Here is a 68,860-nt window from a genome sequence, read left to right on the forward strand (position 1 = left end):
TTTTTTTTTATTATTTATTTATTCGACAGAGATAGAGACAGCCAGTGAGAGAGGGAACACAAGCAGGGGGAGTGGGAGAGGAAGAAGCAGGCTCATAGTGGAGGAGCCTGATGTGGGGCTCGATCCCATAACGCCGGGATCACGCCCTGAGCCGAAGGCAGACGCTTTAACCGCTGTGCCACCCAGGCGCCCCTAAGTAAATAAATCTTAAAAAAAAAAAAGAACACTATGCTAAACAAAATAAGCTACATACATATTGTATAACTCCATTCATATGAAATATCCTAGTCACAGAGTTAATTAAATGTTAAGTAAGCCCTTTCCCCCTCTCCACACTTGGAGATTCACAGTACACACTGGCACATTTAAGGTTCTAAAAAAATCCTTAGTAAAAATAAAAAACACTTATTTAAACTCAGCACTTCCAAGAAATACAAATGTGCTCTCAGTTAAGGGGTTTTTAAAATGTAGGTCAAAAATCCATTAACTGAAATCAATTTAGCAGATCAGAATAAGGATCTTTAAGAAAATGAAGTAGAGCAGGGGCACCTCGATGGCTCAGTCAGTTGGGCAGCTGACTCTTGATTTCAGCTCAGGTCATGATCTCAGGGTCATAAAATCAAGCCCCGAGTTGGGCTCCTCACTCAGCACAGAGTCTGTTAGAGAGCCTCTCCCTCTGCCCTTCTGCCTCCCCAGCTCATAAATAAAATCTTAAAATGAAGTGCAGTGGAAAATACTAGACTATATCAGTAAAGGTAAGCATTGTATTTCATAAAGCTTTTGTTTCAGTCACATACACAATATACCAGGACATACTGTCAAATGTATTTCTTACCTAGCATCAGAAAACTATGAAAAGCTGAATACAATGAAACAAATCTTACCTCACTTACCATATTATAGAATTCCAGCTCTCTTGGACCCCTTGGAGGTGGTTGTAACTGTTTCAAAACTGTGCCATCTGGATGCTGCAGGATACCTACAGAACAAAAATCAGCTATTTTTTAATGCTTTGATAATAGTACACCTTTCATCACAGGATAGATGTGTTCCTAAAGTTACCGATAAACCACTTTCATAAAAACTAAGGGGTTTGTTTTCCTTATTTCAGAAATTTTAACATTCCCAATACATTTCAGTGCTTGTTATATGCAAAGCACCAGAACACAAATTCTGAAGTGTGGTTTTATTGTCTTGAACTACTACTCCCCCTAGAGCCCTCTCAGACTTTCTAATAAATTTAGACTGTATTTCTAAATTTTATAGAAATTCTTAAGTAATCATCTTTCTGGAAGAAAGTAATTTATAGCTAAACAAGAAGTTAAAAGAAGTAGTGTAAACTGATTCCACTCTTGTAAACTGATTCCACTCTTGTAAACAGAAAAAAACATACATGTTAAGGTGGGACTATATGAATTTCCTATTTTGTAACTTTTTTATAAGTTTCTCTCATTTATTATAAGAAAGCAAGTAAAAATTTTTCCTGATTCAGATGCACTATGTACAGATAGTATGAGGGCAAATAGCCACTGGGAAAAGTGGGGACTGAAATCAGACACCAAGCCTGGAACTGGAAGGGGCAACTTCTCATAATCAGCCCGCTCAATGGAGGAGCTTTTTCCTAAAGCCATCACATATGTACCAGCACTGGTCCTGTCCCTATACCAGGAAGACTCATTGCCAAATTTATATGCTAAAATCTTAAAATTTTCAAATATTGAGATTTCACAAAATCATGTGTTAGGACACAATAGGGCTCAAGTAAGTATCAGAAGGAGAAAAGAATTGGTCAGAAAAAAAATTCTGGGCTTCTACTTTCACCTAAGATACAGAAACCTAAAAACCCCATCCCAAGACTCAGGGTCATAGGGCCTACCTAATATTCACAAGCTGGACCAAGACAGCAAGAAACACCCCCTCAGAGCCTTGCATCAGGCTAGTAATCACCAAGTAATAAGCAACAGTAATCTACACTTGGGGAAAAGGCATGAGCATGGAGAAAAACTATCTCTGAAGTATGAGTGCACAAGGAAGACATAAAAGGGCTAAACAGGAATGTTGAGAAAAATCCTCTGGCAAAGCAACCCCACTCTAAACAAAAGATTACAACAGAAAAATTGCAAGCTTCTGGTGCACTGAAGGTATTATTAGTCTGCTCCATCTTCCATAATAAAATACCGTAGACCACGAGGCTTAAACAACAAAAATTTATTTTCTCACAATTCTAGAGGCTAGAAGTCACAGATCAAGATGACAGCCTATCAGCTCCTGATGCGAGTTTTCTTCTTGGCTTGAAGACAGCTGCCTTCTCATTTTGTCCTCACAAGGTGGAGGCAGTGAGAGAGAAAACGTATTCTCTCATGTCTCTTTTTATAAGGACACTTATCCTTTTGGATCAGGCTCACCCTTATGCCCTCATTAATCTTAATTACCTCCATAAAGACCCTCTCCAAATACAAACACATTGAAGGTTGTTCTTTTAGTGTATGAATCTGGGGCAACACAACATTCAGTTCATAACAGAAAGTAAGTATAACAACAAAACTCAAACTTGGCTCTATTCCTGACTAGACTGGCTCAATCACCAACACTAACTGCCTAGCAGAAGAGGCATATTCATTTCAGTCATAAATACTGTTTGCCTTCGGTCTCACATGTGATGTCTAGAATTTAATAAAAAATTACAAAACATATGAAAAAGCAAGGGAAAAAACACTGATGTCAGAATTATCAAAGAACTTAAAATAACCACGATTAACATGTTAAAGATTGTAATAGAAAAGGTAAATAACATGCATGCAAAGATGGGGAATTTCAGCCCAGAAATTGTAAGAGTCAAATGGAATGTTAGAAGTGAAAAACGGAGTGGCACCTGGGTAGCTTAGTCGGTTAAGCGTCTGCCTTCAGCTTAGCTCATGATCCCAGGGTCCTGGGATCCAGTTCCACATCAGGCTCCCTGCTCAGCAGGGAGTCTGTACTCCCCCTACCCTCTTTGTGCTCTCCTCTCTTGCTCACTCTCTCTAATAAATAAAAAAATAAATTTAATTTAAAAAAAAGAAATGAAAAAGAGTAAAGAGACAAAAATATGCTTTCTGTGGCCTCATCAGTAGACATAATATAGAAGAGAAAGAAAGCAGGGAATTTGATGACAGGTCAACAGAAATTACCCACACTGAAACACAAACAGAAAAAAAAAAGAGTGGAAAAAATTAGAAGAAAGCATCTAAGATCTGTGGAATAACATCAAACAGTCTAAGATAACTATTAGAATCCTAGAAAAAATAAAAGGCACACTCATGTTCATTGTAGCCGTTATCCACAATAGCCAAGAAGTCGAAGTAATCTAAATGTCCATCAACAGATGAAAGATTTTAAAAAAATGTAGTATATACATATAATGGAATATTTTTCAGTCTTATAGAAGGCAATTCTTTACTCCATGCTACAACATGGATGAACCTTGAAGGCGTATGTTAAGTGAAATGACACAGTCACAAAAGTACAAATACTGCATGATTCCACTTATATAAGGTATCTAAAGTAGTCAAACTCTTAGAAACAGTAATTACAATGCTGGTTTCCAGGTACTGGAAGGAGGGAGAGGGGGATTTGTTTTTCAAGGAATACAGAGTTTCACTTCTGCAAGATGAAAAAGTTCTAAGAGATATGTTGCACAAAAATGTTTGTATAGTTAGTACTACTGCACTGTATCCTTAAAACGGTTAATATGGTAAATTTACTGTGTTTTTTACCACAACAAAAAAATTATGTAGTTAGTGGGATTACAACTATGTAAAATAAATGCATGTTAAAATTTCTATCTGTGGCTAGAACATTCTAGGTAATTTTTACTTCTTTTTTGGTAACTTTTTCCAGAAGTTTCTATAATAAACTCACTGCTTTTATTAGAAAAAATGTATGACATGAGAAATTCAAACATGCTAAAATGATTACATATTGTATATAATCTCAATTATGTAAACAAGTTATTGAAAAAGATGAAGGGAAAAAAGTCTTAAATGACAGGGTATGAGGAAATACGTGACAAGACAATGTCTAAAGTGTTCTAAAACTAATGAAAAACCTAAAAATACAGAGCCAGGGAATTCTAAATAGGATAGAAAATACAAACTCCTAGACATTTTAAATATAAAGACACAGATGAGTTAAAAGTAAAAGGATGAGAAAAAAGAATATACTAGCAAGTACCATTCATAAGAAAGTTAACATATTAATATTACTATATATCAGACTATGTTAATATTAGACATAGAATTCAAGAAAAAGGAATGTTATATGTAAAAAGGACATTTCATAATGATAAGTCAATTCATTTAGACACAGCAATCCTAAATGTGTATACCTAATAAGAGCTTCAAAATACATGAAATAAAAACTGACAGAAGCAAGAAGATAGACAAACCTGCAATTACTCTCTCAATAATTGATAAAACAAGCATACAGAACATCAGTAGTGACACATAAAGCCAAACAGTATCAAACAACTTACCCACACTGACACGTACAGTATGCTATATCCAACAGAATACACATTTTTTTTATGTACAGATGAAACATTTATCAAGACTGACCATGTGCTGAATGATAAAAAAAAACAAGTTGAAATTTAAAAGGATTGAATATTCTCTGCCCATAATGGAAATAACAAGATATTTGGGAAAATACCAAAGAAATGAGAAGTAAACACACTTGTAATTAATCCACGGATAAAAAATATTTTTAACTAGGAGAGCCTGGGTGGCTCAGTCGTTAAGCGTCTGCCTTCGGCTCAGGGCCTGATCCCAGGGTGCTGGGATCGAGCCCCACATCGGGCTCCCTGCTCCGCTGGGAGCCTGCTTCTTCCTCTCCCACTCCCTCTGCTTGTGTTCCCTCTCTCACTGGCTGTCTCTCTGTCAAATAAATAAATAAAATCTTTAAAAAAATATATTTTTTAACTAAATGATAATGAAAACTAACGTAACAAAATTTGTGAAATGCACCTGAAATACTGCTTAGTACTTAGAGGAAAATGAGTAGTTTTAAATGCTCGTATTAGAAAAAAGAAAAGAAAAAAAGGTTCCAACTTAAGATGCTAGAAAAAAGTAATATATTAGCCCAAAATAAGTGGAAAGACAGGAGCAAATAAAAACAAAAACAATGAAATAAGAATGACAACAGAAAAAAAAAATGAAAAAGATTCTCTGAGATCAATAAAACTGATAAAATTCTAGCTCAATGGATCAAGAAAAAAACATAAATTACCATTATTAGGAATAAATGAAAGATGGGATTATCACTATAAATGCTATAAGCATTAAAGGCATAAGACAATTATGAACTTCATACCAATAAATCCAACTTAAATAAAATGAATAAATTCCTTTACACATGAATTATTAAAACACATGAAGTAAAAACTCTGAGTTGCCCTATGTCTATGAAGAACACTGAATTCATAATTTTAAACTTCTTGAGATAATTATAGGGCAAAATGGGTTCAAAAGTAAATTCTATCAAACATTTACAGAAAACGATAATAGCATTCCTACCAAATTTTTTCAGAAAACAGAAAAGTGATGAACATTTCCCCACTAATTTTATGAAACCAGCACATTGTATGGTGATTAACACAATATAATAAAATAAAATTAAAAAAAAAAAACCCAACAAAGACTTATAAGAAAATTATAGACAGTTATCTCAAATGAACACAGTCATAAAAATATTTAATGACACATCAGTAAACCTAATCCAGCAATATATACAGGATAACTTATCATGACCATGTGGACTTATTCCAGGAAAGCAAAGTTAGTCTAAATATTTCAATATGAGTAAATATATTGATGTTTTGGGTAAGACAGAATTCTCAATGAGAAAGAAGGGATATGTAAATATAGAACAGGGAAAGGTAAAGAACAACCCTGTGGTATTAGGTTTAAATTATAGGTATAGGGGCGCCTGGGTGGCACAGCGGTTAGGTGTCTGCCTTCGGCTCAGGGCATGATCCCGGCGTTGTGGGATCGAGCCCCACATCAGGCTCCTCTGCTATGAGCCTGCTTCTTCCTCTCCCACTCCCCCTGCTTGTGTTCCCTCTCTCGCTGGCTGTCTCTACCTCTGTCAAATAAATAAATAAAATCTTTTTAAAAAAATTATAAGTATGAACACAAATTTTTAAAAATATGAAATTATGTATTTCTTAGTCCAATCTGCTGAAAGGACAAACAGCAACCACACCCAAGGAGCAATGCGTATACCTGGTGCCCATACTTTGGTTTTTAAATACCATTTATCCCTAAAGGAACCAGGTTCTTGAAGAAAAGTAAGCCTGTTCCAGGGCTGGAACACAGAAAGTACAAGATAAACACAGAACATTTTTTATGTATGCTAGAAAGTGAGAAAATGCTTTAAAAGAAAAATGGGAAACATTGAAAAGACCAAGGAGCTAGCCTGAAGTAGCTTCCACAGCCCAAATTTGGGACAATCTGAGCATCAAGATAAGCAGTAACAATAATGGATAAGACCCATTGACTGAAGTCTGCAAAATCCTTATAATGAAAGAAAGCAAGAGAGAGAGAGAGAGAGAGAGAGAAGGGAAATCTACAATTCCCTAAAGCAGAACGCCAACTAACAAATTCAACAGGAATGGCAGAGTTAGAATATTACCATTTTGCAACTACCGCAGTAGTAAGTTGGTCAAATACTGTCAATGGATGCTTGTAATGCTGGGTGAAAACTGTGATGAGGAACAGGATTTTAACAGTCTCAAACAGTCTCTTCATTCCTCTCAAATTACTTAATTACAACAGGAAAAATGAAAACTTGACAGTGGAAAACTTGGCAGGTATCACCTAACCAGGTGATCAAAGTCATGTCGGCACCAGTAATGCAACTGACATCCTGTGCTTTATGATATGATGTTTCAAGAACACAACATAATTCATATAGTATTCTGACCAAAAATGCATTAATCTGAATCTAATGATAGGAAAGCAACAAATATAAAGGATGTTCCAAAAAAGCCATGCTTATACTCTTCAAATATTTCATAGTTATGAAATATAAAGAAAAAAATGAAAAACTGCTCCAAATGACAGGTAACTAAAGAGTCCTAACAACTAAATGCAACGTGCAGTCTTAGATGGGGGGAAATTGCTACTAAGGATATTATAGAAAAAATGACAAAAGCCTAATGTTAAATATTCTCAATTTGATCATTTTACCATGGTTAGGTAAGAAAATGTTGTCATTTTTAGGAGTTATTTAATTATTTAGAGGAAAAGGGGTCATGATGCCTGCAAATTTAATCTTAAAGGGTTCTGCAAAATCATTATCAAGTAGAGAGAGTGATAAAGAAAATGTGGCAAATTTTAATAAAAGGTAAAGCTAGATGAATGGTATACATTAATTGATTATACTATTCTTACAACTTTTAAGTTTGAAATTTTTCCAAAATAAAATAAAAATTATTTAAAAAGGCAGTACAATTTACAGTAGCATCAAATACTTGGGGAAAATCTAGTGAATGTTGCGTAAGACCTCTACACTGAGAACTATGACTAAGAGAAATTTAAGAAGGCCTAAATAAATGGAAAGATCTACTATGTTCATATATTAGAAGATGCAAGTATTGTAAGGAAATCGATTTTCACCAAAGCACCCTATAGACTCAAAGCAGACAAAAATCTTACCTTTTCTTGGTAATTAATTACGAGTTGATTTAAAATCTATATGGAAATGCAAAGGACCAGAAATCATCAAGACAATCTTGAAAAAGAAAACAGGATGCTTACTCTACCATACATCAAGACTCAATTCCTCACTGAATTAAGACAATGAGATATTACTGCTATAACAAACAAATAAATCAATGGAAATAAATACAAGTCCAAAAGCAAATCCAGGAAAATGACTGAAAAAACTGGGGTATACATGCACAATGGAGTACAACTGAGTTGTTAAAAAGGATGAGGAAGCACTCTATGAATTGATACTACTGATTTCTAAAATATTAAGTTTAAAATGTGAAGTGCAAAGCAGTATATATAGCATAGTACTTTTTGTGTCAGAAAGAAAAATATGAAAATTTATATAGATCTGCTTAATTTTGCAACAATAACTTAGCAAGGATAAATCAGAAAACAATGAAACTGGTTACCTACAAGGTGTGTTGAGAAATGGGTGGAGTGACAGAAATGGAGTGACACTTTTTTGATACATCTCTCTGTAAAGTTCTGACTTTTGGAAGCCTGTTAATTTTATAAGCATTCAAAAATACATAATTAAATAAAAATGAAGGGAGGGAACTGAATTTAAACACAAACAAATGAATCCAGCTGCTTTTCAAATAAATAATATTACCTTAGAGAAGAGGGGGTAAAAATAACCAAAAAAAAAAAAAAAAAAAGCCAGAAAACCCTAATCCAATAGCTTTTGAAGAATTTCCAACCACACACCCCTAGTATAAGGGAATCTCATTTTGAATCTTTATTCTAGGTTTGTTTTCTGCAATAGTACGGGTATAGAAATTCTGAAAATTACAAGAACAAGCAAAACAAACAAACCAAAAAATCCACACACACAAAAAAACAATAATGTTGGGAGCCAGGGTTCTCACTGAGGTAGATGAGAAATACAAATTTAGAATCAGGAAAGGAAAGGAAAGGAGAAAGGAAAGGAAGAGGACAGGACAGGACTCTGGTGCTGGAATGAAATCGGGAACATCAGTATGAAATTATGATTTCTAAATATTTATACATTCTTCTCAATTATCTTCTTTGAAAAGGCCAGGAAGCAATAACACTCCAATGGCAATGAGCACATCTAGCACCCAGATCTTGGTTTCAAAATACCATTTACCACTGAAAACGAACCAGGGCTCCTGGGAGAAATTGCTGGTTCTAGAATTGAGAAAGGAAAGTATAAGTCTAAAATAACTTGTGACAGGAAGGAAGCGCTCCCACTCACCAAATCTGGTACAATTTGAACACGAAAATAAGTATGTTCTATAATGGGTCATGACACTTCATAAAATAAGAATCTATGGGTCCATACTATTAATAAAATAGGACATACATATTGGAGTAAAGGGAGGGCTAGTTCTTAGAATGCTGACTGTTAAATAGAGGTAGTGATAGAACTGGGGAGAAAAATCACAATTTTTCAACTTTCAGAGTAAACACTGCTTCAGGCAAAAATCATCAATAGATGCCAAATCTAGGGGTGAAGGGTGAAGAGGAGCAGGATATGTCCATGATCTCAAAGTGTCTCTCCGCCAACAGCTTATTAGTTGCAAAGTGAAAAATATTAACTACATACCGGAGAAGCCAGACCACAACTGGACCAGATAACCAAAATTAGTATCACTAATAAAGGGCAGATGGACATTCCAGACCTCCAGATGTGATACCCTGAGGAGAACACACTTGTATAATATTCAAGTCAGAAATGCATCACCTGAATCTTACCATAACAACCCATCAGAAATCCAAATTAAAGAAGATTTCATAAAATAGCCTGTAGTCTTAAAAAAATGACAATGTCATAAAAGATAAAGGCTGAGGAGCTGTTATAAATTCAAGGATTCTCAGAGACATGACAACTAAATGCAATAAATGATCCTGAACTAAACCCTGGACTGAGAAAAACAAATATGATAAAAGACATTATCAGAACAGCTGAGAAAACTGTAATATGGATTATAGATTAAAGCATTATATCACTGTTAAATTTCCTATATTTGCCATGGTTACAGAATTACACACTGAAGTATTAATGTGTAAAGGGACAAGATATATGCAACCTATCTTCAAATAGTTCCCCCAAAATAAATAATATGCATAAAGAAACTCCACAAAATGTTAAATCCTCTGTATTGTCCTTGCAACTTCTCTGTAATATTTTAAGTCAATTAGTTTCAGAACTATCTAATAAAATGGACCATAAGCCAAAATAGACAACACCAGTTGAAATCCTTCTTTTACCCAGACAACCTCATTTCTATATCCTCAGTTAGATCAGGAAGCAAACACAAGATTTCAACTATTTGTTTGAAACTTTAAGGAATTTTGAAAGAAATTAATGGTACATGTTAAATAATGAAACAGAAAAAGGATTTCATGCTAACAGGTGAACTTTGGGAACTTAAATTGACAGCAATTATACTTTTGTGAAACCTCCCTATAGAAAATGTTGCACAATGTGTAAGGTATACTATAATGTTCAAAATGTTTAATACATTATTTATAATAGCAAAAAAATTGTGAATATATAAAAATCTACCACTAGAGGAATAAATTATGATACATTCACACTATGGAATACGACAGTTTTTTTAAAAAGAATAAAGTGTATTATGAATACAAAAATATGGATACACCACATAATACAGAATGAAAACAAAAAGTTGCTGATATATTTGTACAAAAAATTAGAGTTCTGTTCATGTGTTTACATATGTGCCCAGAAACAAAAACCTGAGAGGATGCACCGGGAATAGTTAGCAGTGACTACCTCTGGAGAGGAAGAGTAGGTGGAAGGGTACTATTACACTGTTTGAATTTTTTTCCTAAAAGATTACATACTGCTTTTACAATAAAAAAAACGAACACTTCGTATTCTTAGAAAAAAGATTGAAATCATATTTCAGTGAGGACCACAAAATATAACTCTGATAGCAGAACTGTAACATATTCTTTTTTTTTAATTTTTTTTATTATATTATGTTAGTCACCATACAGTACATCCCCGGTTTCCAATGTAAAGTTCGATGATTCATTAGTTGTGTGTAACACCCGTGCACCATGTAATACGTGCCCTCCTTACTACCCATCACCGGTCTATCCCATTCCCCCACCCTTCCCTCTGAAGCCCTCAGTTTGTTTCTCAGAGTCCATAGTCTCTCATGCTTCATTCCCCCTTCTGATTACCCCCCCCTTTCTTTATCCCTTTCTTCCCCTACCGATCTTCCTAAGAACTGTAACATATTCTTATTACTCAGCTACAAGATCTATTTTTATGTTCAAGTACCTTTGTGCAATTGGTTCCATGTTTTTAATCTTTAACAAAGCCAATCACTCCTTTTTGGAAATAGGTAAGATAGATATCAATCCGAAATTGAAAAACCCTTACTTAATGATAGTAACAAAAAATTTAAAAAGCAAAACAAATATCCACACAATGTCTTTAAGAAAATTTATTCTGAGAATTTCAGTTGACAGCCAAACCAAAGTATAATCTATACAATGTACTTTACAACTGTAAGTTATTTATGATAGTAGAGAGACATAATAAATTCTTGAACTTTGAATTACTGGCCATCTTGTTATCCATTTTATGAATAGGTAAGATTATCATCATTCAGGTGTCCTTTCATTAACAACAGATGCTAGGTTGCATCAATAATTATGAATTAAATTCAACAAAATATTAGGTTGCTAGCACAGGTTTGAGGCATTGTGTACTAGTGATACAAAGACAATCCCTAGTCAAGACTATCTTACAAGATTTTTTAAAAAGCTTATTTTAAATTGAATGCAATAATAAATAAAATTAAGGACTTTGTTTAGAATCTCAACTACTCCTTCAATTAGGTAATATGGGTGACAACTCTTTCAGCCACTGTTTGCAAAGTGGTATAAAGTCACATTTAGAGTACATTTGTGAATATGCTTGATAAGCAGTAGTTACACTCTCAAATGACAATCACCACTGAGACTGTGTTTATGCCGGGATTTTTTGTTTATCTATTTTCCTTTGCAGATGAGTCGATTTCTAGGGAACCTTGGGGAAACAATTATTTTTTTAGGCTTCTAAAATATTATTAGGAATATTATCACTACAATTCATGAAAATAAATCAATAGGTATGCAATATAAATCTACTAACAATAATTCCATAATTACTCTCAAACTTTCACTACCAGAAGAGACACACACAAGAACGTGTCTGTGCTAAGCATCTTAAGAACATTGTTTCCTTACATCTAGGCTAAGCACCTGGAGAAATATGTTTCCTTGCCTGTGTGTACTAAAAGAACTGTCAGTTTTCATTCTTTCAACATTTCCCAATTTAACTAAGCCCCAATCCCTGTACAAGGCTATAAGGATAAACAGATTTGGTCTCTAACTTAAAGGAACTCACAATTCAGTGGGGACAAAGGCACATAGTCTACATGACATCATCATTAACACCTAACTTTCACCAAAAGAAGAAAAGGTAAAGATAAAAGCAGTAAGAAATGTTGCTCTTTGAGAAATAACATACATACAGTCAAACACTTACCCATTTTGAAAAATCTTTGTTCGATGAGTTATCCACAAGAACAATACACGGTGGAAAAATACAGTGCTCTGAGGCAGGACCCTTGGCTTCTCTATTCTAACACATAGTAGCGGTGTGACTTCAGGCTTGTCACTTAATCAGGCTTGGCCTCAGTTACTCTTCTAAAAATGTCAGTATTATCTTACTACCCTAAGCCTGAATCATTTTACTAGCATAAACCAAACTGTATCTAGTGGTTTCCAAGTCTGAGATCTTTACTACTCACATACGCATACATCAGATGCCCCAAGTAATCATGGCCCGGAGAACCAGTGTGAGTAAACTAGGTGAATTACGGTTACTAAACTCGAACTTTCACATCACCAAGAGAATCAACTGCGATAGACTGTATTGTGCTTTGAATGTGGTAGGCTCACAAAATGTGTTACACAGGCCACAACACAGTCTTAAAAAGATAATCAAGAATAACTGAACGTCTTAACTGTGTACCCTTCTAGTGTAACAGCAGGGTATATTTCCTACCATGAATTCGAGTTTCTGCACTACCGGAACCACGCCTCCTGAGAAACCCAGGAGATACCAGAAAAACCTCTCAAGGGAATAGGGAGAAAGATCCTGGATAAGCCAGGACAAGCGTTGCCAATCAATCAATCAAATAAGCCCAACGTTTTTTCTTCCCCTCCAGCTATGAAGCCGCACACAGAAGAGAAGCACTAGATTAGCATCATCTGCATTTCATTCCTTTTCTTGTGCAATAGCTACCCGCCTATAATAAATAGACCTTGTGCTCAGGGGAGAATTTACTTCCCCGTCCAGTAAGTTCCTATTTTTCACTAAAAACGCCGTCTCCAATCAACAACCACCCTCCTGGGGAGACCAGGCACTCCTCTCCTCGCCACCTCCTGCTGCTGGCCTGACTCCCCCCACCCTAGAAATCTCCCCCCTTTCGAGCCTCTGCTGCATGGGTCGCGAGGCTCGGGGGGCCAGCGGAAGAGGCCTGGGGTGCTGTGCGCACACCGGAGGAGAATCCAGCCCGGCCCGTGAGAGCCAAGCTGCCTCCGCCGGCCGGGGGCTCCCAGAGGCGGAAGGGGAGCGGCGAGCCCCACGCCACCCCCACTTACCTACTTTGTCCTTCCCGTACATGTGCCCGGCCACCTGATGCGAGAGGGGCACGCAGCCGTTGAGGAAGCAGAGCCTGCCGCCTGCCGGCTTCGGGGTGCCCTCGGGGGGGGCTTCGCTCACCGGTGGGCTCCGCATTTCTGGGGGGCCGGGCGCCTCGAGTCGGAGGGGGGATGGCGGTTCCGTTGCCATAACGGAGAGCTGAAGCTGAAGCCGTAGCCGCAGCGGGAGCAGGGAAAAAATAAGACGGAGGGAGGGGGAACCGGAGAACCCGAGGGTCGCTCAGGCTCGGCCTCGAGGAGGCCCGGGGGTTCCCGCGGCTGGTGCCCGTTGAGGCCCGGGAAGGGGGCCCATGACGCCGCGGAGGCGCGGGCGCTCCCCTGCCCAACTCTCGGCGGAGCGGGGCTCCCGACTCCCGCTGCTCTGCCGGTACGGCTACGGTTGCCGGCGCAGCTCTGGAGACGGAACCGAGCGGAGGAGCGGCGGCGACGGCGCCCCGCGCTCCCTGGGGCCCTGACGGCGACGGCGGCCCCACCTCCTGCGCCCCCGCCCCCTCCCGCCGTCCTCCAGTCCCCTCAGCTGCCGCGCGCGTCAGCGCCGCCTGCACCGCCGCCGCAGCCGCTAGCTTCCGACTGCGCGACCCGCGGCCGCCACCACTACTGAGCATGCCCAGAGGCTGCACGACGGGACCCCCTGCAGCGGGGCGGGAGCTTGGCGCAGCCAGCGCAAGCTGAAGGCTACCGGATGGGGCAAGCGCACTAGCTGTTTTTCTCACCCCCACCCCTGAGCTGGCTTAACAATGCTAGCAGGACTGTTCTAGCTTCATTCATTCGGTGGGCATCTCAGCGCTTCCTGGGGTCCGGCTCAAAGATTCCAGGGGCTTCCAGTTGTGAGGAGCAATCACGTGTTGAGAGTTGGGAGGCCATAGTGCCAAGCCTGGTTTGGGGGCTACCCTGCAATCAACTCCCTCCAACTCCCACCCCACATAGAAACAAGAGTAAAAACAAGCAGCTTCTTAGAAAATGCACCTTTAAAACACCCTGTAATTCTACCCCCCCTCCCCAAATTCGGGCCCCTAAAGCGCCTTTATAAAATATTTTGTAACCTACACTAATTTCAGACTGCAGAAGATAGAGAATAATCTTAGTATCTTTTATGAGTACAATTTTTGAAGAAATGAGCCGTTTTGTTTCTCTCTCCTACTCAGCCCTCAGCGCAGGTTCCAGGGTCCTCAGTAGATAACTGGCTCAAAAGCAGAAGAAAGTGACGTATACCAAGAGAGGTGAGGTTCTGAAATAGGACTCCACAATTAATACCTGTGTGTCTGCCACTGACATTTTATACGAAAACTGGACGTGGCTTTGCGGGTGCCGAACTGAGCAAGAAAACTGTAGATAAAATCTTAGATACCTGATTATGTCAAGTGTTATTCCAGCACCTGTTCTTTGCCATGAGAAACCCGCACACCTGGAAAGGACTTAAATCTGGCCTAGAATCTCTTTTCTCAAAGCCCTGCCCCAGGCTCCAGGACTCCGCCCCTTACGATTGCGCACACTCAGTTGCTACCTCTCTAGGTCTCTTCCTCCTCCCCACTTTTCCGGCTGTCAAAATCCCGACTCACTTTAGACTGGGACGCAGCTCCGCGCATGCTCAGCATCAACTAGGGTGGCAATACACACGTGCTTACGGCCAGCCGCAGCGCCTGCGCCGTAGCGGCCTGGAGTCGGTACGCGTAGGACGTTTCTCGCACCTTGACTCCGGCCCTCCGCAAGAGCCTCTTGGTGCTTGGTGTCCTGTGCACGCGCCTTGCAAGCAACAGCGCCATGAGTCTGACTTCCAGCGTACGAGGTGAAGTGGGACCGGGGAGCGGGTGAGGCTGGAGGCCTGCGCACCGGTTGCAGCTTCCTCAGCAACTCTGGGCTGTTAGTTACCGCTGCCATGCGAGCCCGCCAGTTCTGTAACCTTGAGATGTGAAAGGGCAAGCGCAGGGCGGGCCTGCAGGCTCCCTGGGCCAAACCCGCAGAGGGGGTGATGTCGGCATGGATTGGTGATCTCTCCAGGCATAAGTGGCATGGGGGCCATGGAGGCATCTACCCAAGTCTGGACCACGTTTTTCTTAAGTAGCCGTGCCCTAAAACCTAATGGTCTCGCCGCTGGCCTTTTTTCTTTTTCTCCCGTGTTCTTAAGTCACAGAGCTTGGAAAAGAGAAAAGGTTTAAAAAAAAAAAAAAAAAAAAAGAACTACTCCCCCTTCCCAAGTCTAAATCACTGTGGGGTCAGACCATCAATTTCCTGCAACCTTGAAGCAATGCGTGACTAATCACATCTCAGTTTTGCACGTTTTTTATAAAGGAAAGAAACCCAGTCCGAGGTCTTCAGTTTTCCCAGGTTTTTGTTTTGTTTTGTTTTAATCCTTCTGGCATCTGGCACTCGTGGCAGTAGTACAGGAGAGAGGATTGAAAACGGAGCTCTTTGAGCTCTCAGCTTTCTCAATCTTGCTTCCTTTGCGCTAGTCTGGCATTTGGAAACAGGTCCAATTAAAATTAAGAGATTTTCTAGAATCGATTAATGTAGAGCTTCACATTATAACAATTTTTGGTGGTGGTATAACTTAATACTGTGCACCAGCTACGTGATACATGTGATCTCTATGCCTGGTTATAAAACGCCACACTTCATTGTTTGGTTACCTGTAGCAGTGTTTAAGTAAAAGTGAGAGATTGTCCAGAAGTTAATTAAAAGGAGCCCTGTTGATTCATTTAGTAAATATCGAGCAACTAGAGTGCCAGGTTCTGTAAAGGCTCCCTCTTAACCTGAGACCTAATTTTGTAATCCATTCTTTAAATTGGAGAATTCCACGTCTGTTGCCAAAAGTTACCTGGCAGGGTTAGGGTGATAACCCATGATATTTTTAAGTTACTAATGAAGTATAGAGGAGGTGATTATTTATAAAACTTATTTCAAAGGATGCTCATCTGGAGATTCCTTTAAATCGAGGTACCTTGGTGCGCTTAAAATAGAGAGCGGTTTTTGTTTTTGCTTTTTAAAAAACCCAAACCTGTATTTTCTCAGGAAAATGTTGTGTAATATACTCATACAACTTGAGCCACTGATAATTTTTATAGGAAGACAGCTTGCACTTTTGTGATATAGGCTAAAAGATTCCAACACGTGTTTTTAAAATGCGGAGTCATTTGTGTGTTTTAAACCTAGGAAGTAGGTGACCCCTGGGACTTCTTAACACTACCTGCTGGCTAATCTTTCTTACAATCAAAACAAGTTTGTGTTTTGTTTTGTTTTTAAAATCTAACCATAGGGGAATCCAAAGGTGACTTTCCTATTAGCTTGCTGTTTTCTAAGGGATAGGGAATTGCTTGGTGAAGAGGGTTTTCAGCTTAAACTTGAAGTACCCAACTTTGTTATGAGAAGTAACTACTTTTTATTTCACCTAAAAGTGTAAAGGTTGTTAGGAGGACTATGGGAAAAGGTCCAAAACCTTTGTAAATCTCTTCATTCAACACCTTCTTACCTTCTTCAAACATAGTGTGGCAAGGAAGGGACAGATAATGTATTGGGGACCCACCTTGTAATGTTTAGCCCTCAAATTGTTCTCAATTTTTAAACCACCCAGAAAAATCTAAATTTTTGATTTTTGAATTTGGGGAAGGTGAATCGAGATGATGATTCATCTTCATGAGAAGATGTCTCTTCTCAACTGAGTAGATTAATAAAGGGCTTAAAATAGTATGCACTTTGTAAGTATATGTTAAATAAAAAATAAAAGGGTGTGTCTATGCATGGAGAATTCTTGTTTATATTCAGAAGAAAAATAATGGGTTGTGGGTTATAAATAAAATTAATAGGGATCAGTCCAGGACATGAATCTGGGGGAGGCAATGAGGATAAGTGATTGGAATTGAAATCCAGAGATCCTTTTCAGTGAGATGGTTCTTGATACCCTTTGGGTGGTTATACCAACCTTTGTTTTTCCCTTATTGAGGTATAATCAGCATACTTATGCCGAATTTTTTATTTGATACCAGATACTAGTTTATAGTTTCTAACATTAAGTATCATTCACTACTATGGAGTTCCCCATCTCTAGTGACTCCTCCTCATACCCAGTGTATGACTTTTAGAAAGTTTACTATATGTCTTGCTCCTTGATACCTCCAAAACTCATTGAATCTGCTCCTTTACATTATAAACAATAAATAAATATTGGTGGGCATTAGGGACTATAGATGAAACAGGATTGGTAGTGAGTTGATCCTTGTGGGAGCTGAGTGAGGGTAAATGGGAGTTCATTTTAGTAATCCCTGTATATATCTGAAGTGTCCCATAATAAAGTTTTATTTATTTATTTTTTAAGATTTTATTTATTTGTCAGAGAGAGCACAAGCGCACAAGCAGGAGGAGAAACAGGCTCCTCGCTGAGCAAGGAACCCAATGCGGGACTCAATCCCAGGACCCTGGGATTAAGTCCCACACTTGATACAGTAGGTTAAGATGAGGCCAAAGATACATCATTTGGTATAAAAGTAATGTGATGGTAAAATGGAAAGATGGAGTTGCAAATTCAAATTAGTAATCTGTTAGTTCTTTTTACTCAGCTAACATTGAACACCACCTGTATGCCAGGCCTTAATAAAAAAACATTACCAGGCACAGCCTGCCAATCTGGGGTAGAGACCTAAGGGAGGGAAAGATTTAAACATATCTCCCCTCCCCCTCTCCTGAGAAGAAAAGAACATTCTGATTCTGTGGCAGTTGACCCTGGGCAGGAGAGGACCATTTTGGACAGAAAAGGGACTAAAGGAACAGAAACAGGGTGAGATTTCTGTCTAAGGTAAAACAAAATTATTTCCACAGTACAGAAAAGCTGAGGAATGGGTTATAAACAAGAGATTGTTTTCAATCTCTGAATAATTCTGAGAGAAAACCAGTATTATGTTATACAAACCAATCTTATACAATGGTAGACCAAGGGAAGAGTAAGAATGGGAAGGATTGTTTAGAAATGTATTTTCTGTATTTTGTTCTTTGTATTGGCTTATTGTGTTTGTATAGATAGCACAGTGAAGCAAGATTGGGCAGGGTGGGGTTTGATCTAACTGTGGGAATACTGTATGTTGAGGATGTCTATAGAGAAGGGAAGTGAGGATAAAACCAGAAGAGGCAGAAGTAGTGCTCAGGGTTTTTCTGGACCCCAAGTAGGAAAGAGTGTCTGAAAAGTGCCAGCTGAAATGTCTTTAAAAATTGGGTTTTGGTAAAGTTTCTTTTTGCCCCTGAGATTGTGTTTATTCTTAATAGAATATATCCACTATCAAGAACTAAATATGACTTAGGTTTTATTATTTTATTTGTTTATTGTCTTGGGTTTTCAATTCTTTCTCTATTCTAATTGTTGGCTTTTTAATCCATCATCGTTTTTGCCTGTCTCTACAGTTTCCTTTTCCTTCTTTTCCTTAGAGTTGCCGTGGCATCCACAGCTTTTTGCCAGAAAAAAACTGATTCAGGCTGCAATAATGAAGTGATAAAACAGCAACATATTTCTTATTCTGGGAACTTTTACATTTGTCTCTAATGAGATTAGAGAATTAGGTTTTGGGAAGGGGGGATAATGGAAATTCTTAATTTGTCTAGCTCTGTGATTAAAAAAAACCCGTTGGAGCAAATGCAAAGCCATTTTCCTAGCACACATATGGTACTATGACATTTATATAGGGTCATTAAGTAACCCCTGTTAGGGGGTAGGGTAACAGTGCGTGTTTTGATTCCCCATGGAGCAGCTACTTTTCAGTAATATCTAGAGTCAGTTCCCATTTCTTTCATTTGCTAGTGCCTCTTTTGTCTGTCAGTTATTCTGTCACTTATCCCACTGTCAAAAATTCCAGGGAAGTAAAGGTTTAAAAAAAAAAAAAAGTCATGTGGATTCAGTGGCTAATATGAGAAAAGAGAGTAGAAGACTGTTTTGATGGCTAAGAAAGATTCTTTGGGCCTACCATGAGTTTCAGGTAGAAATTCCTATAGGATTCCCTTTTTATGTCGTGAGACAAATTAATCTTAACCAATTTTAGTTGTTCTTTGGGTTTCAGGACTTTTTGATATATGTAGGCTATTAAAGCAAATCTGCTAGAGATTACTTCATAATTCACCTAAAAAGTAGGATATAACTAAGTTTAACAGTTTTTATTGCGTTAATTTATTCTTTTGGGATATTTCCTCCTTTGAAGTTTATACCAAAGATAATGTTTAGCAAACATAATTGAACATATACTATGCAAAGCAATATTTTAGCCCATTTTGTGATAGGTACATTAGCTATTCAGAGTGGTTTTCGATTAGCTCAGGAGCAGATTGCTATAGCTCCTGACAGAGAGAGTCCTTTCTCAAGGGAGTTCCATGGTAAATAATACATCAAAAAGGAATATCATGAGCCAAGCTAGAAATAGAGCAGCTTCAGCCCTGCTTGGAATTGCTACAGGATAATATCATGAAGCTGCACTAAAATTCAAGACAAATCTACACAAAATGTGTAGTTAAAAACATTCTTCAATGAGTCCAAAGGTTTGAAGCTGTCAAATCACTTATTAACTTGTCTCAGTCATGCAGCACCTGGGAAGGACATAATGTTAATGTTTATTTTAGAGGATTTTAGCAAGGAGGAATGGAAACATTGTGGGAAGGAAAATATTTTGTAGAGAAAAATACTGTGGTTGAAAATAGAATCCAAGGAATGAGTTAAAAAAGAAGACCCAAGATAAAAGGAACTAAGTGTGAGAATGGCTGTCCTTCCCATACAGTTTTGTAAGAATGAGCTCCAGTTTAATGTAGGGCACTATTAGGAAGGGTGATTAATCACATTAGTGCAATAAGAAATTTGATTCAATAGTGCAAATAAGCCATACAGTTAATTATTCATTATATGTTTTTATTTGTCCTTGGAATGTGTTTTTTGTACTTATCTCTCTAGGGCTTTATTTGATAGTCTGGGAACTTATTTCAAACACTGTGAAGATCTGATTCAGGAAGTGCTGGGAAGCAGTCCAGTGTGTTTATCCTGACCCCTGTTCAACTTCTTCCTGCAGTTCACTCCATGCTGGGAATAGACAACTCTCCTCTGAGGCTGAGGCTAACCAGACTATGCAGAACTTTCTTCTCTCCAACATTCTGTGGAACTGGGGTAGTTAAGTGCTTGGGTTTCCAAAGGCTCCTTGAAAAACTACATGAAAAGAATAAATAGATGGTCTGTTAGTCAAGCAAATAATTGAGTAGAAAAATCATTAAATTTAAAATGAAGTTTGGAGGGAATTCAAATCATCATCCACTGGTGGATAATGGAAATTTAGAATTTATTAAGCGAGAATATAACATTATATTCTTGTTTTCTAGGAAATAAGAAATTAATACATTCTGATTTAATACATTCTGATTTTTATTCTAATGAGAAAGCACTTTGAAATTTAAAAAACAAAAACAAAAACTTTTGAATGACTTTGAAGCCCAGAATCCTGCTGGATATATTTCTTTGAATGTTTAGTTTTAAGGGTGGCTTTGTTTTATTTGTCATTTTTTTGTTTTTTTCCTTCGGATACCAATTCTGTTTGTGGTTTTATGCACTTTAAAATCACTAAAGGACCTACTATTTAAATGAACTCTGATGAGTCAGTTTGTTAACATAATCGCCTCCTGATTTTTTGGGTGGGGGTAGTCTTGATAATCTGAATTTTTTTATGTATCAGGGTTTTTTTTTTTTAAGCAATAGGTAGCTGCAGGCTTATGTGTTATTTTAAATCTATTTATGAACACTTTATTTTTTTTTTTTAAGATTTTATTTATTTGACAGAGATAGAGACAGCCAGTGAGAGAGGGAACACAAGTAGGGGAAGTGGGAGAGGAAGAAGCAGGCTCACAACGGAAGAGCCTGATGTGGGGCTCGATCCCATAACGCCAGGATCACGCCCTGAGCGTGAAGGCAGACTCTTAACCGCTCTGCCACTCAGGCGCCCCATGAACACTTTAAAAATTATTAAACATTGTTTTTCCTTCTCCATCTATAAAATAATTTTTAAGTTTTCCTCTATCTCAATTTAGCTATCATCATTCAATAGAAAATAACGTAATTGCCTCAGTAAAGGCTGGGAAAGTCTTAACAAGATTTGTTACATCATTGTGTTGTGATTATTTCGTTAACAGTAAAAACTTTTGACTCTTGGAATGCTTAATTCAAAAACTGGAATTCTTGAACATTAATATTAGTAAAAATACACACTATTAGTGTATATTTTGGTTGTGATGATTATTCCTGTTTTCCTTCCCTTCTGTAGTTGAATGGATCGCAGCAGTTACTATTGCTGCTGGGACAGCTGCAATTGGTTATCTAGCTTACAAAAGATTTTATGTTAAAGATCATCGCAACAAATCTATGGTAAACCTTCACATCCAGAAAGACAACCCCAAGATAGTACATGCTTATGACATGGAGGATTTGGGAGATAAAGCTGTGTACTGCCGTTGTTGGAGGTCCAAAAAGGTGAGGAAAACAGTCTTTTATGTTAGTGCCGTCTTTAATGTAACATTTCTTTTTAAACTATCAAACATGCATCACCAGATATTATTAGGATATCTCTTCTTCTTTTTTTTTTTTTTTTAAGTAATTTCTGTGCCCAAGGTGGGGCTTGAACTCACAACCCTGAGATCAAGAGTCACATGCTCCACTAACTGAGCCAGCCAGGCTCCCCTTTTCTTTCTTTCTTTTTTAATGCATCCTGTTCTTCTCTGTTTTCCATGTACTCTTCAGGATTACATTTCCTAAAATGTATAACTACTATGCAGTAAAATTCCATTATTCCCTTATTGAGTTCAGGTGAATGTAACTGTATTCTTGGCCAAGAAGAGAAAAAAAATCCCTTTATTTATTCTTAGGATTTCCTCCCCAAGTGGATCTTTGCCTCCACTATCCTAGGAAAGAGAGTATGCAGCCTAAAACACAAAGAGAAACAGAAGGGGTAGGTTCTTTTCTAGAGCTTTCAAGCTCCTGGATTCTAGAACAAGTTTTAGAAAATTCAGGAGAAACTTGGAAAACTATCCTTGACGATTTCTTACCTGGTAAATATATTGACCCTGTATCTAAGCTTTCTTTAAGCTATAGCTCCTATAGTTAAATATCCTACAGGATTTTTTTTAATCTTCTTTTGTGATAATTATATTTCATCAAGTTCCATTTGGAACTCTCATCTGTGATACCTGCGGCTTTTAGGCAGTTTTTAGACAGTGATGATAGCTAGTGAGCTAAAGATGGTAAATCCTTTCCTAAGGTCATCTTAGGAGAAGCTTCATACATTGAATGTGATGTATTGTGAGAAATAATGGTGAATGTACTGCCACTGTGAGTGTTTAAAAAGATGGATTTCACTAAAAATGACATTATAACACATAAGAAAATAGACATTAAAAATGACTTATCTGTTTCTGAAAGCACATGTCAGGGACCACCTCTTCCCACAGTGGAAAGCCATTATCACAAATCATATATCATGAATAAGAAAGAAATCACATGCTAGGTACTGGAAAGTGTGTTCTAACTCTCTTCTCCAATACAATGATGTTGTATAATCCAGTGATACATTGCTTAGATAATGTCATTGTATCTGAAACTGCTTGATGAACATATGGAATGTGAACCAGAAATTAATAGTCCCATTACAAGTTGTATCTTAAAAAGAACACAGTTCATTTGGTATGTGGGATTATTTGTAAGCACTAGTGGGGTTGCTAGAAGATAATCCCCAATAGTATTCTGTAGAGCAGACCTGGTTTTTTTTTTTAAAAATTATGCCCATGATAGGTTTTATTCTGCTGTTGCTCACCAAAATATACAAAACAATATCTTTAGAAATTCAGGAATTTCTAAGTCAGTATAGTAGTTCTTTAATCAGTGATCATTTAATGTCTGCTCTGTATGCATGAGAAAAGTTAAATAGTAAAAAAGCAGGTATCATAGATGTATGTGTACAGTAGACTCAGTACAGGTGCTTTAAATAAAAGAAAGAGCTTATACTGTGGACTAGAATTTTCTGGGAAGGCATAGTGATATATATAGGAGTTAAATTGCCCCTGGAAAGTTTGGTGGTACTTGAATAAACTGGAAGTTTTGGGGGACTTTTTCTCAAAATCTGGAGGAAAGGGCTCCTGTGAGCAAAGGTGGTGGGATCAATGAAGAGTCTAGTCTGGTCATAGGTCTTCCATCCCCCCAGGAATAAGTCCAAATTGAGGACAGTCTTGAGTACCTGTGTGAGGAGTTTTTGCCTCCAGACATGGGGAGATTCTTGTCAGGAATTTCCAGACAAAGTTGTGATACTTATACCAGAGTGACAGCTCTAGGAATGGAGAAAAATGGACAGGTACGGGAAACATTTTGAGGGAAGGATAAGCCAAATGTGCTGACTGATTTATAAGGGAGATTGGTGGAAAAACACTGAAACTCTAATTAAAGTATCTAAACCTGTAGTATTAGAGGAGATGGTGCTGCTAACAGAAATAGGACTTCCAAGAAGAAAAGCCGATTTTCTGGAATGGTAACAAGGCTTTCAATTCCAAAGTGAATTTTGAGATGACATTTGAATGGAAATGTTCAGCAGATAATCTGAAATGTGGGTCTAAGGCTGAGACATCAGGGCTGGAGATAGAAATCAGCAAAACTGATGAGTCAAACATAAGAATGCAACAGATCCTTGATGCAGATAAAAATCAGGAGCTAAGTATGAAAACTTAGGGAATTTTTTGCACTTCGGAAAGAGGAATGAGAGCCAAAAAAGGAGGTGAAATGGGCCAAAGTTAGAAGAAAACTAAGAATATCATGGCTTCACAGTGGAAAGGAGAAAGTTTCAAAGACTTGGCTATGAACATCGGCTTGGGCAAAGACAACTAGGTGAATGTTATAGTATGAGTTGCATTAAGCAATTAGGCAATTGACCTTTTGGTGTCATTTCAACAGAATAATTAGAATAGAAGCTGTGTCTAAGTGGGTTAAAGTGTGAATTACTAATAAAGAAATGCTAGAAGTCTGAGTATATGTCAGAATTTCAGTAAATGTGACAATGAATGGCAAGGAAAAGAAAGATGACTGCTTGAGTGAACTCTAAAGCATAGATTTGGGGTCAAGTAAAGGGTGTTTGCTTTGGTTGGGTTTTCCCAGAGGGTAAAGAAAGGGTCATTAAAGCAAATAGGAACTTATAAGGACTAAGAACTTAAGTATTTCAGGAAGAATCACAAATGGACACAAGGTACAGTTTAAATGTTTATTAGACTTTATAATTCAACAAAACATTCCAGGATTATTTTTTCATCACACAGTTTTGAGTTTCTAGATGATTAAACTAGAGATAGTCATTTCCCATAGGTAGACTTCAAGGAAAAGAATGCCAGACCAGTCATTTTATTTACCATTTCTCTTTTTTAAGCTTTTCTTTTATGCTCTTAGTGATCCTCTTTGCATCTAGGATTTGTGAACTTTTTATTCCCACATGAATCAGTTAAGAGTTCACTTTGAATATTATTCTTGTTAATGGATGTTCTTATTCTTCAGATATTTTTGGAAACCTCTACATTCCTGAGGTACCTAAGGTTATTACAGAGGGGCCAACTCACACTTTTACCTGCCAGTGTACAAAAGACTTGAAATTAATACCTTTGAGTATCTGTTGAGTTCATAATCAGTAATTGTTTTCCTCGGATAAACCAGTTGTGTTTATAATACAACAAAATGAGAACACCTTTCTACTATCTAAAAAAAAGTTACATGTGATAGAAACTTTAATTCTGTTCTAATTCATTCTTAAGGTACAGTCACTAGTAGCCCATTGTGTGGGTCTAACATTTTTGAGTGGTTTTCCCAGACTTAATGAATCATCTCTTAGCAGTGTGCAGAAATTACATTTTTAAATATGCCTCATTTGTCCTCTCTCCCTGCCCCCAGGATTGGTATGCCCTCTGCTGTTTCAGAAACAGGCCTGTTTCATAGTATTTCACAAAAAGGCTATCCATATGTGACAGGAGAAAGTAAGGAGGCAATAGAGAAGTGACTGCAGGGAAAGATACTATTTGTTTTTGTTTTTGTTTTTTTTTTTAAAGATTTATTTATTTATTTATTCGACAGAGATAGAGACAGCCAGCGAGAGAGGGAACACAAGCAGAGGGAGTGGGAAAGGAAGAAGCAGGCTCATAGCAGAGGAGCCTGATGTGGGGCTCGATCCCACAACGCCGGGATCACGCCCTGAGCCGAAGGCAGACACTTAACCGCTGTGCCACCCAGGAGCCCCGGGAAAGATACTATTTGAGACAGTGCTGACTTGAAAGAGGTGGAAGGAAATGAGAATGGGAGCAAAATGTGAAACTCAGGAAGGAAGAGAGAGCCTTGTTTTTGAAATAAGAAAGTGAGAGAACTTAGATGTCAGAGGGAAGAGTATGCAACATAGTCTTGCTAGATTGCCACCCTACCCCCACTCCCCTGAGTTGTATTTTGGCCATCTAGGAGGCAGGAGAGAGTTTGAACAAGGACAGTAGAAGAATGCACACACACTAAGAAATAAGAAAAGAGGAAAGGCATGCCAATTACTGTCAGGAGCTCAACTGAAGTTGAAATGCAACTGAACATTTTATGTAGAATCACTTCTTTTCCTTTACAACTTCAGGATTTGAATTGGGTTTTTGTTAGTGGCGTGCTTGTTTTGCTTGTTTTTGTTTTAGGGTGTGTGTTACACACCATCATATTAATGGTTTGGATGTGGGCGCATGGAGTCCATTTCTTCATAGAAACAAAATTCTGAATGTTGGTTACATAGCTTGTCTAATCCACATAAGGACAGTCCTGTAAAATCTTTTTTTTTTTTCAGTCTTGTAAAATCTTAATTTCTCTTAATATATGTTACTACTATCTTACATTTTACTAAAGTAAGCACCTAAAAATGGAATAAAATGTCATACCCTCGCAGGTAATGTCAGATCTTACTGCCTTTCTTTCCCAGCCAAAGCAAAACTATTTCTCAGAGCAGTTTATGATAGTGAGTCAAAATGGCCCCAGGCAACTTCCTTGGGAAATAGAATCCAAACTCCTTAAAAATACAAAGTTTGGAGAAGGAAGATAGTTTTTTTTTATTGTTGCAGATACAAGAGGTAAGGAGGAGCATTTATTTATATTTATCTTGAAATACCCAAAAAACAGAAACATCATAACTTGAGCCATTAAAAAGAAACAAATCTTGTGTATTTTTTGAAGACGAATGATGTTGCTAGCTTTCCAAATGAAAAGCAAGGATCTCTAGGGTTTTTTTTTTTTTAATCCTGTTTGTTTATTAAGCCTCTCTCTAATTTTAAAAATATGTGAGATTTGTAGTTTACTAATTGCGTTAACAAACGTATGTTATTTTCTGGACATATAAGAAATTCAGCCAATTCAGTTTGCAAGCTTTCCTCCAGAATTTGTTAATAACAAACACTGGCACGTTAGAACAGATTTTAGAATCACTTATGAGCTAAACTTTTTTCCATCTGTTATTTGATTCTTTAGGTTTTACTTTTAAGTATTGATAACTACGTGAATTAAATTAAATATACCCTTTGTGGGTTTTTCGTAATTTCAGCTCTTTGCTTGACAATTTAACAAATTTCATAATCTTAAATGAAAGAGGGTAATTTTTGTTTTCGACATATAATTGCATTATTAATACAAAAACTACTATACTTCCTAGATTATTTTTGAAAGTATACACATATTTTCTTTCTCTTGCATAGAAAAGTTAAAAAAACAGAACAAGACACTGCCTAAAAAATGTAAATATTGTTATGTAATTTACCGTTTGAATTTTAATGCCAGGTAATTAACATTTATTCATTTATATTGAGAATCATGAATTAATTTCAAAAAATATATCCCATTAATATGGACAGTATAGTCTTAAGAAATTGCTAATCCAATCTTGAAATAGCTCATCTTGGTCCTGGTTGAAAAAAAAAAGTTTTGTTTTTTCATTAACTTAAAGTGAGAACTCTAATGAATAAATATGAGAATACCTAATCTTCACATGAAGTTTGGGAGAGGATTCTGCCTTAAGTCAGTAATTCCTGAGATTAATAAAGTAGCATTAAAAAATATCTGTGTCTCTGAGCAAAATGATTTTTAATGCTTAGTTTATATTTTAAAGTCATAAAGCCTTTATATATTATGAAAGCATGAAAGTTTATTAAACAAATAGCCAGGATCTACTATTTGCTGCTTTTTAAAGAAATATTTTTTCTTTTAAAATAAGAAATAGGCAAATTCTGTTTTTAGGCAGACCTAGATTATCATATAAAAGTATATTCTCATTTTAGATGTATGACTTTCTTAATCATTTATGAGATGTTCATTGTATATTTCTCTATAGATTTCTCTCCTGTTCTTGATTTCTATATATAGAGGGAAAATTTTTTTTAATGTATTATTTTTCTAGTATTTTTAAAATGAGATTTAAAAAGAAATAAAAGTTAAACATTCTATTATAGTAAGTTATTTGAGGCTTTTTAATTTATAAATGCTTCATATTTTAGAAATACATTTTATAACCTGTGTATATAAAACTGTACAGTAATATGTTTTATGTGTGCTATTTATAAAAAATGGAGTCTTTTACAGTGTCAATTTGTATCCTCACTGTAAACCTGTGTTTGTTTATTAAACATATGTCACCTTGAAATGCTGTTCTTTGCTGTGGGGTACATTTTAGTTTGATTTTTGTGGATTGTTATGGCCTCTTTCTTCACCCATGCCAAGAACAAAACTGAAAGCTTAGGTTGAGGTTCATGTTGTAAGGACTTGTTTTTAACATGAATATACTGTGTACCATATCTTATTGACCAGAAAGAAAGAAAGAGAGAAAGCTTTATATATGTTGCATTGATGTTGCCATCTACCCCAAGATAGAACTTTTACTTGGAAATATTAGATATGCTGGTACCTTGACTCTTTCTGAAATTTTTAACTAATTTACTGTGTCTTAGAATTATATACAAATAGTAAAACTGAAGTTGAATTTCTTTAACATCAACCAAATAGTATTTTAATCTTAGAATAGACACTTCTAATGTCAAAGTTTAAGATTATATACCCTTACTGTCTATTTTCAAGTATCTAAAATTATACTGCCTTCACTGTGAGTAATGAGGCAATTTTAATCTTAAGGCTAAGATTCCTCTCTCACTTTACCCATCTAAATAGGCCTCTTCAATGCAATAGTGTACCTTATACCAAACAGTGACTCTAGATTCTAGAGTGTTAGGTACATTTCAGACATCAAGAATAAAACGAAGATGCTAGCTATCATCGTTTGACATGAAATAGAAATAAAAGGTATAAATAGAGAAGGAAAGAAAAAAATAACATACTAGTAATTGGACCTTCTAAATGTAAAATCCTGAGGAGACACATAAAACATTGTTGAATTCCTGTCTTTATCATTTAACAGTAGGAAGGATATACTTGCAAAAACCAGTGATAATATATAGCATAAGTAGTTAGGTATGAAAATATACCTAATTGTGATAACTATAAAACACATAAGGCAGAAATAATGTTATCAGAGTATGCATGAGACCTGAAGATGAGAATTCCAAGAGAAATTAAATAATACTTGGCAAAAAAAAAATTCTTAAGTTTATCTGGAAGAATAAATAGGTAAAGTTTAATAAAGGTAAGTAGAGAATAAATAGGAAAAGTCTAACAAGAATAATGTGAAGGAAACCTAGGTCTACCAAGTATTGAAGCATATTTTAAATGGGGTTCTTATCCCAGCAGAGTAGGTTGATGAATATGATTATGTAGAACCTATAAATAGGTGTTTTTATAGGTAGAACTTTGTAAAATTAGAAATAAAGGTATAACAATTTGGAAATGTACAGCCTCTAATAGCATTGAAGCAACAGGATCTTAGAACAGCATTTTGTAAAGTGTGTTCTGTAGAGCACTATGATAATAGATATCAAAGTTATAAGTGTCCATGGGTCAGTCAGCCTGGGCAATTTTGAGTTAAAATAGTATTTTTTAATAGCAGGACTTCTTTTAAATAATAATGTATGCTACAAATCAAGAGAATTACAGGATATATTTTTAAAACATAATGAAACCAAATCAGAATATTTTTTTAGGACTTCTTTGGAGCACACTCTGACAAGCAGTGTTAGAAATTTACTTCTGTCACTTTTTCTACCGCTGAACCCCAAAATGTCGGTTATATTTAAAATGTGAAGTCATGGAAAGTAATAAAAATTTACCACATCTCTAGGAGAAAGACATCTCCATGAAGAGTGTTAAAAAGGGGAAATACTGGCATGTTTGTATGAAACTAATATGAAAAAATTAGCCAAATAAAAAGGTTTAGGAAAAATTGCTACAAAGATAATCAACAAAGGGATAATATGCAAATTGATCTTGAACAAATGAACTTAGGCTCTAAATGGACATAGTTCACTAGAAGGGAAATGTAACTAACTAGCATATAAACATGGAAAAGATATTCAGCATCCACAATCAAGTATCACAAGTGGAAATGCAGTTAATCCTCTGTTTATTATCCACAAGTTGATTTCTTCCTTCTGCTTGGTGTTTATACTTCAAATATGTTCTTTAAGAACACCTATTTAAGGTGGTCTGAGAAAATCTTTTTATTAAGAGTTATCACGTGTATTATATATGTAAATTAAGCATCACCCGCACTCTGCCAAGCTAATACTGATTTTGCAATTAGACATTGACATTCTCTCTTTTCCTAGTTCCCATTCTGTGATGGATCTCACACAAAACACAATGAAGAGACTGGAGACAACGTGGGACCTCTGATCATTAAGAGAAAGGAAACTTAAATAGACAGTTTTGACACTGCAAACCAACTTGTCATGATGTTATCTGATTGTTTAATTAGAATGACTATGACTTCTGTCTAATTCACCTCCTCTGGGTTCTAGATGTGGTATATTGGAAACTGCAGCTTTCATATTCATGGCATTTGCCTTCCTTGTTGAACCATCGTGGTGCACATATGTTTAAACAAAAAATGGAAAAAGTAAAAACCAACTTCATGGCCTATGGGTTGTTTTGGTCTTGTAAGGATCCGTTTCTTTACGTTTAAAATAATTATATTAGAATATAGTTGTATTAATGTACAAGTTAACATTAAATTATTCTCAAAATCCTGTATATGCAGGTTGTACTTTTAAGTTTCAAAGAAAATTATCACCTTTTATTTATTTATTTGAGAGAGGGACAGCCAGTGAGAGAGGGAACACAAGCAGGGGGAGTGGGAGAGGAAGAAGCAGGCTCCCAGCAGAGGAGCCTGATGTGGGACTCAATCCCAGAACTCTGGGATCACGCCCTGAGCCAAAGGCAGACGCCCAACGACTGAGCCACCCAGGTGCCCCAAAAGAAAATTATCACCTTTTAATATTACTTAGTTAGCCTAGAAAGTAAATTGGGTGTGATTAAGCTATATTAATCTCTTAATATAGGAAAAACCTGTTATGACCTTGATTCTCTTCTTGACAGAGGTGATGACACTGAGAAAATATACCTTCTGTGTTTTTATAGTTTTCAATCAAAATGAACTTGGAATGTTATTCTGCTTAATTATAAGTGGGCTAGGTCTAAAATAAAAAGGCACAGTAGCTTCTTTATTCATTTTCATGGGTATTTAATTGACCCATTAAAAGAACCAATACTGGAAATTTAGATCAAAGTAATATTAGATTTAAAGTAGCCATGAAGAAAGTCTGAAAATGTTATGTTCCATACAGAATTCTATTCCAAGAAGTGACAAGCACTTGCAGCGGGAACACTGAAGGAATTGGAGCACATGATGTCAAGCCTCTTGAACAGAAAGCCATATATCCATGACAGAAATAGTAGTCACAAAGCTAGATCAAAGGTGCAGGAAGATTTTATTTCCCACTCTTGTTAATCAGGCACATGGTTATTTCTAGTAAAGAAACTACTTGGGGGAGGAAAATAATTACATTCTCTTAAATTGTATGACCTTAAAAGCAAAAATTTGAACACAAGTTTTTGTTTATATAATATTCTTCAAAGACTCAGACCAGAAACATTGCATTCATTCCTGATTCAGAAAAAAAGAAAATATGAAAACTGAAAATAATTAGGAGCAATAAAAATATTTAGACAGGATTAGTTAATATGTGAATTTTTAAAGAGATTACTTCTTTGGGTTTTATGGGTTAGAAGGAAAAGTCAGGACAGAATATATACGTAATACAAACAATTTGACAAAAGTAACAAATACTCTCACCATTTCTTTTAGTATACTTGAATTCTCAGTAACAAGTTTCTATATGTGAAAATCCAGAATTACCATGGAAGTCACAGGAATCAAACCAAATATCAGCATTCCTATATTATGTACGATCACTGATATTTTTTAAATGTACAATTTTGTGTATTACAGTAGGTATAATTTATACCAAAATTGTGTATACTGGTTTTAAGCAGCCTGTGTGACTTACTTGGATGTGTCTTTAAGGCACATGTTCTTTTTTTTTTTTTTTTAAGATTTTATTTATTTATTTGCCAGAGACAGCCAGCGAGAGAGAGAGAGGGAACACAAGCAGGGGGAGTGGGAGAGGAAGAAGCAGGCTCCCAGCGGAGGAGCCCGATGTGGGGCTCAATTCCAGAACACCGGGATCACGCACTGAGCCGAAGGCGGACGCTTAACAACTGCGCCACCCAGGCACGCCTAAGGCACGTGTTCAATACAAAATCTAAAATACTACAAACCTTGATTCTTCCTCTCAGTTTCTTAAGGTGAATTTCTTTCGGTGTCTTTGCCTCCTGTTTTAAGTAAGTATGAGTGGGTCTGCAAAAGAAGCATCATGCTCTTAAAGGTTAATGGATCCATGAACTCCCAGTTTCTGATAAAGGGACATCCTTTTAACAGACCGAACTGTATCCTTAATTTTGAATTTGAAATTACACTATTAGTCATGCATTTTTATAGCTAGTGGAGATGGGGGAAGAAATTAGTGCCAATTCTCTAAACTATTTTTCAAAGGAATAAGATTATGTGTACATTTATGATGGAATTAGAAGTGATCACCTAATTGAAATGCAGATCTACGGTAGCATTTTGTTAGTCCAAAATAATTAGATAAATGTATCCTCAGGGTCATGTTAAAATTTTGTTACATGCTCTTGAACTAGGATTCCTTTAAGATATTAAAACTTTCATGTTACTTAACCTAAAAAAGTTAAGTGGGTGTAGTTAAATTAATGTAATTTTTTTACACAAAAAAATCATTGTGTGCAAATACTGTTCTCATTTAAGCACCCCGAAGCATCTGATTGCTTTTTCATTTGAGAAGTCAGGCAAATCGGGTTCCCCCACACCACCACTATCTTTTTTTCTCTCTACATTAACGTTCCAGTGAGTTCCAAAATAGGATTTTGCGCTAGGTTGAGAGTTTCTGATGTTAGGAAGAAACTTGTTTTACAGTGATTGAAAGTGACACTCCTCTGTTAGTACAACAGACATTTATTAAGCATCTTCCATAGACCATGTAATTGAGAATGAAACATTTTGGAGAATTAAAAGCTTATATATAAGCTTATAGATTATATCATTGTGATGTAGCTTACATGGTTATGGTAATTTATGATTTGGGGTTGTTTTCCTTAAATTATAATAGTTGTGTGTCACAAGTCTTTATACTATAAAGTAGGTGGATTTATTTGGTTTTTCATTAGTTATGAAGGATTTGGGTTTGGTTTGGTTTTAAGGTAAACATTGATTAAGGGTTCCTAATTAGCAACATGTTTAGTGATTGTGTTTCTGTGCACGTGTATTATCTACTAGCTGTCAGAAGCTATGCTTTCTCTCTGAGTTTAACACAAGCTGATTTCAGGCAAAGTCACTCACCTCTCAGCCTCTATTTAAAATGGTTGGAGGAAATGGCATTTTAGGCAATTTATTTGCAAATTCTAGGCCAACGCTAAATTTTCAGCATCCAAAAAAGGGAAAAAAGTAAAAGACTAATAGGTAATCAGCTTGGATTTAATTTTTATTATAAGATTTTCCCAACTTTTGTGGTATTGAAGTATCCTTTTATGAAATGTTGATAGTATTATTAGTTGCTTTAAGTATCCTTACTTGGCATAATAAAAAGTTGACAGCTCTGTATTGGTCCCCACTTTTTTTTTTTTTTTAACTACTCCATGAAATCTAAAAGCCTGGGAACCACTAAGCCAAGGTCCTATCTAAAGTTCTGTGACTTACTATTTTATTAAGGTATTAAAACAATACAGTTTTATTCATTTTGGTATTTAGTTTGTATATTTGGAATTTTTCACATATGATTACAATGTGTTGAGGTTTCATGCAAAGTTATTGATGTATAAGAAATCATTTTTATTTCCATTCAAACGTACCATCATGGAATGGATCCAAACTAAGAGTAATGGCTATCCATCCTAATCCTTTATTTAAAGCATTAAATAAAATACACAACACAGAGATTTAGAAAGGATCATTGTTAATTGGGTATATGCCTTTCCTGAGAAAAGTATATTTTTGTGGACTTAAGTATTTCAAAAACAAAAGAATTGCTTAAGTTAACTAAAGTTGCCAGGAATTATGACAAAGGGGAAAGACTGGGAATAAGATTTTAATCAATATGTTGGTGAATATAGTTAGGATTATAGATTAAGGGTATTGATATGGTATTACCCCTACAATCTGAATAACAAAAAAGGCAGTACAACCTCAAACATGAACAGTAGAATGCCAAGCTGAGAATGTCAGCTAGGCATTGTGTAAACTAGACGTTCTCTTTCAGTCACACCTGTTATCTGTGAGTATAGTCTATTTCTTTCTAGTTCTTTCGGCCTTTCTCTTACAGATCAGCAGAAGTCAATTTCTGTTAAGACCTGGTTCTCCCGAGCGCTAGTTCAAAAGTTGTTTTCACTTGTAAGTACACAGAGTCATATAGATTCCCAGCCTTATGTTTAAAATAATTGTGGATATTGCCCACCTGCCTGCATGCTCATTACTATGGGATAAATTATTTCTTCTGCTGGTAATACTGCCTACTAACATTTTCATTATTGGGTTAGGCAGTGAGTGAGTGATCTAACTCCATATTCAAGATAGACATGAGAGATTATGTCTCTTAACAGCCCTATCATCCATTACACTTAGCTAAATCTGTTTTATTTCAAAATCTCCCAAAAGGTAGAGTTCCATTTATGTACGCTATCTGCGCAGAAATCCTTTTTCTTTATCCTAAACTTTCTTGATACAGGCTTCATTCTAGACAAGAAGCCTGTGTATTCACTTTAATACCATTATTTTATTCTTTAAAAATTCCTCAGCCTTCATCTTTCCAACCTGTAGTCTGCCCTGTAGCCCTCACATGAACCTTTTCCTGATCTCTTCACCTTTGCGTCCCCTCCAATGGAGAGCATTTTGGTCATGACTTAAAGTAACCAATTCTCTTTTAATACGATTTGTCTTGGGATCCACTGGGAAGCTGCTTTTAGCACAGAAGCTAAAATACATTGGCTTTCCATTGCTGGTCACTGCTTCCATTCTGACCCTGGATGCCACCTAGTGTAGACTCTCTGTTAATAAAAATATTAAACCATAAATCACATTTCTTAATTTAACACTGCCATCCAGTGTATGCACTCGAGTTAAGTCCCTGTTCCTCTAGTACCTTTGTACCCCCAAAAGTCTGGTCACTTGTAGTAGTTTGTAGTTGATGGCTTTATTACTCCTTTATGCTTTTGGCACCTTGTTTACCAAGGTCCTTGGTCATGCTTCATGACTCACTTTACTTGAACCCCTGAGAAAGAAAATTTTTCAAATGTTAATAATTAAAATATACCCAGTACCCAAAACAATTACAAGCACATTCAGGTACTCGATAAAGACTTGTTTTAATTTGTAAGAGATTTGAATGTAATTTTAAAAGGATACAGTGGTAATACCCCAAAAGTCAATATTTCTGTCTTTTTCTACTCCCAAGTCCTGATTATCTTTCTTTTTTTCAAATTGCTCCTTTACATCCGGTATTATAAACCTTCGAACATGCTTATTAGGAAAATTTACTAAGTAGCTATCTTACCCTGACAAGATTGACTATAATTTAGTCTAATCAATACTTCTGTGCCTAAATATCTAGTATAAAAACCAACAAACAAATGCTACTACCCGAATCAGCTTGTTTTAGGCCAGGATGCACGTGATGCATTGTAATTGGGGAAAAATTACGGTACTTGGAATATTTAAAATCTGTGGGCATTGCTTTGGGAATATGCTTTTTTGAGAAAGCTGCTATGAAAAAGACCAACAAAAGTTTTGGAGTTTATCAACCTGGAAGGCTTTCTAATTGCATTTATTATCTCTCTGGAGGCAGTGTGTGCACTGGCACAACAATTATAACCTCCTAAATCAGACATATTTAAATCCCTACTCTGCCACTTGAAGAAATAATTTTCTGTGGGCCTCTCTGATGGTTAGTTTTACATGCCGACTTGACCAGACTACAGACTGCCCAGATATTGGGTCAAATGTTATTCTAATTGTTTCCATGAGGGTGTTTTTGGATGAGATTAACATTTAAATCAACAGACTAAAGCAGATTGTTCTCCCTAATGTAAGTGGGTCTCATCCAAGCAGCTGAAGGCTTGACTAGAACAAAAAAGCTGACCCTCCTCCCCAGAGGAAGAATTCTTCCTGCCTGACTGCCTTTGAACTGAAACATCTGCTCTTCCTGAGTCTCCGAAGCCTGCCAGTCTTTGGACTGAAACTAAACCATTGGATCTCTGAGATTTCCAGCTTGCTGACTCACACTGCAGATCTTGGGATTTGTCAGCAGACTCACAATCTTATGAGCCAATTCCTTCTAATCACATAATACAAACTGTCTTGGCTGCCTTACCATAAAATCATGTCCCCTGCTAAAAGTAGTACAAAAAGATTCAGAGCTGTGTTCTACACAAATAATACCAAGAAATGATTGAATATTGGCATACTGCTGTTAACATTCCTAGGACATTTTTCTAAAATGGTCCCCGGTTTTTCTGCATTAGAGGGAAAAAGCAGTTGTTGTTTTTGTTGTTTTTAAGTGTAAGGTCTTTCTATTGCAATTTCTACAAGTAATTAATCAGCACCTACTTTTTTCCAGGCTGGGAGTAACAAGACTCAAACAATCCATGCCCTTACAGAGTTTATCAGCCCCCAACTCTTAGGAGGGGTGAAGGGTGATATTACAACTAACAGGCCATTATTAATACAATTAGATGAGGTGAAGGAGGTAAGTACAAACACTGTAAGTGTACAAAGGGCAAAAATCCAGAACCAGGTTAGGGCAGGAAGAGCTGAAGAATGAGGAAGTGTTTGAAGGGGAAGAGGGCAAGCAAGTTTCAAGTCTGGAAGACCAGAGACCACCTTACCCTCTCATTCAACATGGCCCTGATTGGTTCTACCACCTGTTAGGTCAGCAGTGCAAACTCCTGTGGAATGTTTGTATTAACAATATTTTTTTCCTAATTTTTAACGTGCAAGATAAAATCCAGTTTTCATCCCTGACTAACCAGATGAAAGCAGACAAAGTTAGCATCAAACCCAGGTAGAAGAGGCTGGCCCTTATTGCTTTAGCCAAAAGTTAAAAGTTTTCAACCTTGATCATGTCACCAGAGAGGCCAAGAAGTTAAATCAGTGGTGTTCTATATTGTTCTCATTGCCTAATGAAGAAATACCTGATCTGAATAGAAAGGTTCATAATCTCAGTACCAATAGTGATGTTTTAAATTAAGCTATACCATAATGTAATGTTGAAGAGAAAAATTAGGTGGGTATTTCTACTAAAACCATTCTTTGTATTCACTAACCATCAATGAGTACCCTGGAAGGTTCCTAACAAAGCCAAGAGCTAAAGACTCCACCTTTCCCACTGTGTGACCTTAGTTTGATCAATTAACCTATTTGAGTCTTGAAAACAGGGATAATAGGACTATCTCACAGCACTGTCATGAAGATGAATGCATATGAAATGTAAGTAGATGAATGCATATAAAATGCATATGAAGTCTTTTATATAGTGCCCAACACCTAGTAAATATGCTCAATTGTTCACTACTGTCAATTGTTCAGCTCTTTAACAGCATATCAGAATGCTGTATGAGTCATTACTACTACATTCCCATGACCATTTTAATTCAGAGAAACCTTTATCCTGATCAAAAACTATAGTTTATTTGAATATAAGGTTGGTTTGATTAACATATCCTTTGATGGATATGGTCTAAAAAACAAGAACAAGAAACTAAAGAACAAAAGCAATAAACACACCACACAAAGTTGATGAGATTGGAAATTTAAACTGAGAGAAGTAACCCAAACATTCCTAAATGTTATCCTTCCCCTTTCTTCCTTTGGCTTCTTCCATTAGTGTCCGCTCCATAGAATGAAAGCCTAGAGAAATGCAAAATTCTAGGATTTCCATGTACGTCCCTGGTTACCATGACCACCAGGGGGAGTCCTGGGCACGCCTTTCTATCGGAAGATAATAGGGTGGAGAAAAGTCTCTTTCATAAGTTTCTCATTAACCTTTAATCAAGATTAGGAAAACTGTCGGAGAACATAGGCAACAACTTCTATGACATCGGCCAGAGCAACCTTTTTCACGACACATCGCCAAAGGCAAGAGAAATAAAAGATAAAATGAACTTATGGGACTTTATCAGGATAAAGAGCTTCTGCACAGCCAAGGAAACAGTCAAAAAAACTAAGAGACAGCCCACAGAATGGGAGAATATATTTGCAAAGGACACCACAGATAAAGGACTGGTATCCAAGATCTACAAAGAACTTCTCAAACTCAATACACGAGAAACAAATAAACAAATCATAAAATGGGCAGAAGATATGAACAGACACTTTTCCAATGAAGACATACAAATGGCTAACAGACACATGAAAAAATGTTCAAAATCATTAGCCATCAGGGAAATTCAAATCAAAACCACACTGAGATACCACCTTACGCCAGTTAGAATGGCAAAGATAGACAAGGCAAGAAACAACAATTGTTGGAGAGGATGTGGAGAAAGGGGATCCCTCCTACATTGTTGGTGGGAATGCAAGTTGGTACAGCCACTCTGGAAAACAGTGTGGAGGTCCCTTAAAAAGTTAAAAATTGAACTACCCTATGACCCAGCCATTGCACTACTGGGTGTTTACCCCAAAGATACAGACGTAGTAAAGAGAAGGGCCATATGCACCCCAATGTTCATAGCTGCATTGTCCACAATAGCCAAATCATGGAAGGAGCCGAGATGCCCTTCAACAGATGACTGGATTAAGAAGCTGTGGTCCATATATACAATGGAATATTACTCAGCTATCAGAAAGAACGAATTCTCAACATTTGCTGCAACATGGACGGCACTGGAGGAGATAATGCTAAGTGAAATAAGTCAAGCAGAGAAAGACAATTATCATATGATTTCTCTCATCTATGGAACATAAGAACTAGGAGGATCGGTAGGGGAAGAAAGGGATAAAGAAAAGGGGGGTAATCAGAAGGGGGAATGAAACATGAGAGACTATGGACTATGAGAAACAAACTGAAGACTTCAGAGGGGAGGGGGTGGGGGAATGGGATAGACTGGTGATGGGTAGTAAGGAGGGCACGTATTGCATGGTGCACTGGGTGTTATACGCAACTAATGAAGCATCAAACTTTACATCGGAATCTGGGGATGTACTGTATGGTGATTAACACAATATAATAAAATAAAATTAAAAAAAAAAAAGATTAGGAAAACTGTAGTACTGTTGACTAGAGGGAGTGTACTGCTTGATTTCAAAGAAGCGGTTCCAACCAGCTAAATTTTTATTAGTGTCCTAAGAAAAAAGAGAATGTAAACCCTGAGGGCAGAATCAAACCGGATAGTAAGCAGATCAAAGCAAGCGATCTCAGACTGTTCTTTAACAGTAGGCACAGGAAGAAAGAGCTCAAACTTCATGTATAATATCAAACAAAATTTCTAATCTCCCATTGCCTTCACATATATTTTAAACAATAGGAAATGCTTAAAATAATACATTTCTTGAGTGAACATTTCTCTAACCTTAATCTATTTTTTTCTGAAGAGTTTGAGATTTTTTTCCTTCTTGGTAAGGATTCCATATATTCATAATTCTGTGAGAGGGTAAAATGAAGAGTCAACAACCTGTGTATATCTATCTATATTCATATATGTGGTAAATGTGATGTCTAACAATATCAACCACATGTCAAAAAAGTCATTTCATAGATATAAATCAAAGTATAAAGTATGCAGTTACAAAAGAAGTAAACATGCCTTTGGGGGTTATAATATGTATTGGAAAATGTACCAGCAGAAAGTCCAGAGGGATTTGGAAAAGAGAAAGGGGCCCCGGGGCCCCTAGGGTTTCAATAATTGGAAAAGACTGCATGGAGAAAGTCAAATATGACCTGGGTATTAAAATACACACAGCAAGGAAAGAAAGACCTGTCATAGGGCACTGGAGGAGATAATGCTAAGTGAAATAAGTCAAGCAGAGAAAGACAATTATCATATGATTTCTCTCATCTATGGAACATAAGAACTAGGATGATCGGTAGGGGAAGAAAGGGATAAAGAAAAGGGGGGTAATCAGAAGGGGGAATGAAACATGAGAGACTATGGACTATGAGAAACAAACTGAAGACTTCAGAGGGGAGGGGGTGGGGGANATGTTCAAAAAAAAAAAAAAAAAAAGAAAGACCTGTCATAGTTGTCTGTTCAACTGCACTAACATAAATAAATACCTTCACCTCTTCAGAAATATTTGAACATAGGTCAAAGCAGTAGAAGAATTCAGTGTGAAATGGAATTTCATGACAGCCTTCCTTTTATGCAAATGCCATCAAAATTTCTTTATCCTCACTAATCACTTGGGCAGTCATTTCAACCCAAATAATTTAATAAGAAATATCTTTGTCCCTGGGGCACCTGGGTGGCTCAGTTTGTTGAGCATCTGACTCTTGATTTCGGCTCAGGTCATGATCTCAGGGTCATGGTATCAAGCCCTGGGTTGGGCTCGCCTCTCAGCTCAGAGTCTGCTTATCTCTCTCCCTCTGCTCCTCCCCCAACTCGTGCACTCTCTCTCTCAAAATCTTTAAAAAGAAAAAAGAAATATCTTTGTTCCTATTCCATTTGCATGATATGCCCTCCCTCACTCGTGTGTGTGTGTGTGTTTAATGTTACTTATTCTCAACATCCACCTAAAATGCTATTTCCTCTGAGAAGCTGATGACAATCTATTCATTCAAGGAACAAATATGAAATATCTTACAGACGCTTTGGATACCAAGATGAACTTAAAAACAGTAACTTTAAAAACAAAATGATTCCAGCCTAGCTGAAAAAGTAACAAATGTAAAACAAAATAATTAGAGCTAAAATATAAGTATGTACAAAGTACAGTGGTTCAATCAATTCAAATTCTGTTCATAAGGGTTAGAGGGAGGTCAAGACCATCTTTCCAGAAAAGCTGGCATTTGAACTGGTACATGAAGGATAAGTGAGATTTTCCCAGTTAGAGAATTAGAAGAAAGAAATTACAGACTGGGGGAGAAAAAACAATTGGAAAAAAAGAGGCATTATTATGCATTGTGTGCTGGTCTTATATGAACTTACTCAATGTAGTTCTTCTTGACCAACCCTGACTACCCTCTGGCACCATCATTCATCATTCTCAAACAATGCTCTGGAATCAGCTATTCCAGTCTAATTCAGCTCCTATACCAAACTGCTTTCTCTTCTTGGAATGCCTCCCCACATTTTTTTTCTTTTTTCTGGATAAACCCAGTTTCTTCAAGAATCAAAGAATTATTTCAGATGTTGCCTCTGGGGGCAGGGAGGGGCATCTCAACCCCTTCATTTAGGATTAGGTGCTGCTTCTTTGCAGCCCACAGAACTATGCTTATTTTTTGTCTAAGGTTTATACTTACTATAAACCTTTTCATTTAGGCTATAAAGTCTTTTCTGTTTCTCTGCTATCTAACATTCATTGAGTGAGTACATGAATCAACAAATAAATGCATGACAACATTAAGTACCAGAAATTATGGTAGATGGAGAAGTGGAGGGGGGATATAATAAGAAGGGATGCTCTTAAGGAGTTCACAGTCCAGGTAAGTCATAAGTGGCATTATCAGTGGCTGAGGATAAAGGGAGAAGAGTAGGGGGAACTGAACTGTAGGAACCATTGGCTGATGTTGGAGGAAGGAGACAATAAGGGAAATATTTTTGTTTGTCCCCAGTACCTACTAACACAAAGACTGAATGCTGGTAGACCCATGGCCAAAAGAACAACAGGCAGTTTTAATTTATTTCTTCAAGCTAACATTGAAAAATCAGAAGATTTTATATAATAAGATGGATTTTTGCTTAATTTGAATAATTTGGTAACACGGAACCACATTTTCAAATGTGAGGAACAGCTGCCTTTTTTTTTTTTTTGGTAGGGCATTAACTCATTTAACATTTTTATATTAAATAAACTTATTTCAGTTAGGAAATGTGTGCTTGGCAGGGGGTAGCTAAGATGGTGGCATGGTAGGAGGACCCTAGGCTTGCCTCCTCACTTGAACACAACTAGATTAACTATCAAATAATTCTGAATACCCAAAAAATTGACCTGAGGACTGACAAAACAAACTGCACACGTAGAGGGAGAAAAAAGGCCACATCAAAGAAGGTAGGAAGTGCGGAGACATGGTTTGGGGAAGAAACAGATCTCAGGTGCTGTGGTGGGGATGGAGCCCTGGTCACAGAGAAAGGTGAGAGAGTAGAATGCACAGGGATATGCACAAAGGGAACACTCCCACAAAACCACTAGCTGGGAAATCTAGAGGGGCTGATTTCTGTGAGTTTTTGCAACCCACTAGGCTCAGAGACTGGAGATTTAGAAGTCAGGGGCTTGGCTGGGATAGAACCCTGAGGGTACTGTCTTGTTCCTGGAGCGAAGGCATACAAGCAACACTGGGGCAGATGGCACTATCTGAAAATAGCCTAAGGCAGGAGGGGTGAGATTATTAGCTCTTCTTGGAGCACATATGTGCGATGTGCCAGTCACAGAGTACCCACTCCTGGAACAACAGAGCCAGAGGGCACCATTTCCCTCCCCTGCCCCTCAGCATGGGCACAAAAACCCCTGCTAAGGGAGGCTAACCTGGACACTGGCTGTTTAGCCTCCTTTGCTCCATATCCCACACTCTTACATCCTGGTGCCACTCCCCTTCTTGGTCAAACCTGCATCAGTCCCAGCATGACAAGACCATCCACCAGAAGACCAGCACAGGACACTGACTACACCGTATTCCTAAAGCCTGGAGTTTTGAAAGTCTGCAGGCTTGGTTGGGATAGAGCCCAAAGTGCACTGTGTTGCTCCAACCAGACAAGCAACCCAGAGACAGCATGAAAACAGTGATCAAAAAAAAAAAAAAAATGCTTGGGACACACAAGGGGAAATTATTTGCTCCTCTGGAAGTGGTTCCCTGAAAGAAGCAAGCACAAGGCCGCCTCTCTGGGAACAAAGGAGCTGGCTTGTACCATTTCCCTCCCACACCGCTCAACATAAACCAACTTCAATAAACAGCACAGTGCCAACAGTGGCTGCCTAACCTGCTTACACCAAGTCCCACCCACCCCTGTGCTCTCCTGATACTGCTTTTCTCAGGCAAGTGTGCCTAAGGAAAAGCAAAGCAGGCTCGTTCCCCAGGAGTCCAGCACAAACCCCTATATACATCATGTTCACCAACCATAGAGTTCTGCAAGTCTTCAGTTCTAGTGGAAGTAGCATCAGGTCTCATTTAACAAGCAAAACAGAGCACATCTAGTTAAAACTCACCACACTCTAGCCAAGGTCCAAACACTGCCTTCTGCAGGCAAGGAGAACCTCTGTAGATGGGTGACCTGAGAGATATAGCAGCCAAAACACAGCAGCAGTGTCATGCAGCACACACCAGAGATGCTCTCTGAAGTGCCAGGCCCTAGACATTATATGACCTCTTCATAAAGCCATTCCTTTCGGGAGCAGAAAACATAACAAGCTTCTCCAACACACAGAAGAAACAGAGACCTAGACAAAATGCCAAGACAGAGGAATTCATCCAAAGAGAACAAGAAAACGTCACTGCCAGAGATTAGGCAAAACAGATATAAGTAATATGTCTGATGGAGAATTTAAAGTAACAATCATAAAGATACTCATCAGGCTTGAGAAAAGCATGGAAGACATGAGGGAAACCCTTACTGTGGAGACAAAAGAGTTAAAAAAACAATCAGGCAGAAATGAAAAATGTAATAACTGAGATTCAAAACAGACTGGATGCAATGACCATGAGCATGGATGAAGCAGAGGAATAAATAAGTGATACAAAAGATAGAATTATGGAAAATAATGAAGTTGAACAAAGAGAAAGAATAATTATGGATCATGAGAGTAAACTTAGTTTACTCAGTGACTCCATCAAACATAATACCATAACATTCATATCATAGGAGTCCCAGAAGAAGAAGAGAGAGAAGGGAGCAGAAGACTTATTTGAGAAATAATAGCTGAAAACTTCTATAATCTGGGGAAGGAAACAGGCATATAAATCCAGGAGGCACAGAGAACTCCCATAAAAATCAATAAAGCAGACCAACACCAGGACATATTGTAGTTAAATTTGCAAAATATAGTGATGAAGAAAAAAATCCTAAAAGCATCAAGACAAAAGTCCCTACTTACAAGGGAAGACCATAAGCTAAGCTGTAGATCTCTCCACAGAAACTAGGCAAGCTGGAAAAAAGTAGCATGATATATTCAATGTGCTGAATGGGGGAAATCTGCAGCCAAGAATATTCTATCCAGCGAGGCTATCACTCAGAATACAAGGAGAGATGAAGAATTTCCCAGACAAACAAAATCTAAAAGAGTTCATGACCACTAAACCACCCTGAAAGAAAATAAAAGGGGACTCTGAGTGGGAAAGAAAGACAAAGACTAGAAAAGAACAAGGAGATCTCCAGAAAAAAATGATTGAACAGTAATAAAATGACATTCATTACATATCTATCAATAATTACTCTGAATGTAGATGGCAACAAAGTGACAAAGTGACAAAGATTAGAGAGGAACAGAGAAAATCTCCAGAAACAATGACTTAACAATTAATAAAATGGCACTAACTACGTATCTATTAGTAATTACTGTGAATGCAAATGGACTGAATGCTCAAATCAAAGAACACAGGGGGTCAGATTGGATTAAAAACAAAACCCAACTATATGCTGCCTACAAGAGACTCATTTTAGACCCAAAGACACCTGCAGATTGAAAGTGAGGTATAGGGAATCATTTATCAAGCAAACGGACGTCAAAAGAAAGCCAGAGTAGCAATATGTATATCCAACAAACTAGATTTTAAATCAAAGTCTCTAATAAGAGATGAAGAACGGCACTATATTATAATAAAGGGGAGTATCCAACAAGAAGATCTAACAACTGTAAATATTTATGCCCCCAACATGGGAGCACCCAGATATATAAAACAATAACAAACATAAAGGAACTCATTGCTAATAATACAATAACAGCAGGAGACTTTAACATGCCACATACATCAATGGACAGCTAATCTAAGCAGAATATTAATGAGGAAACAATGGCTTTGAATGACACACTGGACCAGATGGACTTAACAGTTAAATTAAGAATATTTCATCTTAAAGCAACAGAATACACATTCTTTTCATGTGTATGAAAAGGGACATTGCAGTATGGGACATTCTCCAGAGTAAATCACATACCAGGTCACAAATCAGGCCTCAACAAGTACAAAAAAGTTGAGATCATACCATGCATATTTTCAGACCACAACACTATGAAACTTGAAGTCAACCACAAGAAAAAAATTTAGAAAGACCACAAATACATGGAGGTTAAACAACATGCTGCTAAAGAATGAATGGGTCAACCAGGAACTCAAAGAAGAAATTAAAAAAATACATAGACACCAATGCAAATGAAAACATGATGGTTCAAAACCTTTGGGATGCAGCAAAAGCAGTCATAAGAGGGAAGTATATAACAATACAGGCCTACCTCAAGAAGCAAGAAAAATCTCAAATATACAACCTAACGTTACACCTGTAGGAGCTCGAAAAAGAACAACAAATGAAGCCAAAAGCCAAAAGAAGATGTGAAATAATAAAGATGAGAGCAGAAATAAGTGATACAGAAAGTAAGAAAATAGTAGAACAGATCAATGAGACCAGGAGCTGGTTCTTCGAAAAAATTAGTAAAATCGATAACCCCCTAGCCAGACTTATCAAAAAGAAAAGAGAAAGGACCCAAATAAATAAAAACACAAATGAGAGAAGAGAAATAACAACACCACCACAGAAACAGAAAAATAATAAGAGAATACTAGGAAAAATTATATGCCTACAAATTGGACAATCTAGAAGAAATGGATAAATACCTAGAAACATATAAACTACCAAAACTGAAACAGGAAGAAATAGAAAACTTGCACAGACTGACAACCAACAAAGACATTGAATCAGTAATCAAAAATCTCCCAACAAACAAAAGTCAAGGGCCAGATAGCTTCACGGGGGAATTCTACCAAATATTTTTTTTTCTTAAAGATTTATTTATTTGTTTGAGAGAGAGAAAATGAGAGAGCACACTCGCGTGCCTGCAAGTGCAGGGGGGAGGGACAGAGGGAGTAGAGAGAATCTTTCAAGCAGAATCTCCACTGAGCATGGAGCCCGATGAGGGGTTCAATGTTAGAACACTGAGATCACCACCTGAGCCAAAATCAAAAGTCGGTCACTTAGCCCATTGTACCACCCAGGCACCCCCCTACCAAACATTTAAAGAAGAGTTAATACCTATTTTCTCAAACTATTTCAAAAAATAGAAATGGAAAGAAAACTTCCAAACTCATTCTATGAGGCCAGCATTACCCTGATTCTGAAACCAAAGACTCCACTAAAAAAGAGAACTACAGGCCAATAGTCTTGAGGAACACAGATACAAAAGTTCTAAACAAAATACTAGCAAATTGAGTTCAATGGTACATTAAAAGAATCATTCGCCACAACCAAGTGGGATTCATTCCGCTGCTGCAAGTGTGGTTCAATATTCACAAATCGATCAACACAATACACGACATTAATAAAAGAAAGATAAGAACTATATGATCCTTTCAACAGATGCAGAAAAAGCATTTGACAAAATACAACATCCATTCATGATTAAAAAAAAAAAAACCCTAACAAGGAAGATTTAGAGGGAACATACCTCAACATAATAAAGGCTATATACAAGAAACCCACAGCTAATATCAGCCTCAATGGGGAAAAACTGAGAGGTTTTCCACTATGGTCAGGAAAAAGACAGAGATGTCTACTCTTACCACTGTTATTAACATAGTACTGGAAGTCCTAGCCTCAGCAATCAGGCAACAAAAAGAAATAAAAGGTATCCAAATTAGTAAGGAAGAGGTAAAACTTTCACTATTTGCAGATGACATGGTACTCTGTATAGAAAGCCCAAAAGACTCCACCAAAATATTGCTAGAACGGATACAGGAATTCAGCAAAGTGGCAGGATATAAAATGAATGCACAGAAATCTGTTGCATTTCTATACACCAATAATGAAACAGCAGAAAGAGAAATCAAGAACTCAGTTCCATTTACAATTGTGTCAAAAGCCATAAGATACCTAGGCATAAACCTAACCAAAGACGTAGAAGATCTGTACTCTGAAAACTATAAAACACTGATGAAAGAAATTGAAAAGGACACAAAGAAATGGAAAGACATTCCATGCTCATGGATTGGAAGAACAAATATAGTTAAAATGTCTATACTACCCCAAACAATCTTCACATTTAATGCAATCCCTATCAAAATACCAACAGCATTTTTCACAGAGCTAGAACAAACAATCCTAAAATTTGTATGAAACCACAAAAGACCCAGAATAGCCACTGGCACAAAAACAGACACATAGATCAATAGAACAGAATAGAAAACCCAGAAATGAACCCACAACTATAATCTTTGACAAAAAGGGAAAGGCTATCCAATGGAAAAAACTCTCTTCAACAAATGGTGTTGGGAAAACTGGACAGCAATAGGCAAAAGAATGAAACTGGTCTACTTTCTTACACCATACACAAAAATAACTCCAAAATGGATGAAAGACCTAAATGTGAGACAGGAAACCATCAAAATCCTGGAGAACACAGGCAGTAACCTCTTGGACACCAGCCATAGCAACTTCTTACTAGATATGTTTCTTGTGGCAAGGGAAACAAAGCAAAGATAAACTATTGGAACTTCATCAAGATAAACAGCTTCTGCACAGTGAAGGAAATAACAAAACTAAAAGACAACAACTTCAGAATGGGAGAAGATATTTGCAAATGACATATCTGATAAAGGGCTAGTATCCAAAATCTATAAAGACCCTATCAAACTCAACACCCAAAACCCAAATAACCTATTTTAGAAATGGGCAGAAGCCATGAATAGACATTTTTCCAAAGAAGACACCCAGATGGCTAACAGACACATGAAATGATGCTCAACATCACTCATCATCAGGGAAATGCAAATCAGAACTACAATGAGATATCACCTCACGCCTGTCAGAATGGCTAAAATTAACAACACAGGAAGCAACAGATGTTGGTGAGTACGTGGAGGAAGGGGAACCCTCTTACACTGTTGGTGGGAATGCAAACTGGTGTAGCCACTCTGGAAAACAGTATGAAGGTTCCTCAAAAAGTTAAAAATAGAACTACCCTATAAACCAGCAACTGCACTACTATTTTGGTATTTACCTAAAGGATACAAAAATACAGATTCAAAGGGATACATGCACCCCAGTGTTTATAGCAGTATTATCAACAAACAATAGCCAGATTATGGAAGGAGCCCTAATGTGCATTGATGAATGTATAAAGAAGAGATATATACATAAAATGAATAAAATCTTGCCATTTGCAATGACATGGATGGAAGTAGAGGGTATTATGCTAAGCAAGATAAATCAGTCAGAAAAAGACAAATACCATATGATTTCACTCATATGTGGTATTTAAGAAACAAAACAGATGAACATAGGAGGGAAAAAAGAGGCAAACCAGGAAACAGACTCTTAATGATAGAGAACAAATTGAGGGTTAGTGGAGGGAAGGTAGGTGACAGGGTGGATGAAATAGGTGATTGTTATTTTTTTTTTTAAGATTTTATTTATTTGACAGAGAGTGAGCTCAAGCAAGGCAGGCAGAGGGAGAAAGAGAGGGAAAAGGAGAGGAAGAGGGATAAGAAGAGGAAGAGGGAGAAAAAGGCTCCCCACTGAGCAGGGAGCCTGATGCAGGGCTCAATCCCAGGACCCTGGGGTCATGACCTAAGCCGAAGGCAGGTGCTTAACTGACTGAACCACCTGGGCACCCCAGGTGATTGGTATTGATGAGGTTGTGGGATATCAGTGAGGTGAGGTGAGGTGAGGTGGAGGCCGGAGCCATCGACCAAAAAAGATTTCTTAAGACATCTTCGGTGCAAAATGGTGGTTTATTAAAGTATGAGGACAGGACCCGTGGGCAGGAAGAGCTGCACCAAGGTCATGAGGAATGGCCCATTATATACCCTCAAGTTGGGAAGGGGTTAGGGATAGCATAAGTCTCTAAGGAATTTTGGAAGCAAGGTTTCCAGGACCTTGAGGGGGCTAGCTATTGTTGGGACAAGGTCATTTATTACCATCTAATAAAACCTTAGTCATGAGACCCTTCAGATGTATATTGGTGGGCCATATGCTTGGGGGATGATTGCCAACATGTATCTTGGGGGGGGAGGGGCGGTTAGAGATAAAGGAAGTTTCCAAAAGAATTTTTATATGTTAAAGTAGACTTACAGGATCCTGGTGGAGGGGGAGGAGGTCAGGCTAGAATTGCCTTTTTTTTTTTTTTAATGTTTTTTTATTATGTTAGTCACCACACAGTACATCCCCGGTTTCCGATGTAAATACGATGATTCATTAGTTGCGTATAACACCCAGTGCACCATGCAATACGTGCCCTCCTTACTACCCATCACCAGTCTATCCCATTCCCCCACCCCCCTCCCCTCTGAGGCCCTCAGTTTGTTTCTCAGAGTCCATAGTCTCTCATGTTTCATTCCCCCTTCTGATTACCCCCCTTTCTTTATCCCTTTCTAACCCTACCGATCTTCCTAGTTCTTATGTTCCATAGATGAGAGAAATCATATGATAATTGTCTTTCTCTGCTTGACTTATTTCACTTAGCATTATCTCCTCCAGTGCCGTCCATGTTGCAGCAAATGTTGAGAATTCGTTCTTTCTGATAGCTGAGTAGTATTCCATTGTATATATGGACCACAACTTCTTAATCCAGTCATCTGTTGAAGGGCATCTCGGTTCCTTCCACGATTTAGCTATTGTGGACAATGTTGCTATGAACATTGGGATGCATATGGCCCTTCTCTTCACTATGTCTGTATCTTTGGGGTAAATACCCAGTAGTGCAATGGCTGTGTCATAGGGTAGCTCAATTTTTAACTTTTTAAAGGGACCTCCACACTGTTTTCCAGAGTGGCTGTACCAACTTGCATTCCCACCAGCAATGTAGGAGGGATCCCCTTTCGCCCTTAGCAAAGTATTAACATCGAGGCAGTTGAGTCCCTAGAGGAATGTCACTCTGCCTGTTTCAAGGACTTGTCAATGGGCTGTGGGTAGTAAGGAAATTTAGTAATTTTTCTTCTGCCTTTGTTTCCCACATCAATATTAAGAAATGCACTTGTGATGAGCACCAGGTGTTGTATGGAAGTGTTAAATCACTAAATTCTCCACCTGAAACTAATATTACATTGTATTAAATAAAAAACTTGAAAAAAAAGGAAATGTGCCATTTTAAAGAAAAAATTATGGTAAATAACTAGACAGGCAATACTTGGATGTCACCTAAAAAGCCGAGTTGGCAGTTAAATGATGGTTCAAGGCCACAGAAATCTGGGCCTCCCAGATTTTCTACCACTGCCCACTCCCAACCTCACCTGCAACTTCCAACAATTTGAATCAAATTGTAATATAAGTTGGGCATCATAAAACCTTCATTGTATATTGCACTCTTTATAAAGTGTCATCTTTGTCATTATTTTCCAGAGTTTCATCTCATCTGATATTAATAATGCAACCTCTCTTTCTTTTATATGTATTTTCATAGAATATCTTTGTTCATCCTTTTATTTTCAAATTTTCTGAGTAATTTTAATTTAGTGTTTTCTCTATGTACAGAATGTACAATATAGAATTGTTTTATAATTCAACCAGTTTTTTTTAATAGGTATGTTTTAGCATATTTATATCCATGGATATAATATATGGGTTTTAGTTCTACCATTTTTTATGACTTCTTTCTTATTTTTGGCCTTTTAAATATAGTTTTTCACTATATGCTCTGTGTTTGTTTTGTGTTGGTATGTGTATCCTGACAATATGGGAAGTTTGTATTTTGCTTTTGCCATTAGCTTTATTATGAAATATACTTTACCTTCTGTTTGTTTAGATAGTGCCTAGCTGCTACCTATTCAGAAATTATAACAGAATATCTGAACTTCTTTCTCTCTTCCCTCTTTGCCACCAACCGAAAAAGATATCTGAAGGAAGTAAATTCCAGGTAGCAGATGAGCAAGTGTAAAGGCCTGGAGTAAATTATGCTAAGTGTTTTGTTTATGTATTTGAAGAATAGCAGGGAGGCCCCAGGCACTGGAGAGAGTGGAAGGTGAGGAAGTCAGAGAAGTCACTGGGGCTGTGTGAATATTTGTCTTTCACTCTAAGTAAACTCAAATGCTACTAGAGGGCTTTTGAGCAGGAGGCTGACATCCATTCACATGTAATCCACACTTCAGTATGGAGAGGAACTGTAGGGACACCAGGCCTGGAGGCAAGGAAAGCATTTGGGAGGTTACTGAAATAATCCAGATGAAAGAAATGAAGGCAGCTTTGGGTAGGATGGAGAGGTAGAGAAGGGGTCAGATTCAGGACATGTTTTGAAGGGAGAATGGATCAAATTAGTTGACAGATTGGGTATAGAATGTGAGAGAAAGAGGAAGTGTCATGGTGAGGACTTGCCCTGTGTGTTACTGAGATGTTCTCCAGAGTGCTATACGGGGTAGCAAAACCTACTATTAAACCCCAAGTTAGCAACCTTAGACTGTGCAACCTATTATTAAACTATGATAATAACTGAAATGGTGTGATAATGAAGCATGAATTTACACTAAAAAAAAATCTATGAAAAAGAATAGAAATTCAGGAGGACCTTAATTCAAATTAGGATTTAAAATAAAAATGACATTTCTAATCATTAAAAAAAGGGATAAATAATTCAAAGGATTGTGCTGAAACAACTAATAGCCAAGTGGAAGAAAGAATAATGTTAGATAACCTGCTACTAACTGATACATTACAATAATTGATAATTGTCCCCCCAAAATGTAAAGACTTGGAGAGACTATAAGGTTCTGAAAGAAAGGAGAACAATACTTTTTAACTCTTGAAGTAGAAAAAACTTTTATAGTACAACACAAGACACAGAAGTTCATAGAGTTCATTTTTAAAAACAAAACAAATCTGCATGACAAACACCCAATAAATAAAATCAAAAGAAACAAGAAACTGATGGAAAGGAGCTATATTTGTAAGAATCACAGACATGTATGCTGTTATTTGTCAAATTTCTGTATTAATAAAAAAGTTTTGTTTTTAAAGTCTCATAATAAAAATATTAAGAAGAAAAATGGAATTTTACAGAGATTCAGGAATTGGGCTATGAACATGGGGAAAGGGGTACAGCACTGAAAACAAGAGGATACATTAAATATCTGACTTGGGGCTATAAACACCCCCCCAATTCCCTGTCAGACCCACATAGCAGTTAACTTCCCTTTTGCCCCTTCTCTGAAAGATGACTTGATCCTTATTCTGGGGAAAGGCTGTCATGGGTGGCACTGGACTTCAAGACTCTAGAATTGACAAGGGGCTGAATTAAAAACAGGAGAGTTAAGTTAAAAATCTGTATAGCAAGACCTGCAGCCCCTTTTCCTAATGGGTTGCTTATCACTTCTCTCTACATCTCCTCCCCACCTTATTTAGTTCAGGCTACTGTAACAAAAATAACCATTAGCTGGGTGGCTTAAATAACAAACATTTATTTTTCACACTTCTGGAGGCTGAGAAGTCTAAGATCAAGTTGCTCAACAGATGCTGTTTTGTAAGAGCCCACTTCCTGGTTTGCAGATGGACACTTCTCATGCTATCCTTACATGGGAGAGGGCTAACTCGCTTCCTCTACTTATAAGGACACTAATCCCAGCATGTGGTCTCCATTTTCCATCTTCATGAATGAATTACCTCCCAGAGGCCCCACTTTCAAGGGCCATCACATTAGGGCTTCAACACAGGAATTTAGGTGGAGACACAAATATTTGGTCCACAGCACTACCCCAGCCCAACAGAATAGCCAAGGGAAAATATTGACATTTTTAACTTAAATAGATAGCCCTAAAGTAATACCTTTTGGTCAGCAAACCCTACTTATTCATGCAGATATTGAAGTCAGCTTTTTAAGTGTCTCCTCTTAAAAGTGAACTGATAGGCAATGATCACCAAGCCTGTGAGAAACAGAAGCAAATAAACAACAGAGAATTTGGGAATTAATAAGTGTATTATAAACTCCAAAACACGTAAATGTGATACAAGAAAAGAAAAAGTCTTGTGTGACAGTGCTGTGAAAAATATTTATCTGGTTATGATAATTAAACCATTAGTTTTGATTTTATCAAAACTGGATAGATAGGAAAGGACAGCTGTTTTCTCTTCAGGGCCTTGTTGTACTACTTGGCTATTAAAACTATGTTCAGATGAGTCCCTGAAAGTCCTAGTCAGTTTAAGAGAAGATGGGGAAAAGAGGAAGAATAAGATACTTAAATAAGAGACAAAGGGATTGAAAAGAACAAGCACAATTCTAAGTGGTCTATTTGTTACTTGGTAATTTGCACAGTCTTAACTACGACTTTGTAATTAGTCTTGACTTTGGGATACACTTTGATGTACACTTTTGACTTTGATACCCTAAAGATTGTCTACATGAAAATCTTGGAACAATTAGAACATATAAGATCATACAGAGTTGTTGAATACAAGATCATGATAGCAAAATCAATCATATTCTTATAAACTAGCAACAAATAATTACAAAAATGCCAAGAAATTGATTTAACAAAATATGCAAAGATATTTATGGAAAAAAGTATACCAAATTCAGTAAAGGAACATTTAAGAAGACCTAAGTAAATGAAGATGATAGCATGATCAAGAATGGTAAGAATCGCCATCACAATGAGACCAATTTCTCCTCCAAATTAATCTTCACATTTAATGAAATTACAATTGAAATCCCTACAGGGTTTTCCATGGACTTTGATGGGCTGATCCTAAGATTCATATGAAAAGGTAAAGAATAGGCAAATTAGTTTTCAAGGCAAATAAGAAAAGGGCACTTGTCCTACAGGAAAGCAAAATTCATTATAAAGGTAGAGTCATTGAAATAATGTGGTTTGATATGAAACAAAAATACCAGGGAAAAAGAACAGAAAGGCCATACCAGATCTACTTAAATAGGAACAGTAGCAGAGCAATTGTCTAACCATCAGAGAAAGATAAAATTAGATTCCTGTATCCTTCTGTTTCAGGTAAATTGAAGAACTAAATATAAAGTGCAAATTTCAAAACATTTTGAAAAAAAATGCAGCAGATCATTTTAATGACATTGAGATAGGGGAGATTTCTTAGACAAGACCCCAAAAGCATGAACTCTGAAGGGGAAGATCTGATTATATAGACCACATAGATATTTGAGTACACAGATATTTAACACTTCCATTCAACAAAAAACAACCCATCTAGTATCCAGAATATACGAAGAACTTCTAAAAACTCATAAAGAAAGAAAAGAGAAAAGTTGGCAAAAGATGTAAAAAGGCAATTTATAGACAAGGGCACCCAAACGATCAGTAATCAAGTAGAAGATGTTCTGGAATAATCAGAGAAATTCAGATTTTAAAATAATAATAACTTGACATTCATCCGATTATCGAAAAAGACTGGCAATACTAAATGTTGGGAGAGAATAAGTGAGTGAAAGTTGGCGAGTTTAAAGAGGAATTTGGCTATATCGAGTGAAGTTAAAGATGTGTATGCTCTATGAGCCAAAAATTTCACTTCTAGAATATAACCTAGAAAAACTGCTTAATTGTAAGATCCAAAAAGCAATAGCTATTAGGGAAACATTATTAGTAATAGCAAAACATTGAAACAATTTAAATGTCCACTGACATGAGCTAATGGATAAATCGTGATATATTTATACATAATATATAGTAATTAAAATTATTTAAACTGTATATGCATCAAAATTAATAAAACTAAAAAACATTTTTCTTGAGCAAAGAAATTATAGATTGATAAAGTGTGATACCATGTACAATTTTAAGACACAAATATAATATACAAACCAATATTATATATGACTAATATTTTAATATCTATATGCTATTTATCTAATATTATATATAGCTATGTATTCATAAATGTGTGACCAAGTTGTAAAAACATACAACAGAGTCACACAAAACTTCAAAATAGGAGCTACCTCTCCAGAAAGAAGTAGGGGAACAAAATGTCTAGTGTTATCTTTAATAGTAAATATTGCAAAATATAAATATTCATTATATCTGGGTGGTAGGCATAGGAGTTGGGGGTCTTTCCATAATTTTGACGTTTTGTATATGTGTGAGATATGCCATAATTTAAAGAGAGAAAGAGAAGCACACGAGTCTAATCTAGTACCAAAGACTTAGTCATCACTGGGAAGGAATAATTTTAAGTAACACATGATTTTTCTACTCATATTCTTCATCGAGCCAAGCCTCCACTCTCCCCATGTGCTCACTCCCAAAGTTTGCTTGAGAAAATTGGAGGTGAGGAGAGGGGGAGGGAGGGAAATGCTTCAAATGTAAACTGAAAGTATATTTTCCTTAAAATTTTAGAAGACATAGTGGCGCAAGGGATGGTAGGGCAAACTTTTCTCACACGTTTCCTTTTTGAATCCTGATATGTACTAGGGCTGTGAAAACAGAGAGAACCCTTGGTAATGTAATTATAAGCCAAGAAGGAGATAGACAGGAGGCTAATTTTTTTTGAAGTATGGTTGATACACAATGTTACATCACTTTCAGGTTTGCAACATAGTGATTCAACAACTCTATACTATGCTGTTTATGCTATGCTCACCACAAATGTAGCTACTATTTGTTACCATATAACTTGACAGGAGGCTAATTTTAACAGTGCAAAATACTAACTTTCTTTTATACTCCACCATAAGACCAGAGTACAGAGTGGGCTTCTTCCCCATTGTGTGTCCTGCCTTCAGAATCTGGAAATCCCTGGCCATTTGGTAACCCCAGCAATAAGAACAATTTAAGCCTTGGGAATGAGGGATTTAAAAGCCTTGGGAATGAGGGATATGCTCACCACAAATGTAGCTACTATTTGTTACCATATAACTTGACAGGAGGCTAATTTTAACAGTGCAAAATACTAACTTTCTTTTAGGTATTCCACCATAAGACCAGAGTACAGAGTGGGCTTCTTCCCCATTTGTGTGTCCTGCCTTCAGAATCTGGAAATCCCTGGCCATTTGGTAACCCCAGCAATAAGAACAATTTAAGCCTTGGGAATGAGGGATTTAAAAGGACTGAAAAGCTGAAGAGAAGGAAAGAGATAGAGTGAGCCAAGTTTGCGGGCAATTATGGAGAGATTAGTCATGCAGAACGCCCCTAAATCTGGGAAGTAAGACCATGTCTGAGCTGTTTGGAAAAGATAGGGACTCCACAGTCTCTTGCACCAAGCACGGTGTAACATTAGGACCCAGGGCTGCATAGAACACAGTGCCACTTAAGTGCTATAGAGATCCAGGATAGGAATGGTTGCTCCTTTTGGGAAGTCTGGGGAAAGCAGTAGCAGAGCTTACTGCACGTAACAAGTGCTCTGTGGAAGTAACTCTCCTGTGGGCATTGAATGCAGCAGCAGCATGGTCCTAAGCCCCTTGACAGCACTGGAGTCAGGGACACACACAGTACACATACTAATGGAGGGTTTCAAATGTGGGACTACAGAGGAGCCCTTGGGATTCTGTGAGCTGGAGTTGGATGACTTCCATGCTCTTATCTGTGATGAGTGTATGCTCCTAAAAGAGTACTGGTTGTTTTCCTTTGTTATGTACGGTGTGTCTTCGCTTCTGAAGTTTGTAAATTTGGGATGGTCCTTGTGAGATTTTGATATGAGGTGGGGAGACTGAAAGACTGATCAAAATTTATCACATAGCAATTTCCTTTCAAACCTGTGTGTGTGTGTGTGTGTTGTTTGAAGGAAAAGTAGTGATTAACATTTAAGTGCCTCTTTCCAGGCAGCTCAAGAGAGAAAAGACTGAAGAAGGAAATTTGACCAATGAATCCCCTTATCCCAGTAATAAGAACCTGAGGGGGCTCCTGGGTGGACACTAGTAGGGCTGATGTTCAGCCCAGGAAACATCAGGGTGGCCATTCCAGATGTTAAATTCTTGAAATTTCTCTGAACCAGTTGGTGAGTGCTCACTGCCCAGAGATGACCCCTTCAAGTGCTGCCCCAGCTTTCCTGGGTCTTCTCCCAAACTCTGGGAGTTCCACAGTTCCACAGTCCTGCTCCAATATTACAGTCCAAAGGAATGACCATAAAAATGTCTACTATTTCTACTTTAGCTTTTGCATCTTTTCACAAAGCTTGTTACACCCTGTCCTACTGGATAAATTCCCTTTTTTTCCTTCTCTTTTCTACTACCCATGTTTAACTAGCGCTTACTTTTTTCTCTATACTTATCTCCACCAAGCCCATTTTCTCAAGATAACCTTTGTAAGACTAAGAGCTAGGAACTGCTGATGCCAGCCCTGGCATAATCATCCTTCAAAACACAGACCAAATATTTATTTAACTGTGAATGTGGGTGCTACCTTGTGGTCAACCATTCACACATTCCATTACTCCCTCCTCTGCTGTCCCATAGTATTTTGTTCAAACCTCTAATAGAGATTCTAATGGAGTTTTTTGTTATGCAGGTCACTGGCTTGGGGACTCCTGCATTTGTCAAAGTGTGAGACAAAGTGATTCCTGACATCTTTTCTAAACTTCCAGTCCATGACTTTATAAAGCTACTGATTTTTGCTTCCATCTGGTATCCCATCTACATTTTCTTCTTGAGTTTGACATATAGGGGGAATTTTTTCTTGTGGGACATGATAAAGGAATTGGAATTAGAAAGAGCTCAGTGTTTTTTTTCCGGCAAAGCAAACCTTAGCCTGCATCTAGATGATGGATTCACCCTACATAATACATTCTGTCTGTTCAGGTGGAGACGGGATGCAGGAAGAAGAATTATGGTTCACAAATGAGTTAGCTATCTGCCCAGGTTTGTATTAACCATTTGTGGAGAAAAAGAAAGAGGTGAGAAGAACAGAGCAGACATCACATGCTTTGTCCTGTGTATCAGTGGAAATAAAATAGGGATGATGTGAGTCTAGGTGTTAGGGACCAATTAAAATGGCTTTCAACAGTCAAAACTTTAGAGATAATGACAGGAAAGAAACTATTGAAACTTTTTAACAAACTTCATCTCTGCTCCCCCCTGCCAAATGCCACCTTTTCCTATATAAACTACTTCCCTTTACCTGGCCCCTAAAATGCCCTTTTCCCCAAGATATTTTCCCTCTATTCCCCAAGAAGCCCAACCCCTCTTACTTCCTGGTTCTCCTCCAAGGGCTTTGCTCTCCTCTCCCTCTCCAGCCACGCAAACTTTTTCTTAGCTAATCACCTTGGTTGGGTTCATTTTTCCAGGGAACTTACCCAAGCCTGACTTCTGTTACTGGAATCTCCTGCTTGTCTGAAGCTCAGGACGGCCAAGACTCTGACCTTCCTGTCCCAGACTTCTCAAGGCTTTGAGAGGGGCCTAGGGAAGGACACAAAAGGCCTCCTTTCAAGACTTCCTGCACTTTCCACCTGTGTGAAAGTGGGTGTTCTGGTGCAGTAGGATTTTTTCTTCTCTAGTGTTTGCAGTATATCTCCAATTCTCCCTCTCACTGTCCATTTTCTTGCTCACTATTTCAAGTTATGCTTTGTACATACCACAGTCTCCAGCAAAATGGGATGAAATGAATTGAATGCACTTTTATGATGAGCTGTTTTGTTAGAAACAGCAGACAGTACAAGCATTAATGGATCATTCTTTTGTTTCTGCAAGAAAATAATTTCATTCCAGTTACATTGAAAACCATCAGTGTCAATCTTTCTGAAGGAGATTTTGGCACTGTCTTTAAAAATTAAAAATTAATATACCATTTGACCCAGAACTTCCATTTCTAGGAATTTATCCTATAGATTTATTCATACAAAATCAAAGGATATAGTTTTAAGGTTCCTATATGATGCACTGTTTGTAATAGCAAACCAAAAGAAACAATTTAAGGTTAAAAAATAGTGTTCAGATTGAATAAATTATAACATTTGGGTACAATGAAATAAAATGAAGCCATTAATACTCTCTATAATATATGTCTACAACATGTTACATAAAAAGCAAGTTGTGAAGAGTATGTATATACACTCTTCATTGCTACCTTTTGTATGAAAATATATATTTGTGTGTATATATGTTTGTGTGTATATGCATATATATGGTAATTAAAAATCATAAAGTTTTAAGAAGAATCAAAAGCTTTATCCGTAGCTACTATGTTCTAAATATTTGTTACATTGAGTATAATGGCATTAGCTTCTGAAATCCAAGCCCAAACTTGAAGATGACTGGAAATGGTTGGTACAATTTTATCTTAGTTATGTAGGTAGACCAAACGGACATGAACTTTCTTTTCTAAGCAGGTCCCTCTAAATCAATTATGTTCAGCACTTAGAGTCCTCACATGCCAGGAGCAGACCCCACTTTGCACATTTGCTCATACAGATTACTTTTCTTTTATAGTTCTGTACTGAAATACACCCTTATAGGTCCTGCTCTGTCCTTTTCCCACAAGGCCTTTTCAACCGTAAGAGTCCCTAGTGATGATTCCCTTTCTTGATTCAATAAAGGTCTTGGTCATGTCTTTAAGAGTAGTTGATATATATTATTTATATTATTTAATCTTTTTATCTTCATTTATGTGTTCTAAATTCCCAGCTGTACTCTAAACACCTGCAGAAAAATACCACTCATTGGAGGCAGATCTGGATTCAAATTCACAAGTTAGAAACCACGTTGCTAAACCTTGTTTACTTTGTTAAACCTCTCTTAACCACATCTGTAAAATGAAACTAATAAAACCTACCACATGGGCTTGTTGTGATGACTGAATCAACCGGTACATGAGAACTGCTTGTCCTAGCATCTGACGCATGTGAGTACCGGATGTGAGTCATGTTTCTCCTCAGGTCTTAACAGAGTAATTTTCAGGGAGTCATTGGTATATCTGTACTAATGATAGTTTAAAAAAAAGGAACCAAACATAAAAATAATTCTCAAAGACAATCAATGTAGCAGTCAAATGTCTTGCATATCTGACATCCAGATATACCCATTCTATATGATCAAACTTGTTTCAGTAATATAAAAAGAAATGAATAACACTAATGGCCAGAAAAGAAATGCCAATGGAGAAAATTTTCTTATATATAACTTCATATATACAAGCATGTTAGTAAAAATAAAAATTTAAATATTTTAGTAAAATTTTAAAAAGCAAAGCATCAATGCTTTTTAATTACATTAATGTGTTTTTTGAAAGAGGGGAGAAATACCTATCTATTGGTCTGTGACAGAAATGAATAACATTTTCTAGTTTTGAGTGTTAACTTAGAAAAGTTTGTCAATGACTTCGTGTCTTCACATTCAATAGATTGTATAGCCAGATTTGTTGATCCCTCTCCAGAGCAAACAACATATTTTAATAATTTTAACTTGTAAAATTTCTTTCACACAAAGCAACAGACATAAGAGACAGGAAAAGCCTTAAATGTGAGGATAAATTTGGCAGTCTTAAAAATCAGATTTTAAAAAAATTCCAGAAATTGCAGTACTCTTCATGTCTTTATCTTCAAGATTGATTCTGGAGGCTTTCAAACGTTTCCGCAATGAAATTAAAATATTATCTTTAACAGAAATTACTTTTTCTGTAATTTAGTAAAAACTTCCAAAGTTTTTCATTTTATAAAAAAAATCTGGGAGAGATAGTCTGCTCCTGGCCCAGAAGAAACCACCTGCCATGGTATAGAGAAGGCCACCTGACAAGAAATGGTAGGTAGACTCTAGGAGCTGAGTATCTTGGTCCTACAATATCAAGGAAGTGAAGTCTGCCAACAGTCAGTGACCTCCAAAGACCTAAACTTCAGATGAAATTGTGACCTATCACCTTAGTTTTATCCTAATGAAACTCTGAGCAGAGGACCAAGCCCACCCATGCCTGAACTTCTGACCCAGGAATACTGTGAGAAATAAATTTGTGTTGTTGAAAGAAAAAAATCTGAGAAAATAAATGAATAATAGTAAATATTGACATTTTTTGATCCATTGCTTTAAGATAGGTGTCCAGTGGTTGGAACTCAAACAGTGAATTTTTATTTCTTCTAGCAATGTAACAACAACATCTTTCATTGGTTCTCCTGGCATTCTTTGAAACTTTATTCTTTTTTCCTTTTTTCTAGAGGGAGGGGGAGGGGCCTAGGGAGAAGGAGAGAGAATTTTAAGCAGGCTCCACACCTAGTGCAGAGCCTGACACCAGGCTTGATCTCACAACCCTGGGATCATGACCTGAGCCAAAATCGAGTCGGACGCTTAACCAACTGAGAGCCACCTAGGCACCCCTTTTTTTCTCTTAATGTAAAGATCCCATTTCCTTACATTTTGTTGTTATATAGCCTTCTCCTCAATTTCTATGCACAGATCTTCACAGAACAATTTTAAAGCTTGTTTCAACAGAAATTATTAAAGTCTGACTCTTCCTGTTTGCAAATATTTTTGTACCTGATTAACCTCATTTAAAAATTTCTTAGCAGAAAAAAGATAACTTAAAAAAAGTGCTTACATCTATCATTGTTTATTTGGAATCTCTTGTTTAAATGTACGGATATGTAAATTACAAAGGTCAGAGGCAATAGCTGCCCAATGACCCGAAACAATTCTAGAGCATTATGAACTTACTTTCAAAACAAATGTATGTAGCTAAATTCCACTGGGTCAGAGACCAACAGGATAATTGGAAATTCTCCAAATTAACTTCCATGTGATATGCAAATCTATTAAAGTATTAGTAATAAAAATGTGCTAATTAGAAGCTTACGTATGTATTACTAAAACCCAATAGGCGAATAAAATGTTCTAAACTTAGATCGGGTGATGGCTGTACAATTCTGAATATGCTAAAAACCATTTCATTATATACTTTAAACAGGGGAATTTTATGGTCTATGAATTATATCATAATAAGGATGTAAAAAAAACTCAAGAGGAACTGAAGTGATAGTTTAGAACTTAGATCAATGAACGATTTTTGGGGTTGGAGTTATTACTGACATTGTTTAGAATTGCTGACAGTTTTATATTATGCTTAAATTATCTACAGTGAGCCCTATATAGTCAGTACCCAGGGTTAACATCACCCTTGGCACTTCACTGGATCATTTGTGTGCCCATAATTCTATGTAATTTAATTGGCATTAAGTTTTACTCCTTTACGCTCTAAACTCAGGGCAGCTATATTATGGCTGCACAAATGCTAACCTCAGTAATCCAGAGGATTATGGAATCCAACAATAAATGACATATTCAGGGACAACGTTGCGGTTTTCATGCTTCTGATACTTAATTTTCTGTCTGGCAGTTCCTCTCTCTCTCCCTTACCCATCCTGCCTCTCTCCCTCCCCCCAACCACCAGCATTCTGTGTTAGAAATATCTGAGATTTATTCCGAGAGGCTTAATGTTCTTAAACCTGTCAGTTGCCTCTGGCTTTTCAACACCAACAGAATAAAGTGATTTTTCTTTTTTTAAGGTATTAAGGCTACAGCTGCTGTGTAGTTACAACACCTAACATTCACACTATTCTACCCCCTTTTCCTGCAAAGGTAAGAGAAACTTCAATCCAGACACCAAAAGTTTGCTTTGTTTAGAGGTGGGTGGAATGTTAATATTAAGATGAGACTCAGCTGTTTTCCATCGCCTTCTAGGGTGGTGGGCTTGAGATACTTATGAAATTAAGAACATAGCAGTCACTTATGTTAAGTGCACCCTTTGTGGGATGTTTCTGCCAAAATTCAGAAACTGTGGCTCTCTTTTCCATTTCTACTCAATTGCCTTTTCCTTATTTCCCAACGAGCAAGCAGCAAAACAACACAGTTAACCCCTAGCAGGCAAAGGGCCTCTGCCTAAAGTCTCACACTTTTTCTCCTGGTCAAATATGCTTCTCTTCACTGTTTCCCAGGTAGCCGTACTTTTTCTACTCCCAAATTTTACAAAGTGGATTGACCCCCGCCCCCTTCATTTTTAATCTCTTCTTATTTCCTGGCCACCTAAAGATAGGGTGTGGCCCTTTTCCTGGGAACAGCAATGAATGGAGGTCTTTGACAAATAAAAGCCAAAGAGACAGGTGTATAAAAGGGACTGGCTCACAGAGTTGAGAGTCGCCCCCTTCTGTCCTTTCTGTAATGGGAAGACAAGTAACACTTCTTGGCTTAACTGTCCAGGGCCAACCATGGTCAGCAGTGATGCCAAATCCCACCCTCTGAGAACTGACAATTCTCAAGAAAGATGGATTATTTGGAGAGGGAGCATATGTATTTAGACAAAGTATGTTATAGTGTAGAGGAAGGCAGTGAAGTACCAAGGCTAACAGCATAGCTATTAGCTTGGTCACTTACAGGCTACGTGACCTCAAGAAATTATTTTTTCTCTTTAAATTTCAGTTTCTATATATGTAAATTGGGGCTAACAAGTATATTTTTCATTGAAAAGTAGAATTTTTGTATTTTAATGTTTATGAAATTGGGATATCTGACAATCTGTGTTATTGTATATTTTATGTACTGCCTACCTCCCAAGGTTGTTAGGAGGCTGAAGAGTGACTGTGTGTGTCGAGTGCACTTCATTGGTGGGAATTACTCCATGGTAGACATTTTCTCTTTGAGAACGTAGGGGAAGCAAGTTAGAATCTGTGGGTATATAAGATTTTACTCTTATTTTTTGGGATATGGTTTTTACATGTATGTGGATTTATTTTGCTCGCAAATCTTCATATTGGGCAGAGCTCAGCTGAGATAGCTCACCTCCGTTCCAAGAAGCACTTGTCCTGGCAGTGTGAACAGTCTGGAGAATCTATTTCTAAGATGGTTCACCGTATGTGGGGTGTGGTATTTTTAATTTTATTTTTATTGTTTATCTTATGGAAGTATAATTTATATAATATAAAATTCACCAATTTAGTGGGAATACAAACTGGTGCAGCCATTCTGGAAAACAGTATGGAGGTTCCTCAAAAAGTTAAAAATAGAAGTACCCTATGACCTGGCAATTGCACTGCTATGTATTTATCTGAAGAATACGAAAATATAGATTCCAAGGGGTACATGCACCCTGATGCTTACAGCAGCATTATCAACAAAAGCCAAACTATGGAAAGAGCCCAAGTGTGCATCGATTGATGGATGGATAAAGAAGATGTGGTATATATATGCAATGAAATAATACTCAGCCATCAGAAAGAATACAATCTTGCCAATCGCCAATGGATGGAAGTGGAGCGTATTATGCTAAGTGATCCTAAGTCAGTCAGAGAAAGACAAATACCACATGATTTCACTCATATGTGGAATTTAAGAAATAAAACAGATGAACATATAGGAAGGGGGAAAAAAGAGGGGGGAAACAAACCATAAGAGACTGAATGATAGAAAACAGAGGATTGAGGGTTGATGGAGGGAAGTGGCTGGGAGGTGAGCTAAATGGGTGATGGCTATTAAGGAGGGCACTTGTTATTGGGGGCACCGGGTGGCTCAGTTGGTTAAGTGTTTGCCTTCCACTTAGGTCATGATCCCAGTGTCCTGAGATCAAGCCCCACAGTGGGCTCCTTGCTCAGCAGGGAGCCTGCTTCTCTCTCTCCCTCTGCCTGCCGCTCCCCCTGCTCGTGCCCTCTCTCTCTTTTTTTCTCTGTCAAATAAATAAATAAAATCTTAAAAAAAAAAGAGGGCACTTGTTATGGTGAGCATTGGGTGTTATACGTAAATGACAAATCGCTAAATTCGACTCTTGAAACCAATATTACACTATATGTTAACTAACTAGAATATAAATAAAAATTTGGAAGAAAAAATTCACCAATTTAAAATGTACATTTCAGGGGCGCCTGGGTGGCTTAGTTGTTGGGCGTCTGCCTTCGGCTCAGGGCGTGTTCCTGGAGTCCTGGGATCGGGCCCCACATCAGGCTCCTCCACTGGGAGCCTGTTTCTTCCTCTCCCACTCCCCCTGACTGTGTTCCCTCTCTCGCTGGCTGTCTCTCTCTCTCTGTCAAATAAGTAAATAAAATCTTTTAAAAAATGTACATTTCAATGATTTTTAGTGAATTTATCAAATACAGCTATTACTACCATCCAGTTTTAGAACTTTTTCATTACCCCCCAAATTTCCTTTGTACTTGTTTATAGTTCATCTGCATGTGCATTCCCAAGCCTGGGCAACTGCTTTATTTGATCAAAGTACTTTATGTCAATCTTTGTACTTTTTTGGAGATTTACCTTTGTTGGCTATTTTTATCTGTAAGTTATCTTTTACTTTTGTTGATTGTTTCCTTTGCTGGGCAGAAACTCTTTATCTTGATGAAGTCCCAATAGTTCATTTTTACTTTTGTTTCTCTTGCCTTTAGAGATGTGCCTAGGAAGAAGTTGCTGCAGCTGAGGTCAGAGAGGTTGCTGCCTGTATTTTCCTCTAGGATTTTGATGGATTTCTATCTCACATTTAGGTCTTTCATTCATTTTCAGTTTATTTTTGTGCATGGTGTAAGAATATGGTAAAATTTCATTTTTCTGCATGTGGCTGTCCAATTTTCCCAGCACCATTTATTGAAGAGACTGTCCTTTCTCCATTGGATATTCTTTCCCATTTTGTTGAAGATTAGTTGACCATAGAGTTGAGGGTCCATTTCTGGGTTTTCTATTCTGTTCCATTGATCTATGTGTCTGTTTTTGTGCCAGTACCATACTGTCTTGATGATCACAGCTTTGTAATATAGCTTGAAGTCTGGAATTGTGATGTCTCCAGCTTTGGTTTTGTTTTTCAACATTCCTTTGGCAATTTGGGGTCTTTTCTGGTTCCATACAAATTTTGGGATTGTTTGTTCCAGCTCTGTGAAAACTGCTGATGGTATTTGATAGGGATTGCAATGAATGTGTAGATTGCTTAAGGTAGCATAGACTTTTCAACAATATTTGTTCTTCCAATACATGAGCATGGAATGTTTTTCCATTTCTTTGTGTCTTCCTCAGTTTCTTTCATAAGTGTTCTATAGTTTTCAGAGTACAGTTCCTTGACCTCTTTGGTTAGGTTTATTCCTAGGTATCTTATGGGTTTTGGTGCAATTGTAAATGGGATCGATTCCTTGATTTCTCTTTCTTCTGCCTCGTTAGTGCATAGAAATGCAACTGACTCCTGTGCATTGATTTTATATCCTGCCACTTTGCTGAATTCCTGTATCACTTCTAGCAATTTTTTTGTAAGTCTTTTGGGTTTTCTACATAGAGTATCTTGTCATGTGCAGAGTGAAAGCTTGATTCCTTCTTTGCTGATTTGGATGCTTTTTATTTCTTTTTGTTGACTGATTGCTGAGGGTAGGACTTTTGGTACTATGCTGAACAAGAGTGGTGAGAATGGACATCCCTCTTGTGTTCCTGACTTTAGGGATAAAGCTCTCAGTTTTTCCCCTTTGAGGATGATATTCACTGTGAGTTTTTCATATATGGCTTTTATGATATTGAGGTATGTTCCTTCTATCCCTATACTGGGAGAGTTTTTATCAAGAAAAGATGCTGTGTTTTGTCAAATGCTTTTTGTGCATCTATTGAGAGGATCATATGGTTCTTGACCTTTCTTTTATCAATGCGGTATATCATTCACCTGTGAACTTTTTTTAAAAAATGTCTATTCCAATCCTTTGCCCATCTTTTAAATTGGGTTATTTGTCTTTATATGATAACATTATAAAAGTTCCTTACATATTCTAGATACAGATCTTTTATCAGATATACAATTTGCAAATATTTTCACCAAGTTTGTGGGTTGTCTTTCAATCTGTTGGTAATAACTGACCTTTAATAGTTTTGTTTTATGTTTGTTTTGAAGAATTCTCGTAACCGTCATGTCACTGTTGTTCATTATGATTACTAGCTACATCAGTTTCCTTATTGTTAGTAGTATTAAAATGTTTTCTGAAAAGTCTCAAAGGAAGGGTATCTGGGAAAAAATAGGAAGAAAAAATAGGGGGAGAAAAGAGGAAGAAATAGGAAAATTGTCATAGGCTTCCAAGAGGGCCAAGGAGAACTACAATGAGGATGAATGTCCAATGCTAGGCAATAAGGTGGGGATAGGGACTATTCCAGAAAGTGATGTCCAGGAAGCAGAATCTTATGTGATAGCACCAGTCACAATTCCCACCTCTCTTGTACAATTAGGCTGTACTGTTTGGCCAGAACTTCATGCTCAATATAGCACCTATTATTATATCAACTCTGATGAAATAAGGGAGAAATCAGGTCTTTCCAGAATATATGCTTTCCTAGGTATGGTTCTAGTAAATGTAATATGCTCTCTCTAATCAATGCACTCGAATAAAATTCTGAAGATTGAGATTAGAGAATTTGGAGAACTCAAGAGAAATTTCCCTACAAGTAACAACCGTAATTGAAAGGCCAAAAGATAGGACTAAACAGAAAGTTTTAAAGAGTTGGAAGAAGAGAGGCAAAGGAATGAAAATAATCTTTTCAGGTACTTACTCTGAATTGGGTTTTATATAGTTTTTTTTTATTCCATTCATTCTATGGAACTGGTATTAATACCATCATATTATATATGAAAAAAATTAAGAACTGGAGAGGGTAAGGGCTTCTGGGTGGTTCAGTCAGTTAAGTGTCTGCCTTTGGATGGAGCCCCATGGCAGGCTCCCTGCTCAGCAGGGGGTCTGCTTCTCCATCTCCCTGTGCCCCTCCTCCCCACTTGTGTTCTCTCTCTCAAGTAAATAAATAAAATCTTGAAAAAAAAAAGAACTGAAGAGTTTAAGAAACTTATCTAAAGATACACAACTAATTTGGGGCACCTGGGTGGCTCAGTTTTTAAGCATCTGCCTTCAGCTTGGGGAATGGTCCTGGGGTCCTGGGATCGAGCCCCACATCAGGCTCCTCTGCTGGGAGCCTGCTTCTTCCTCTCCCACTCCCCCTGCGTGTTCCCTCTCTCGCTGGCTATCTCTCTCTCTCTCTGTCAAATGAATAAATAAAATCTTTTTTTTTTTTAAAAAGATAGACAACTAATTAGTACTAGAATCAGGATATAAATTCAAGCTTTTTATTCTAAGTTTATGTTCATTCCTCTGCATTATATTGCCTCCTGAAGAAAGCAGGCTTATTTTTCATTAAGTCTCCTAATTTAGTTGCCAATAGGCCTTCTGTGGACTAAACTCAATGTGGCAATCACTTCTTTTATAAGTACTCTCAATTACTCACCCCTTCACCTCTGTCATGAGACTCACTTCCACCCTTCTTTTCTCCTACAGAGCATGCAATCTCCTTCTTTAAAGTCAATCCCTATTCCTGTACTCTGGATCAATGTTTCCCAAATTTTAGTATGCAAATGAGTCACCTGAGGATCTTGTAAAATGCAACGTCTTATTTGGTAGGCCTGAGATAGGGCCTGAGATTCTATATTTCTAACAGTCTCCCAAATGATAACACTCTATGAACCATGCTCTGAGTAGCAACGGCTTAGACCTCTCCCCTAATGCCTTTTGTATTAACTTTTCCTTTCTCCCTGAGGTAGCCATCCTCCAAGATGCTTCCCAGTGATTGTCACTTTTTGTGTCCATACCTTTGTGTACTTCCTTTCCACATTAAGATTGACAGCGTGACTTCTGAGGTTTGTTTATAAAAGCC

The 68,860-nt window shown here is 37.3% G+C and overlaps 2 protein-coding genes across 4 annotated transcripts in view; one reads left to right on the top strand and one right to left on the bottom strand.

Annotated features, from left to right (window-relative positions):
* Positions 1 to 13,972, bottom strand: part of IPMK (inositol polyphosphate multikinase) — a 44,907-nt gene extending 30,935 nt beyond the window's left edge. The window contains exons 1-2 of one of the 2 annotated variants that reach the window (XM_011237218.3): positions 13,404 to 13,972; positions 885 to 979 (exon numbers count right to left, since the gene is read on the bottom strand). In XM_011237218.3, coding sequence (XP_011235520.1) covers positions 885 to 979; positions 13,404 to 13,593 — 285 coding nt within the window. In that variant the 5' untranslated portion in view covers positions 13,594 to 13,972. The remainder of the gene's footprint in view (positions 1 to 884; positions 980 to 13,403) is intronic. The other variant, XM_002929214.4, reaches the window with a different exon arrangement.
* A 1,070-nt stretch (positions 13,973 to 15,042) lies between these two features.
* CISD1 (CDGSH iron sulfur domain 1) lies at positions 15,043 to 33,323 on the top strand. 2 transcript variants are annotated; one of them, XM_002929215.4, is made up of 3 exons: positions 15,043 to 15,249; positions 21,731 to 21,936; positions 30,207 to 33,323. In XM_002929215.4, the coding sequence occupies exons 1-3, from the start codon at positions 15,225 to 15,227 to the stop codon at positions 30,294 to 30,296; spliced, it is 321 nt and encodes a 106-aa protein (XP_002929261.1). In that variant the 5' UTR covers positions 15,043 to 15,224; the 3' UTR covers positions 30,297 to 33,323. The 2 variants fall into 2 exon arrangements, with proteins under 2 accessions (XP_002929261.1, XP_034518421.1); XM_034662530.1 differs by lacking the exon at positions 15,043 to 15,249 and adding an exon at positions 20,003 to 20,586.
* The last annotated feature ends 35,537 nt before the right edge of the window (positions 33,324 to 68,860 follow it).

This window comes from Ailuropoda melanoleuca, chromosome 6, assembly GCF_002007445.2.
Source record: "Ailuropoda melanoleuca isolate Jingjing chromosome 6, ASM200744v2, whole genome shotgun sequence".
In the NCBI taxonomy this organism is placed as follows: Eukaryota; Metazoa; Chordata; class Mammalia; order Carnivora; family Ursidae; genus Ailuropoda; species Ailuropoda melanoleuca.

Bases quoted from the DNA above. Each gene is read 5' to 3' on its own strand.
- CISD1 (XM_034662530.1), top strand. From the start codon at position 20,547: ATGCAGAACTTTCTTCTCTCCAACATTCTGTGGAACTGGG. The intron at 20,587-21,730 runs GTAGTTAAGTGC...TCCCTTCTGTAG, and splicing joins CAACATTCTGTGGAACTGGG to TTGAATGGATCGCAGCAGTT. The intron at 21,937-30,206 runs GTGAGGAAAACA...CTCTTTTCCTAG, and splicing joins GTTGTTGGAGGTCCAAAAAG to TTCCCATTCTGTGATGGATC.